General features: G+C 41.1%; 4 protein-coding genes across 10 annotated transcripts; 2 read left to right on the forward strand and 2 right to left on the reverse strand.

Moving 5' to 3' along the window:
• Window positions 1-10,921: 10,921 nt before the first annotated feature.
• On the forward strand, window positions 10,922-17,580 carry crip1 (cysteine-rich protein 1). The gene is made up of 5 exons (XM_023827495.2): window positions 10,922-11,092; window positions 12,843-12,937; window positions 13,218-13,275; window positions 17,192-17,236; window positions 17,334-17,580. The coding sequence occupies exons 1-4, from the start codon at window positions 11,053-11,055 to the stop codon at window positions 17,230-17,232; spliced, it is 234 nt and encodes a 77-aa protein (XP_023683263.1). The 5' UTR covers window positions 10,922-11,052; the 3' UTR covers window positions 17,233-17,236; window positions 17,334-17,580.
• An 8,631-nt stretch (window positions 17,581-26,211) lies between these two features.
• On the reverse strand, window positions 26,212-49,013 carry mideasb (mitotic deacetylase associated SANT domain protein b). 4 transcript variants are annotated; one of them, XM_023827429.2, is made up of 13 exons: window positions 48,809-49,013; window positions 41,252-42,860; window positions 37,616-37,903; window positions 36,008-36,359; window positions 35,757-35,823; window positions 33,409-33,545; window positions 32,930-33,033; window positions 30,672-30,747; window positions 30,170-30,258; window positions 29,859-30,002; window positions 29,645-29,764; window positions 28,653-28,831; window positions 26,212-26,974 (listed from the first exon to the last, which is right to left on the reverse strand). In XM_023827429.2, the coding sequence occupies exons 2-13, from the start codon at window positions 42,557-42,559 to the stop codon at window positions 26,734-26,736; spliced, it is 3,105 nt and encodes a 1,034-aa protein (XP_023683197.2). In that variant the 5' UTR covers window positions 42,560-42,860; window positions 48,809-49,013; the 3' UTR covers window positions 26,212-26,733. The 4 variants fall into 4 exon arrangements, with proteins under 4 accessions (XP_023683197.2, XP_023683198.2, XP_023683194.2 ...); XM_023827430.2 differs by lacking the exon at window positions 48,809-49,013 and adding an exon at window positions 48,360-48,802 and having other exon boundaries at window positions 37,616-37,900; XM_023827426.2 differs by lacking the exon at window positions 48,809-49,013 and adding an exon at window positions 48,360-48,802.
• Window positions 49,014-49,109: 96 nt separating this feature from the next.
• ptgr2 (prostaglandin reductase 2) lies at window positions 49,110-54,015 on the forward strand. The gene is made up of 9 exons (XM_023827436.2): window positions 49,110-49,304; window positions 49,401-49,519; window positions 50,231-50,422; window positions 50,722-50,892; window positions 52,046-52,255; window positions 52,349-52,470; window positions 52,614-52,701; window positions 52,980-53,019; window positions 53,094-54,015. The coding sequence occupies exons 1-9, from the start codon at window positions 49,265-49,267 to the stop codon at window positions 53,156-53,158; spliced, it is 1,047 nt and encodes a 348-aa protein (XP_023683204.1). The 5' UTR covers window positions 49,110-49,264; the 3' UTR covers window positions 53,159-54,015.
• Window positions 53,397-60,639, reverse strand: tmem62 (transmembrane protein 62). Of its 4 annotated transcripts, none has more exons than XM_023827431.2 (14): window positions 60,279-60,639; window positions 59,607-59,718; window positions 59,120-59,257; window positions 58,449-58,494; window positions 58,210-58,351; window positions 57,941-58,065; window positions 57,688-57,810; window positions 57,461-57,616; window positions 57,125-57,284; window positions 56,912-57,025; window positions 56,586-56,670; window positions 56,296-56,400; window positions 56,071-56,189; window positions 53,397-55,638 (listed from the first exon to the last, which is right to left on the reverse strand). In XM_023827431.2, the coding sequence occupies exons 1-14, from the start codon at window positions 60,546-60,548 to the stop codon at window positions 55,345-55,347; spliced, it is 1,989 nt and encodes a 662-aa protein (XP_023683199.2). In that variant the 5' UTR covers window positions 60,549-60,639; the 3' UTR covers window positions 53,397-55,344. The 4 variants fall into 4 exon arrangements, with proteins under 4 accessions (XP_023683199.2, XP_023683201.2, XP_072555167.1 ...); XM_023827433.2 differs by having other exon boundaries at window positions 60,256-60,421; XM_072699066.1 differs by having other exon boundaries at window positions 60,166-60,421.
• Window positions 60,640-60,948: the final 309 nt, after the last annotated feature.

Raw genomic sequence — 60,948 nt, forward strand, 5'->3', positions numbered from 1 at the left:
GACTGGAAAAACCAAGCTGGAAGTCAGGAGAAGTTACTGAAGGATGTATATAGAGCTTCAACATCTTGGGCTAGCTGTAATAGTTGTATAATTGTTTAGTTGATGCTGTTTACCAGGATGACTCATAACAACCTTATATTATGTCTGCTTTTATATCTAGATAATTGCTTCAGGTCATACAGCTTGTGCAGAAGTGCAGCTCGAAGGCAAAATATGCAAAATTTTTAAACTCAATCATTATTCCTTCAATATCAACAGCTTGTATAAAAATGTATATAAAATGTTCTTTTTGCCTCCGATTTTACTGGATAAGTGGTTATGGATGGATCGACAGACTCTTAAATTATAAAAAGCAAATGCATCAGATCCACAGCAGACTAAAGCACTTTGTTATAATCTGAAGAAATCATTCAATTGCATTGGAGTAACACAGTAACTCTACCATTTTGAATGTGAATGTGTTAATGTTTGTAACATTAATTTTTCGGTTTAGAATGTCAACTGTGATAAAAAAGGAAATATTTGAAGATGAAAGCAGCTTAAATTTGAAAGTGTAAATCTACTAGAACATCACATTTTTCATAAATATTATAATTAGGAGCAATAATTCACCAATTTACTAATTATTCTGGCACTCTAATAGAATATATGCTCAGTGGTGATTATGCATGTTGCTGTTATCTACTCACTTTACTTACTTCTGTGATTTTTCCGTTAAAAACCCGCTAGAAGTTCAAAAGTGAAGGCATTCTTCTGTCATGGCACGGCGCAGGCAGGAAAAATGTGAGATTCCACTTGCGGTTCCAACAAAAACAAGGGTTTATTAAATGGAACAAAACACACAAAGGAAAGGCACAAAATTAAAGGGAACAGAAGAGCTCAAAAACTAACAGGAAAAATAAGAACCAACTAAAGAAAGCATTAGAATTACTAAATAAATTTTAAAAAAACCAGGAAACAGAGCAACACAGGGGGCAGGACTATGAAACAGACTGAACTTCTAACACACAATGGCACAGACACAAACAATGACAGACCAAAGATCAGAGAGGAAACAGGCACTCAGAAACCAGGGTAAAACATGGGACAGGTGGAACTCCATCAATTAACCAATCGAGGGAGGTACAGGAACAACGAGAAACAGGTGGAAGCAGCAACACTAAATGAACACAGAACTAAGGAACCAAGTGTCTAAGTCTAAAGACTAAGAATACACAGCAAACACCAGGGTAAGGCCAGACAGACTAGGACCATAATAAAACATAGCAGAAGCGGGAAAAATAGGAAAATACACAAAATAATAAACACTAGGAAACCTGATAAACAAAACTGGTGTGACTGGTGGTCTCAAGCCAGCCTCAAACCCACAACTGTAGGGTACAGCCTGTGAGCTGTATGGTCAACCTGTAGAGCTACAAAACAATATGACACACAAGGGCTGAGATCTACAAGAAGGGAGGGGGATAGAATGACCAGAAACACATACTGGCCAACACATTCTGACACTCAGTATATCAGAACTTGCTCTGTAGATTAAGTCATTTAATGGATGTACAAATAATGAATGTTTGGGCCAATATCCCACATGTTCCACAGATAAATCTACCTTTGTTACAGCATACAATAATTGTAGAGTAGTGTACGTAGAATTGTAGCGTAGTGGATAAGGAACTGTATTCACAAGGGTATGAAAGTTCCAAATAGCAGCTGAACACAACAGCTCGAGTTCTAGCTGCACAAATTGGTGAATTTGTAATCTTTGGATTAGCATCAACCGCCCCCCCGCAGGCATCCCACAGCTCTCCAGTTATTCCAGTTACGCCGCCAAAAAAAAGAAAAAAAAATGATAATGAGTCAAATTTTTAATGGGAGTCAACAGCTTTGCACGGCTGGGTTCTGTCGCTCCTGCAGTAAGGTAAACATCCTCCCTGCTATCCACTATGCATTCCCAATAAAAACAGCCAGATCCACGCTGTTATCCTCATCTTTTATTAAAGCCCATTAGCCCCAGCTCCTCCAGGCTGGTCGACGGGATGAGGGCATGCTTGTGAAACACTTCCTATGTTGGTTGCCCATTGCAGTCTTTTGTCACATGCTTCCTGTTTTGTGTGAACCTGCACCGATTCACTTTCCATATATCTGTTTATGACAATCACAACTGCGATTGTCCATTCGTTGTACTCACTTGTCCTATGTAGGGTTGTGGGGATCCAGAGACTATCCCAAAAGCAACAGGCACAAAGGGAGAAATAGCCCAACTACTGTGCTACCACACCACCCCGAAACTGAACCAATCACATTTAATTTAAATTACATTATTCGGCGTGTGCTTCATATTAATGTAACAAGTACAAACATAAATCACTAACACATACAAGAAATAGAAACAGTATAACCCAGTGCAGGCGGCTTCAATATCATGTTGAAACAGCACCATGGTATCTGGACATCTGGACAATACAAAATTTAATTTACTGCAGGGTTGCAGTGTAATTAAACACATAATACGTTGTGGTCACATTGGCAGTCCCATATGCCAATACCAAGGAACTTCATATTGGACACAAACAACAAATGTTTGGACTGTAAACCAAAACACGTTTGTTGTTCATATTATTAATGAGATGAGGAAACGTAACATCATTCTGACAAAGAGCTCAAGCTGTGGCCTGAAATATATTCTGGTTTGTTATAAATCCCATAAACACCCACGCTATCCTGAAGGCTAAAGCGTTATGCTGGGTCATCACTTGAATAATGCTGTTTTTCTGCGTTCCATCTCAACCACGGCACAGAAGAAACACCACACTAGGACTGGGGGTGCATGACTATGTTGTGTACAGAACATACTTTGCCATTTATATCATATTGACCAAAATATTTCTAATCTAATCTGCATTTATATTATGCTAGGTTTTCTTACTGTATAATTCATGTTGTAGTTCTCTGATTTGTACTTGTATAAAATGTGTGCTGTTAGAGATGATCCAGCTTTGCACGTTTGCTACAGAACCCAAAATATGTCACAATGTGCCATATTATGTCATCCATCTATATCATTAGTCTAATGAGTGTCAACCATAACAAATCAATTTTTGCATTTTTCAATTGCTGGAGACCTTTGTAGATCTTGCCAAAATGTGTTTCCCAGTTCAGGGCAGTTTGATTTTCTTTCTTGTTTCTCAAACTTCTGCAAATGCATGAAAGGGAAATGAAAACAAATCCTAAACGTCTCTGGTCAGCAAGCTACGCTCTCATGGCCGCCACAGATATTCCCAGAGATAAATTCTTCCGCGGCCTGAACGTCGTCCCATATCAGCCCACCGCTGGGAACCTTCTGCATTCCACTCTCACTTGGCAAAACATTTTCTTAGCTCTTTTTGTCTGGAGAGCAAATCGATGTTTGCTTGTGTTTTGGGACACTGTTTCCATGGAAATGCAGAATTTCCAGACCACTTTTATTCCAGTAAATTTCCATACAAAAAGATTTTTTTAATCATGGGGTATAATTTGAGGAGCTAGCTGGATTTCACATTTTAGGTAAAAATAAAGCAGAGAATTATGAAAAATAAAACTGCTCCTTCTGAATGTTGTTTGTTATTATTATTTAAGGGACATTTCGTATAATTTACCCACTGAAACCCAGGACTGTGAGCACCAAAATGTAGGAAAATGCCTTGTCTGTGAAATGAAGGTTTAATCAGAAAGTTTTACTTTTGCTCTGCTTGCAGCACTAATACAGGATTAATACAGCAATTTGTGTTTGGGTATAAATAACTCTGATTGATCAATCAAAACAACAATTTAGCAGCAGTTACAGGGTTTGTACTTGATTTGACATAAGATGGAGTCATTCCTGCTCTGCTGTGCATTTTCTTATTCCCATCTAATATGTTTTAATATATTTGCAAAAATGTATTTTTTCAGTTTTAAAAGTTGAAAATGGCATTAATCATAAAATTAGCATAAATTAGCGTGGAAAGATGGAAATTATAGTAAAACCTGGGAGGCGTATAGGAACTAGACTTAAAAGTTGTGTCTCACATTGACTTTCCTCATTAGAGTGCTCTAATTCACTGTTTTTTATGTTACGCTGATTTTTCCCAGAGCTCTGCAGCACCTAATTGCTGTGTTTATGGACAAGCCACAGACAACCAACAGCAAACAGCAGCAAGTTTTTAGTTCTGTAGTTTTCTTTTGCTTTAAATGTACTGTAGCGGTGAACAGTCATGCAGAAATCCAGCATGCCTCTGCTTGACCTTAATTACAGTCACCTTCCTGGCCCTGCTTCACCTTCCTGGCCTTGCTTCACCTTCCTGGCCCTGCTTCACCTTCCTGGCCTTGCTTCACTTTCCGCCTTGAGTCTCTCTGCGTGCTTTATGCAGCTTTAAGGCTGAATTCTTGAGGAATCCGATTAACGTAAAAGCTGGATTTGTACTATGTGAGTTGCAGAAGCCTATCGATCTATCTACTAAGCATATATCCTGGTCAGGGCTGCAGGAGGGCTAGAGCTGATCACAGTCACTACTCTGCATTTGGATATCAGTCCATCACAGGGCAGAATTCAGAAGCCTTTAATGACAAAAAAAAATAAAAAAAATGGATAGTTATTAGAATCTGTCGGGTGAGCAGGAAACGGGGAATCGGATCGGTGAGACGGAGATCCAGGAACAATGGGTTTATTTGGCAAAAGGCAAAACAAAGCACAATATGGTGGAGACGTCAATGACAGGACTGGGGAAACATACTTGAACGCGGACTCAAGTACAGACACTCATTTATACAGGATCGAAAACAGCTGGTAAACGTAGGGATTCCACACGAGCTTAACGAGGGGGCATGGCACTGGAGGATCTGACGACTAGGCGTGACAGTTAGGCCCTTAAATAGCTTTTCTGAATTTTCCAACTTGCTGCTTGAATCTGTTGAAGCATTTGATTTTTCTTCCAGATTGATTGCAGATCAGTTCTGCAAACACTTTGCTGTCCATTCACGTGTTTATGTTATTTACATGGCTGTAGTTGGTCTTAAATTCATCACCTCATCTTAATTTAAAAAGCAGTTTCATCGGTCTGTGTGAGCACAATGGAGTCGTGTGGTTATGTAACATGGTTACTGGCTGAATGATACACCATTTGGAAAGGAGATTCAGACTGGGATGACACATTTGGAAAAAATCCCTACTGTCGTTTCTGAATGGAACACATCAGTGGGCTGTTGAACAGAGTCATACATAATGATACACAGCGAAAAGCCCTCACAGAGTAGATCCATGCCATTGGTGAATGTGAAAGATAGCACTGATCAAAAGATAGCAAGGTACTCTTGTCGATGTCACTTCTTGACTCTAATCAGGAGCTTTACATGTTCGAGGGCTTGATCAGTCATACCTCATTCAAAGACCCTTTAGTGAAATAAATATATCTATTTATAAACCTGAAAAATATCCGACGATATGAAGAAGACCCCAACTGTGTGGATTTATTTCAGATTAACAAGGCTTAAAGGCACACAGCTGATCAGATGGCTGAAGACTATGGACTTCTTTTATTTACAAACTTTACATGTGTCAAGACTGGGACTCTAAGATTAACTGAAGCTAAGTTTAAAAACTAGATTCTCAGAAACTCAAACTAGACATACAGTAAGCATGAAACAGCCACAAGCCAGGGCATCTTGTCCATCAAAGGTATAGATTTGGGTGTAGATATGGACGGTAGGGATGGGTCCCCACCAATATTTTGGGAGTTACCACATTGTCCATACCAATGTTATTAGTGATCTCCAAACTTATTTACCTTTGCTGACTTAATCAAGGGTGCATGCCAGTAGTGTTTCGTTTCCTTCCTCATCTGCCTCCTCAGGTCATTGCTGCCCTCTTTAGAGTTAATGGTAGGGCTGAGGGCAGGAAACAAAGTATTGAGACACACTCCAATGTGCAGGTTGGCGCAAGGTTAGTGACTCATTGGAGACTGGGAGCATGCAGCCGCTCAAGACGACAGTGCAGTGAGTGATTCTCAATATCGTTAGATTTGTTGATTGCAAGCACACACTGTGAGAATTTCAGTTGATGATGTTGTGTACTTGTGGCACTAATCACAGTGCAAGCTTTAATCACTTTCACATTCAACTTTCACTTTGCTGGCCACAAGTTGTATAGCTATTGTGTCTTGATTACTTTTTGCTTTTCCTGAATATTTTTTATTGCATATTTAGCCTGTCTTCTTTCATTCTTGCACATTTGTATGATAAATATTTTTTTAAACTAACAGTACTAGTCAAAGGTTTGGACAAACCTACCCATAGAAAGGTATATTCATTATAATATTATTATTAAGACATCAAAACTATAAAATAAAATATATGGAATTATGCACTTAACTTATTAACATATTAATAATATGTTAATAAGTGGGGGAGGGTGCAACTCTGTGGGTTGGGACTCAAAAGGTTTCCAGTTCATATCACTTGAGGCCCTTAACCCCAGTTGCTCCAGGCACTGGCTGATCCTACTCTCTCCTCTACACCAGTTACATGAGGTGGCCTCCTGGGATGCTTTTCCAGCCGTCCTGAAGGAGGTCCCACATATATGCTGAGCTCTCATTGGCTGCTTTTCCTACACTCTCTGGTCAAACTCCTCCAAAACCATTTCTATTGTGTTTAGGTCAGGTGACCAGGTCATATATAGACTATATATAGTCTCTGTTTTGCTTTTACCACTCACAGCAGCATCTGATTGCCAAGCCAATGCATAAACATCGACATAAATCCAAACAGACAAGCGTGCAAAGCCTCTAGAGCGGCGACAGTGAGCTGTGGGGCTTTTCTCATCACTCAGTATGTACTGAAGGTAATGACTTCAAGTAGCCAGAGTCAAAGAAACAGTTTAACTCACACTTACTGCAGGTTTTCTTTTATACAGATATCCACATGGACATTTCTTTACTTCCTCTCCAGTAGCTCTCGTCCTGTACATTAATACTATAATTCTGTGCCGGAAAATCCATGTCTCTTTAATAGTCCAACCTGGGACTCATCTGCATTGAGTACTATTCTATAAAGGTGCAACAATGTGTCTCCATTATAAATGCATTTCACTGCAGTTCAAAATGCTACCTAAAAATAGTAATGATAATTTCAGCTAATATGCTGTTTTAAAAACGTTTTTCAGAACGTTTTTTTTTTTTTTTTTTTGTGAACTTCTTACAACAATCGCCATTGGAGCATAATTGAATAGAGGCTTCATTGACTTCAAAAGCACATCTGAAACCAGTATCTCGTGTTTCTTCTTTATTTTCCCCTCCCTGCTCATTTGTTTGCCAGCTATAGATGTGGTTTGTTAGGTGGATGGTTGTTTGTGTTTAGTTAGAAACACTGGAAGCAATTTCTACGTCTTGTTCAGCTGGCACTCGCCACTCCTCACGCAGCTGCTCACACTGTCAAGTGACAGGAAATCAAGACAGTCTTCCGATGTACATGACTGTTTTTTGTTTATTCTCGTGTTGCTATGCTACAGGAAACCAAAGCATGATAACATTGACAGGCCCGTCACCATGGAAATGTTATTTCTTTCCCTCGTTTTCTGTGTATCATTTTATTGGCAACTTATAAATTTTATTTATACTGCAGCTAATTCCAACATCTTGCCTGAAATTAACACTTTCACAAAGTCGTCTTTACATCGCTCTTTCTTTGCTACGATTGACCGACATGAACCAGTGGAAATGGCATCCTGTCTGTCAAAGCAGCTATTTTTTCACTTCCTCCTCTCTGTTTTTCATAATTCATCGTTTATGCTGCAGTTGCTATGCCCCTTTGACTCTGAAAATAAATGCAAAATTCTTCATTTTAATGCAACTTGATCACCACTGTCTGGTTTTGTTTACAGTAGCAAAGAAATACACTTACCTTTGGTTGTCTATCTATTTCTACAAGTCAATAAATATCCTGGATTTTCCCCTTAACATGCTCAGTATTTTCTATATGCTCACCGTAGAAGCATGAGGTGGAAAGACGCTGATGTTGTGCCTTAATTCTTCCTCTCTGCAAGCGTGCTTTTGTGTTGAGAGATTACTGGTGTAAAACAACAAGTGCCTGCAATCTTGTGAGCTCTGTTGCATCACAATGTAAAATAATACGAATAACACTTCTCTGAAATAAATCACCATTTTGTTGGTCTTATGTTATTAAGACACAACCTAGCAAACAGGATATTTTAATCCATTTCCAATTCACTTGCCATTTTAAGTAAGTTATGTCACTTATATTGAAGATGTAGGCAAGTTAACAAAAAAAAACAGTTTAAGGATTTCTTGTCCTTGGATTACTTAATGTTTAAGGAATTAAGGAAAGTCAACTAATCAGCATAGGTTTATGAATCCAGGCACTCATGGGACGTAGAAATAAGTGCTGTGATATTATAATATTTGCACCAGAGACACAATCAAACTTCCTTTTCCTTCCTTTCTTGTTATTTTGAGGTATGATCAGATCAGAATAACTTTGCTGCTGTTAATAATTCTATGCAAGTAACTTCACAAATTTGGAAGCATACTATATTATAGAAACCAGTGGTGGAAAATGAATAAAAATATATTGCTATATGTTGTAGTGAACTAGTATTCGAGGCAAGCAAAATCCCACCTTATACCCAGTTTTTCCAAATTCCAGATCACAAAAAATTAGGCCTGTGTGTGTGGGGGGGTGGGGTTGGTTCAGAAAATAAAATCCAATGCTTTTCAAGGCCCAGGAATAAGAAGGAGGTTAACTGACAGTTTGTACCCATGACCTGACTTTGCCCCACCCTGAGACATCCACCCCCCCTCACCGTACCGCTCACAACGGGGTTGTGGAAAAACCAGCACAGGCAGCGTCCCTTAGGCAAAGGCTAGGACGACTCTGCCATAATCTTCACTCCATTTTCCTCACACTACACTTTTCATAAATGAACCGAGGTCATGACTTGCCAAGGCCTGTTACCGCAACATAATTACGTAATTAAGCTATTTGTTTTCTTTCTCCCTGCTTTATTCCTCTGCCAGCGATGATTTGCTGTGCACGCTACGCTCCACCAAACTTTGGGATCCTGAAAATGTCTTTACTTACTAAGTCTGGCTGTGCCTCTGATGGGAGAAATGCAAGGTAACATGTAAATTGTGTGTAAAAGAAACTCATTCCAATTTCACAGACAAAGAATTCTCGTCTGTAAACAGATTAGGTCTATTAGCTTTTTCTTCCAACTTTTTTTTTATAGAAAACCTAAGTTAACCAACGAAACCTAAGTTAAGCCTATACCTTTAATCAACATTGTCTTAGTGAAACTTTATTTTTGATAATTCACTTCAATTAAACATATCAAAATGAACCTTGACTGAACTTTTATCACTCGCAAATTTGTGTGACTTCAAGGCCATTAACTACTAGATCAAAATGCATATATTATCAGAAGCCTTAACTGTCATTAACACCATATGCATGATCCCCCCCCCCCCCCCCTTGAAATTCATTGTTTGGTTGCCTTGGTAATGACTCTGACTAACAAGGCAATGGTCTGGATGCCAGTTATCAGCAGTAGCTCATGAGTCAAGCATGAGTACAAAAGACCATGCAAATTACGTGATGCAAATATTGACACACATACACTAATAGACCCTGAACATACATGGCCAAGTTTGTGTCATCTAGCAGTTCAATCTGTGAACTATACATGCTGATATAACAAAGTACAAAGTGACCTTTAGCAACTCTCTCCTTGAATTCAATAGTCCCCTTATTGAGATTATAGATGAGGTGCTGTGAATGTCTGAAGGTTGTGTGTTTGAATCCTATGGCCAGCAGAGTGATCATATGAAAATCCCTTAAAAGTGCCTGGAGCACTTCCTGCTGACTGACCACATGCTCCAAAAACCCTCTCATAGATACGCAGATGGAATATATGAAAACCAAAGAATTCCACTCTATAAATGACGTCTTAATAGTGCAGGTATCACTATAGTTTGCAACTGAACTGTTCGACTTCCAGGCTTGGCACACTCATGACGCAATGATTACTCAATAGGACACAGCCCTTTGGGCGGGAACAATATATTTCCAAATGACCTGAGCCAATAATAGTTAGCACTTCTAACCCAAGAAAGATGTTAAGATTTTACTACGACAGGTACTTTGGGAAATGTTAACTAGTGATATTGAATAATATTTTAATTTTATACCGTATACAATTAAACATTCACCCATGGTACTATACAGCACTTACAAATCACGTAAATATTTCATTCGAAGTCATTCGAAGACCGAATGCTCCTTCGTAGTGTTTTCCTCTATTTTGCTAATTTTAACTTTAAACGTAATAAACTTTCTAGGCTCTGCTGAAGAGGACCACTCCATACACTACAACACTTTTTTTTCTGCAAAATTACTCTGGTGCTTTTTTTGCTAACTCCAAGCAAGATTTTTATTTTCAGTGACAGTTTTCTTCCACCAACTCTGTCATAAAGGCCAGTTATGAAGCATTTCCCTGTAGATATTCCTGAGTGCTGTACATGTTCTCCATTCCCTGAAATGTAGCTCCATAGTTGACAGACTTCACAGCGGCATCCCTGACTCACGGGTACGTTCAGGGAACATCTGTGCTTTTCATTTCATTTCTGACAGGTGTTTTCACCCTTAGATCACGAGAAAGCAGATTAAAGGCTTGTCTTAATGTTTAAGCATAAAATGTGGCTTTAATTTAAAGTTACTGAAAATGCACGTTTCAGAGAACAGATTCGCGTGATCCGCTTCAAGCAATTACAGCTTCCTATTATTTGCTTACTCTTCTAAACTTTCTATTTCTATCTGGTAACGCTTACGGACATGCGTAGTCGTTCGAGCTATTTCCGCCTTTTTTATTCCGAGCATCTTCCATTTTTTCGGCGGTATAAATGGACAGACTTGGGCGTAGCGCTCACACAGACCCAGGCGTGGCTGCGGTGAAGCAGGTGCTCTGCCGCACGTTAATCCTTCTCATCAAAGAATAACTTCTAAATAGTCTTTTTACATAATACAGCCAGGATGCCCAAGTGTCCTAAATGCACCAAGGAGGTCTACTTTGGTAAGCCATATTTATTACGTATTTGATACCTATTTTTTACGTTTTGATTAACATATTAACTGCAATAATCGTGACAAAGTTGAAATGGTTTATTGATATGTCTACTATGCCTTTAAATTTGTCTAGATGTATCGTGGTTGTTTTCGAGAAAGTGTTTCCTGGAATGCTTGCATTTAAGATAAAAAAAGCATCTATTTGTAGTGCTTTAGGACTTCTAATGCAGATTAATGTGTTTATTTTATTATATGTGTAAATATATACGTATTTTAAGCAAATGACATGCAATCAAATTTAAATCTGAAATGAATTAACCGACACAAACAATGAATTTAAGGTTGCAACTTATTCACTGGAATGTAACGTTTTTACACAGAACCGGATGTCTCAGTGCGGTGACACGTGACTTTATGACTTTAATAAGAGTTTCACTGGCTGTACTGATATGCAGAGAGAGGAAAAATGGCACTTGCAATTGATTCTATGCATCAATTTTCTATTAAAATAGGCCTATATGTCTTCTATTTGAACTGAAACAATTTTGAACAAACTACATTTAATATGCATGCTATTTAGTTATAGAGCTGACACGTATATAGTTCAAAGGAAAGTTTCTAAAAACTAGTGGTGCAATACAGTCGAGTGTAACTGAAGGTTTTCGTAAAATACTATTTGCCAAGCAATACTCGTTCCGCTTAGTCTTATCGCTACATATTACTGTATTAGCAGTTTTCCTGTTTTCACCTTCAATTACCTTCAATTCACACTCATGGTATATTTTGAACATTATTAGCTGATAATTACCGTAATAAAGCCCGTCGTTTTGTTACAGATCATATGCGAAACATTTAAAATTGTATGCTACGGGTCTTAAAATGCAGCAGCAAACTGCATCATTAACATCCCATAATTTTAATGTGGGCAACTTTGTGCGTTCCTCAGTCCCGGTTGCACTGCATGTCACAGATTCTTCTGAAGAAAACAGACCCCAGTTTGTCATATAGGAAATCGCTAATTAATGCTGCTCTCTACCGCAAAGTTAAATTTTTGAAACCCTCCCATGATTTCACTGAAAGATCGATAATTGCATGATAAAGGGGGTTATACATTTAGCAAATACCTGGAAAATACCAATCATTATATTCGGGCTACTTATCAGAGGGTATCACTGTTGGCTGAACAAGGCATATATCCAATCCATTACATACACAATTATTAGATAATGAACTCAATGCTATATTGGAACTAATATTGCTGTGCACGGATGTGACAGATTTTGAAAGCATTGCTACATTTTATGAGAGGTGGTCATTTCAGATGCATAAAGTAAAAATCCAGACCAAGACTTTGTTTCAACCATGGGCATTGTTAGGTCTGATCACTCGGGTCTATAGCCTAGAGTATTTTAGCCCCAGTACCCAATTCCTTCAAAAAAATAAAAAGTCAAGCTCCAGGTAAACTTGACTGTTCTTTTCAGTAGCTAGAAATGCCCCTGGTTTCAACCACCCAATCGAATACTCTGTGACTATGACTTTTCATACTCAACTGGTTGGTTGAAACTAAATCTTGGTCTGGACTTTTACTCTCTGGACCTGAAATCTCCACCTCTGCATTTTATATCTAGATTCTTGACAGAACTTGATCTGTCAAGAATGGTATGCTAGATGCTTTGCTTTACTGACAATTCTTAATAAATGCATGTCCTTTTTTGATCTTCGTCACGCATTATCTAATCTTTTGTTTTCTCCTGCAGCGGAGAGGGTGAGCTCACTGGGAAAAGACTGGCACCGGCCATGCCTGAGGTGCGAGAAGTGCAACAAGACGCTTTCGGCAGGCATGCACGCAGAGGTAGAAACGTACAGTAGAGCTATGCAAAATAACATCAAATATGCACCAGGAATTTAGAAAAAAAAAAACAGTTTTGTTTGTGAAAAAGGTTTAAATATCAAAAAACATTCAGACGTTCTGTAACAGCAACTCTCCTTGTAACTTGTAACTTGTAGCTATATGTAATTATTTGTAAGTGATCAAAAGTAATCAGTAATTAAATACCTTGTATTTTTAAATCTACAGTCTGGAAGTTGTCCATTTTTTGATTAACTGTATTTAATGAGGTTTTCTTTCCCAGCATGACGGGAAGCCATACTGCACTACTCCCTGCCACTCTGCACTGTTTGGTCCTAAAGGTCAGTGAAACACGTGACCCCTTCCTCTCATTTGTGATATTCGGCTGACTCATTACACATTTGCCCAAGTGGCCCAAATAAAGTGTGATTTATACAGATCACATTAACTTCTTGTCATTTTTAAACAGAATATTACAAACGTATATCGGAAATATTTGTAAGTGGAACATTTTGCAGCCTATTTTATTTGAGGTTTGAGGTTTTAATAAATATAATATCTGCCTAAAGTCCTTATAAATGTATATCAGTATTGTTGTGTTTATCATGAGTGGGCTGTGGGTCATTGGCTTAGGATGCTGTATCTGTGATCAGCTGTAAGTACAGTTCTTAAAAAGCCACACCTCACAATATATGATAGCATTGTAAATGCAGGGAAACTGGGCTGATTCTACATTATTCCATCTGTCCATCCATCCACCATCCAGGGCTGTGCACATTTTGAGGGCCAGGGGCTCAAGCATAGAAAACGGGCACCCCCCCTCCCCCCAAAAAAATAAACCATCACAGACATAGCAATGGTAATTACCAGACAATGGTAATGAAATCCTTAACTAATAATGAAGATTTTTTTTTTAATACGAAATTAACACAATTTATTGGTTATCACACGTTTTATGTCCCTATATTTCTGATTTTGGATTTCGTAAAATTCTAAGTCTGTGTCTTTTAACTATTAAATGAACTATTTACATAATTAACTTAATGTGAGCATATATGAAACTATTTACATATAAGCTATTAACATAATTAACTTAGCAGCTTTTGTCCTCGTTCTGTTTGGCAGTGTCTTGGAAGACCTTAACTTCAAACTATGACAAAATTGTTTATTCTAACCAGGGCTCTGTTACATCGTGAAATTACTAAATTAACAAAACTAAGTATTTTCGACTCATCCTTAGCGTTGCCATCCTAGCTGTCATTGTAGACATTGATAAATTCACGTATATATTGTAACATTAACATTTTGGTGACGTCTATCCACCTTCAGAAAACAAAATGTTTTGTCAGTTTAGTGAGCAGAAGATCTCTAGCTAGAGCTGTCAGTTTCTATGTGGAAACATGAAGAATGTGGCAGCTGCAGCCTACAATGTCAGGGAGCAGGGTTAGTCATGGGGGATCATGTCCCCCCCAAATAAGCCATTGTGCCACCTTCCAGCACCCCCCACCCCCCATCAACAACTTTTACACTCACCTAGGTCTGGGCGGTATATTGAATTTATATGGTATATCGATATATTTTCATAACGAGGTGTAGGGTAATACAATACCCTTTACACTGATATACCTTTAGCTTCCATCTTGACACTGCACAGACTCCCCAATTCCACAGCTAAAATCAAATTAATTCCTTTGGAAGCGAATCTCTGCAGGACGGAGTAGTGGGCGTGTCTAAGGGTCATTTCTATTGGCCAAAAATGCTGTCAATAAACATCATTTCAGAAAGAGATCCCATATAGTTCAGGCAATAACAGATTAACAGATTTGTATAATTAAATGCCTGTTTTATATTTGTTCATAAAATGTAAGACATTATGCGCTTTCGCACTGAAGTTGCAGAACAAGTCCCTGGGCTTCTTGACTGGCGACTTTCGTAGCTTCTCTGCCACTTTCATGTTTTGCTTTCACACCACACAACAGGAACTGGGACCTTGATGCTATTGTAAATAGGCATAGGAGACGCAAAAAGCTCGTAGGTTAAACTTCACACATAATTTCATAGGAAACTGCACCGCAACCCCAAAACAATCTAGGATAAATAAGTCGTTTTGTTACTTATAATTATTTGTTAGTTATTTGTTAGTTATTTGGGGGATCGATCGCAACAAAAACCGGACACAGCCTTATATTTAAAATTTCCCGTTTATAATTTATTCTTAAGTTTCATTTTCCACAGAACAAAAAAACGTATTCTGTTTCGGCAGCGACAAAAGTATATCAATTATCTTGAATTTTCCGAAGCAGAAATACAAGACACAAGCAAGAACTTATTCATAATGGCATTAAATGTAACTGAGGTACAAAAATAATTCCATCTGCTTAATTTTTGCTCCACAAATTTTCCCTGCACTTCTGTGTAACTTCCAATGAACGCCAGTGATTGTGGTCAGCCAATCAGCACGTTGTAAGTGCCTCCCCAGTAGTTCATGGTTCGACCCACTATACCACACTCTATTCCTGTCGAAACACCCACCTTTCGACACGCCCACAAACCTTTCGACACGCCCACAAACATTTGGACACGCCTACAAACATTTTGACACGCCCATAAGCCACTCGGCACACCCACAAAGCTTTCGCCACGCCCATAAACATTTTGACACGCCCATAAACCTTTCAACTCAGACATAATACTCTCCATACACTGACTACCTTGCAGAGACCTATACATGATTCACTTAGTGTCTCATGAAATTTGATGGAGGGGAAAGGTGAAGAATCTTTGTTACTTGGTACATTTTAAAACATTGACAAAAGGCTCACAGCTTAAAAATATTATAATTTGCAACATTTGTGTTATTTTGATGAGGAATAAGTCCAGCTGTGAAGTACCTTTCAGTGGTTCCCAGGCTTCTGTCATTTGCCAATTAGTTTTTGGATTGAGATTTTAGTTTTGTTTTTTTGTTCCTAGACATTCACTTTCTGTTTTACGAGCAATGTCATGAACCGATTTCAAAAATGCTGTTGGTAGACAAATTGGAGTAAAAAGGTTTTATGTCGCGGTAGCTTTAATAAAAGGCATATAAAGGCATAATTTATATCCTGACACTTCTGTTTTCAATCATGATCATTTCCATACTGAATAGCTGTAATATATGTAATATATGCAAACAAGGAAGGAAACCATGTATTTGCATTTTGTTTTGACCACACTTTAAATAAAAGTGTTAGTGACATTTCACATGTGGCTTTGACATAAAATTAGTCATGTAGCCCATTTCATACAAAATACATTATATGTATCACTACTCTGTCTAAAAATGTCTAGATATTTACTATGTATTGCTATTCTGCTTAAAAATATCCTGATATGGGTTTTGGTCCATATCACCCAGCCCTACGTGAGTTGCCCCCCTACATTCCCTCATGCCCCCACCCCCTACCCCTACATTATTATAGACTTAATATTTTTGAATCAGAAGATGAATGTATAATGTTTGATTTTGGTTGAAATGGCAGTGTCCGTTGCTATTAGTCAAAACGATCCAATTATATTACCATCTGGCATTATTACCAGGGTTTAGTGCAGATTTGAAGCGCTTGTTCAAACAAGATATTGCCTGAATGTGCAACTGCAAACTAGCTGCTAAGTTGTTAGTTAGCTTGCTAAAATGTAAGTGAGAAGAAGAAAAAAAGTAGGAAATGTAGGAAAGCAGGTGTTAGTTTTAAGTTTTGGGGGGGGGGGGGGTTGACCAAAAACTGTTGTCATGGGTAACGCCCGACATAAAAGGAGCGAAAGTAACCTTGGTGGTTTGTTTTCCCCCTTTTCCTCATATAAGACATTCTAGTTGTCTGTCTCACTTAGCAAAGTTTTGCCAATGGGCCGATACAACGTGAACTTTTAGAACAGAACTGCCGTTTGAGATAACAAGCATATCTTAGGGCAAAGTACAATCGTAGTATGTAGCAAGGAATACTGAATGTTCTCATTTTTATAAACACCTATGTGTGTTAAAGTGTGTGGCTTATTGTTGCTCCGTATTATTCTTAATTAATAACTTATTAATAAAGATGGATTGCTAGAATGTCTTCTCAGAAATGCCATGTTTTTAGAGAAGCATAAGGCTAGGTATGTCCGGTCAGGGAACAGAGAGGGTACCATTGTTGTGCTTATGACGTACCCTTTTCCACATTAATGAATTTCCAGTAGCTTTTGAGCATTGGATTAATGTCTGTCCTTCTGCGTCATCTTCTGCAGGATTTGGACGTGGGGGCACCGAGAGTCACACATTCAAGTAGTGAGGTAAGGAAGCCGGGAAGTGACAGATACAAAGCATATTGATCAGAAAACAGTCGAGGCTACTGCCAAAAATTGCATGATTCATTCTTTTTCTCTACAGGTTATAACAGCCTAGAAGAGTTGCTTTAAGGAAGGGAGAAGGTGCCATACAAGAAACTTTATCCCCGTGTTTTTAAACCAAAACATCAACAAAATTTTTCTTTGTTGCAATTGTCTTTGCTCGTCATTCATTCATTTTAATTAACAAAGCTGGCTTTAATTATGCCCACTCGATTTCTCAGAATTATTTTGAAGGGTATTATAACAATTAATTTCTTTGTGTCCAAATAAAAATATTTGGCCATAAATGTTGTGGTTATAGTTTTCTTCTGTGTTATGAATTATTGCATATATAAAATTTACCAAGTAAAATTTCAAAATGCTTATTTGTGTTTATCAGACCCACAGGATATGTAGTATTGTACAAAAGTCTTAACCAAAGACACTAATGTTTAAATGATTTACATGTTGATATAAAACTATGATATTGTCTGTCAAAATGTGTCAGCTTAGCCATTTTAAAGTCTCTCATATAATCACCTCAATATTTACAGCGACGGCTCAATACTCCAATGTGTTTTTTGGCACAACCACCAGCACAACTTATTGGGCTAAACAGCACTTCATTGAGTTATTTACTTAAGTTAATTAACTGAAGTGGTAGTGAAATTTAGGAATACATGGAATGTCTGAGGTTCCCCTGAAGAGAGGTTTGGAAACCAAAGCAGTGTTCATCTATCTATCCAACTGGATGTCAATAATTCTTTGGAGAAAAGAAGAAATTCTTGTTTATTTTTCTAATTATGTTCTAATGTTAAATTGTGTTCTAGATAAGTGGCCTTAAACATTTTCTTTGACTGCCTAAGACTTTTGCATAGTTCTGTACCTAGCAACTCGATCACTACCAAAACTCTCAAATCGGACCGTTGGCGCTAACGCTGCTGAGTCATCTAATCATCAGATCATCTCGCTGGAGTTCACCGGTTTCTTTATTTCTGCTACTGGTTTTTCTTTGAATGGAGTTTCAGCCCAAGACTCCGCCTCCTTTTCCTCTTCAAAGTATTTTCATGGAGAGATTTCTTCTGTTGCTACAGTAAAATACACCTAAGCGAATTACTTTCTCAAACCAATAGCTACTGTGCAGCAAAATCCCCCTTGTCACAGGTTTCTGTCAAAATAATAGGCAGGACAAAGTGAGAGAAAGTAAGAGCCAAAGTTAAATGGGGAATCACCAACTGACTGCATTTATCCCCCATAAATCTCTGGCTTTAGTCTCCTGCTGTAAGAACTAACTGAAGTCTAATTAGTCTGCAGTTTAATGTTTTATACAGGTTCCACAAAAAAGTTACTTATCATACGAGGAAAGCTGGGGAATTTCCTGTTTGTTTACTGGTTCGCACTTCAGTCTGACACCTTCAAGGCCCAGCCGCCACCTCCAGCTCTCTGCGTGTGGAGTTTCCATCCCTGCACCCCAGTTTTGTTACTCCTGCAGTTACGTGAATAGTGATGGTGTGTGAGTGTGTATGTGAGTGTGTGCCCTACAATGGACTGGCATCCTATCCAGGGTGTCCCATGCTCCAGGTTCATCATCATCTTGTACTGGATTAGTGGCTGTGGAACATGAATGAATGGATTGAGATTGGTTGAACTGTTTAGCAAACTTTTTATACTAAAAAGTTTGCTTGGGGTGGGAAAAATGATCATACTAGTAAAAGTAATCCAAATAACCGGGATTTTGTTTCAACCAACCAGTTGAACATAAAGAGTCACAGTCACAGAGTACTCAACTGGTTGGTTGAAACAAAATCCCGGTCTGGACTTTTATTCTCTGGACTTGAATTATCCAACTCTGCTTATGGAAAATCAGTCTTGTTAGACTTTAAGCTGCAGACTTCCCAGAGCTCTAGACACAACTTAGCCAATAGAAGGAAGAGTGCAGTTAGGACAATAAGCATATAATAAAAAACCATGGTGCAGAAGACAAATGGAAGCGTTTTCTGCGATGTTAGGACATCTCTAGGTGCCAAGCTAAAATCTGTCGAATCTGTACCATCAACGACGTGTCTGGGTCCAGTTATACTAGTGCAGTGCAGTAATACTCGTTAGTCGGTTATTATTAAACAATGTTAGCTGTTATATTTCTGTAAATTAGTTGCATGTTAATCATATTTGGACACATGTAGCGCTTTAGCACTATGGAAATAATTTCCAGCACAGAAACTGACCATACACACTTAAAATTAAACCCAATTATCTAACAACTTAGGGTAATTTTTCCCAAAGATAAACTAAGACTAAAATATATAAACAGATATATAAAAGAAACATCTTATTTGTAAATGTACAGTATGCGTGTTTATCATAGTGAATACAGAATATTTAGAGAAGGCGAATGGCTGAAATGGGGATTTGGCAGACAGCTGAAAGATTTAGTGGTTTTGGCTACGTCTCAGATAGCCCTCCTCTCAGCTTAGAGAGGGTTACGCTTTGTAACCCTTCAGAGGTTAAAATATACTATTATATTTATTTTGTTTAATGTATTATCCAATTACAATCAGTTATAATTTGCATTATTTAATTGCAATTACAACAATGCCCCTAGACCAGTGTTTCCCAGTCTGGTCTGCCTGCAAACGGACAGACGGTCCCCCCCGACCCCCTGCCAGACAGACACTGCTCCAAACCCGGGATCATCAGCCTGTCAGCACACAGACAAACGTGGCTGTGCCAAGACTCGTCTGTGTCAGTTGCATTTTGAAGAGAACGTCTGTCAGAATTAGCCGCAGCGTTCATCCCTGCTCAAGACACAAAGGAAATGTTTCACAACTCACTGAGAGTCCTTTTGAGAAATAAAAAAGAAGAACTTCGAAGCCAGGGGTCTCCAACTCCGGTCCTGGGGAACTAATGTCCAGCAGGTTCTCTATCCTACCTGGCTTCTGATGAGCCACACCTGCTCCTGGTATTTACCTGAGAACAGGTGTGGCTCATCAGAAGGTAGGATAGAAAACCTACTGGACGGTAACTCTCCAGGACCGGAGTTGGAGACCCCTGTTATAAGCCATTTAAAAAAACATAAATTTTTCTTGCCCTTTGAATCATCAGAAAATCCACCATTGAGTAGGTAGTACTGCAATTAGCATTCGAAATAACCTAGCACAGCTGACTACCTGCAACAATGTTTTTCATTAATCGTATATAACTGCAACATCTGCAAGATTCATTTGCATATCTTACTGCTCATTGGCCCCCATCCAGTGGAATGTGCCCAGAGGAACCAACCAGGTGGTACTGGTATGAGATGCCAAACCACCTCATCAGACTCCTCCCTTAGATCTTCACACTTATCACTCTGTCATGTTCAGTGAGCCAAGCAACTATGTGGAGAAACTTGTACCATACTTTTCGTTTATTACTTCTACCCTGGTTCTTTTGCTTGTTGTTTTGGTCATTACCTCAATACTATAGTTGAGGAGATGGATGTAGGCTGACCAGGGGGGTGATGAGTGGCTCAGGGGCTAAGCCTCTATGCCTATAAGCCTGAGCACTGTATGCTGGTTGACCCCACCCCAAAGGTTCCCCCTCACCCGCCCACGTGTCTCAGAGAGAGCAAGATTGGGTAGGTAAAAAAAACAATGTACGTGTAATCATACTAGTATAAATGGCAAATAAAGGATCACTTCATTTGAAAAATACCATGGCTTAGTGATTAGTACTGCAACCTTAAACCACCTGGGTTGAAGATACAAATCATTCACGTGTGTGTAGAGCTTGCATGCCCTCATCTTGCATTTGTTGGACTGTGGGAGGAAAACCACACCGTTAGGTAAATTGGTGACTTCGCATTACTCAGAGATTGTGTGTGATTGTACGCCCTATGAGGCATCCTGATTGGGTGTGTGCTGGACTTCCTGATTTAGGCTATACGGTTGCTGTGACCCTTTTCCAAATTAGCGCTTATCACAGATGAATGGATCTACTTTTGGACGTCTATATTTAATAAACGATAAAGCATCGACCTATTTTACGCTATATTTATTAGTTTTTAATGCTATTAATTTTTACATTAGACAAAGAAGCCTCCCCATGCATCTTAAATTCTCAATATTTTTTTCTTGTCATATTTGCATTTATTCACTGGTACCCAAGTAGTTGGTGATCATGTACAGTATGTAAATTGCATTGCATTGTAAAACATTTGTAAAACTTTTAAAACGTCTGTTCTCATAGAAAACGATGAAGCACTATCACATTGTATTGAAAGTACATTGGTAGTCTACATACTCTGGATCTTGTCTAGAAGGAAATCTATCTGTCAGAAACCAACTGCAAAAGTAATTTTGCAGCAAAATTGGATGTATTGCATATATTAGAAAAGGTAACAAGGGGACAAATTTCCTTTGAGTCAAATTCAGTTTCAAAATGAATAAGGTGAGATGATAACTGATAGAGACCCACTCAGTTTTCCAAAGGAGCAGGGCAGGCCTCCTGTGAGTTACTTGTGTTTTTGTAAATTACTAAAGTGTTGCATTCATTCTATACTCTTTTTCTATGTCCAAAAAATGCAATTGGATCTAGTCCGGCGTCATTGCTTTTGGGTTGCACGAAGTTTGGAAAAAAAGTTCTACTTCATAAGAAGAAGGAAATGATTTGATGCACCTACATGGTAATACATATGATGTAGCTGGTCCAGTCTGGTTCAGGGTTACAGAGTGCAGAAGCAGGTTATGGAGGATGTACAATAACAGGTTTGGCGGAGAGTTGATGATGCTTATTCTGTGCCAGGAGTAGTTTCCTGCCTGTTTTATAGGAACCTCAAAATGGGAGAGAGTTAGTGAGAAAACCCAAGAGTAACAAGGAAATGATGATCGTGTGTGGGCACACAGCAACACCAAGCAGACCTAATTGCTGTGTCTGGCCCAATGGCTGATTGATTGTTTGGGTTCAACTGAAAGCTTCCCACATGGCAAAAATTTAACATCATTTTAATACCTTAGATTCAAGGTTCTGCAAAGGATTAAAGCTGCACTTCAAGAATTATTCCATCGCGTCAATGAATTCCTCACTGGCTAAAGCATGATGCTCAAAAGAGCTGTTTATAAGCAGCTACTTGTGTCACGAGATCACAAGCATACGATAATGAAGTGGAGAAGCACTGAGGTATCGGTGAACACAGTAAGTGCTGGTGCAACAATGCCCCCCTGTGTTTATAGTAAATATAAAGGCTGTCAACCTAGCTTGGTGATTTTCTCCTGATATCCCCAGGGCAAAAAATGAATTTACAATGAAATATTATGCTTAAAAGTGCATTTATATATAAGCATAATCATTTTCAAAATAGGAACAATTTCTATAAAATGAAAGTACATTTTAACGCTCTGCTTACGCAGTCTGAAGCCAATCCCTGAAAACACAGAGCAGGTGAGACTCAGCTACAGAATTGCAGTCCATACACTCAAATGAAGAATTACACACTGGGGGCAAATCCACCTATCTATTCCCTGAGACTGCTCGTCCTGTTCAGGGTCAGAGGGGGGGTCCACAGTCAATTGTGGAAGTTATGGGCACAAGGCAGGGAATAACCCAGGATGGGGCACCAGTCCGTCACAGGGGGGCACATACGCACAATTCGGTGAATCCAATTAACCTCAGCATATTATTGGAACGTGGAGGAAAAGCAGAGCACATTCCACACACATGGAGCTGTGGCGGAGACTCAAACCCGGGTCCTGGAGATGTGAGGCAACAGCGCTAACCACTGCATCACTTATTCTGGAAGAATTGAAACACACAAAGCAGTTAACTAGCTTGAGATCTTGCTGAAATGCAACAAATGCAAGCCCACTCACATCCGTCTAGCTGTCTACAAAAGTATCCCACACACATATTTGCCAGCTGTTAGGAACTGTAACTGACATTCAATGGCTTTGGCAAAAGGACATGCTTAACATTAACCTTTCCATTGTACATATCGTAGATACAGTTCTGCAATATTCTGACACATTAATACCTATTACACAATCAGTGTATCAATCTGTTAATAGTATGCAGATACTTTTGTAAAGCTTTTCAAAATTGTATAAGAAAGGCTCTGAGCAAGATCGTGATAGAAAGGTGATGAGAGGAGCAAACTGGACATTCATTTGTGGACGAGAGCAGAAACAGGTTTAACAAAATCAGCAGGAGAAAAACACACAGGACAGAGAAAATACAAAACACAGGCCTCCGTGTCTGGACCATGGAAGAGATGCTATTGCATGTGAATGCAGTATGTTAGCTGAGAGGTGAGGGAACACAAAATCCAATCTTATGTGATGATCTGGGATTAGAAATGTGAATCGTTTCTCAAGGTGTGGTTGAATTACAATGCAATTCTGACCGATGCTTCTGTCCCATTTGAATATTTTTATAGACACTTATATTGATTCTCTTTCGGTCTACTCCAACTTGCTCTCCATGACGCACATTTAGGTGAGAGGAAGCTTGACAGTGAAGGGCAGCTACAGCCCTCATGTACCTGGGGGTTAAGGGCCTGGCTCAGGGGCCCACAGACATGTGACTATTCTGCCCCTAAATGTAGGTGTGGAACATACTAACAATGGAAGCCGGTAAAAGTAACTAATCAAAGGCAGACTGTAAGCCAACTGAAAACGTCCCTCCCATGGAATCAAGACAAAAATTAGCTCCATTAGCTCAGGATTTGGATTTTTTTCTCAAAGTACTTTAGTGCAAATTAATTAGCGATAGCGGTTAAGAATCAATTCTGATTTTCCACCGCATGAATAGCCAATAAATGAATTTTTAAGGAAACATATAATTAAATAATTATTTTTAAAAAGACATTATGTAACTGATGCATTCTGCATTTTGCACTCTACCCATTCAAGAATCGAAATCCTGCCATAATTCTGTAGTGTCACGGTGTATTGTGATACATAATTTTAAAGCTATTGAAGATATCCAAGTACTAAAATATTTGGTATCAAAAGCTTCACAATCACAATGCTCGGTTAAATTATCATTACATTTATCAGAATTGTATACTGTGCATCATTTTAAAGAAAATGATACCTAATGTTTATGAAGTAGGCAATTCAACACATAAATAAATGCAGAAGTTGTCATCTGTGGTCAAACTGCCCAATGCAATGCATGTTCACCAGAAAGAAACATGACAGACGAAGCTCAAGTAACACTGGACAACTATAATCCAAGAGAACAAGGGTATGCTTTTCCAAAAGAGCATAAAGACGCATAATGGCTCATCCAGCTTAAGCTTATGCGGCACATATAGAGCACACTGTGACACATCGCCAGAACACTCCTCCAACTGCTCTCTGGTATTACAGTGCCACCTGCCACATTTCCATATAATTTCCTGTAGTCACTGCCGATGGTCCCGACATGCAAGTAATGCTTGGGAGACGATTCAGAGCAAATACACAGCAGTGCGATTCGCCCTGGAGGTGTACATTTCTACAAACAGGAACACAGACAGCAGGAATGAAAACTTACCCCACGTTATGCATATAGATAACACTCCTGCAACACAGAGGTATGCTTGGCTATGCAAGCTCATGTACATACAATAAAGAAATATATATATATAATAAAATAAATCACAGGACACCACTTTAGTCATTTTTTTTTGTAAATGATCAGTTTTCCTTTTTATTATTCAAAACACAAGTGAAATGAAATAAATAATTTACAATGTAGTAAAAGTACTTGAGATAACCTAGCAATCTGAGCTTTTAGTGTGATGGCTTCATATGAAAATATTTCATATATGGATAAATATAATTCATACATACATACGAATTTATATAAATACTGGCTTCCGTCGTTCCCTTCATCACACAAGACTACGGCAAGGAATATTTGTATCTTAACAATTGCCGGCCAATTTATTTTAAATCTTATTTTATATTTAAAAAGTCAAAAAGCAGCACAACCTGTGACTCTGGACTATAAGAATAATTTTATATAGAGAGAGAGATAACATACAAAATGTAACCCCTGGGAAGGGTCTCCCACAGTAAAGACAAAGGACATCACAGCGAATGCTATACGTTATACACACAAACACATATTTCTTTGTGCATAGGCAAGTAAAACTAGAAAAAACTGAGTAGATCCATTCATCCTTTTCTCTGTAACTTTCCATCAAGGGAAAGACTGTATTCAAGGATGACTGTTGTCATGGAGACATGGTCCAGTAGGCCGGCTGCTGGAGTACAGGCCGGCTGCTTGGACTGGCTGTTTTGTTTTATTATTTTTTTTTAAACTGGTCCAATCTTTGGCCATTTTAATATCAGAGGATCCTTCACCATTCCTGTGATTATAACAAAAATGGCCAGAGTGAAAAGCACAGGTCAAAATGTTTCCTTATCATGCATTACAGCAGAACAGAGTTGATCATACATCTGTAAGGGATGAGGTGAATAGACACAGTGTTTAAGAATTGCACAATTTTCACCAAGACATTGTATTGCACTTAATGGCAATTATTACCTTCAACGTTAAAACGTGAAACAGCTAACCAGAGTACAGCTCTTTATACCAGATGACAAAAAAGAACTAACAACTTAATATTTACCAAAAAACCAAATACAACATCATGATAACAACATAGCAAAAAACTGTAATAACAGCATCCACTTAAAGTTTTTGAATATAAAAAAGTCTGTAAAATTGATTGTCCTGTAAAGGTAAAAAGCATTCCGGATATCTAAAGCATAAGATTAAAAAATAAACACACGGGAAAATAGTACAGAATAACACAAAAACCCAAATTTGTTGGACACAGGGTTGTGCAAGCTTTTGGCTGTATTAAAAATATACATATAAAAATTATATTTAAAAAAATGAGGCCCAGCTGAGTATATGCATTTCATAGTCCTCTTGTGAGAAGCCCCATCTTTAATGGTCTGACAGCGGTCAACTTTGTATTTCATCAACTTTATTTAAATATATTATTACCAACAATATATTAAAATGAGTAAAGATCAGTCTGACATACAATGTGTGCCAATCCTAAAAGGCTCAGGATACATATAAATTTTGCTCTGAATATCAGTGCTGGATCAGACTGAAAGTGCTGAGGGGCTTGGATGGACTAGGGAGTGGCAAAAAAATACCGGGTCAGTGCCTTATGCATCCTGCAAAAATATGTATATATATTATTTGCTCACACATTACAGTAAATACGGTAAAAAAGATGACATCTGAAAAGCCAAATAGAACAGTAGAATAAACATGGTGACCCAGTGTCTCTCTCCCCTAAACTCCAGCCTCATTCCCAAACCCAACCCCTCTTTCTTACAAGTGCACACGCACAGCAAGTCTGTCCCAAAATCCAGCGATAAAAAAACACAGAATTAGAATCTGTGACTTTATTCGCGAGTCGCCAGTGGGCAGCAAGCTGAGCATCTTCTTCCCCACGCGCCGCTTTCAGGCGAGCCTCAGTGCCAGTCTTCGTCGTCTGCGTCTTCCCCTTCCACAGAGGACTCGTCGCTGCTGTCCCCGCCGTCGTCTCTGCCGTGCTCCCTGGTGCCGTTCTGTCCGGCCGTCGCCGCCGCTACCGCGGCTATGGCTGCCGCCGCCCGCTGCTCTGCCTCTCTCTGCCGCAGCGCCGCCGCCTTCTTCTCCTGCTCCGCGTGGCTCTTCATGTGCGCACTGCGGCTCTTCACCTTGTAGAACACCCTGAGGGTCAGGGGTCACGACACGCCGTGGAGTGAGGGCAAAAAAAAAAAGTTGACGTCACAGCACTTTAAAAGTAGCTAAGCACAGAGGATTATTGTCGCAAACTATTTTAGCTGAGTTTAAAGATACCGTCACGGACAGCTCACTCACGTGCCGGACTGCTGCCTTCGCTTAAACGGCTTAGATACTTTTTTTGCTGTTCTCTGGCATTTTAGTGTTTATCTGTGAGATGCAGATCAAAGATAACTCCACAGCGAAATGACACTCTCACCTCTCTAAGGAAATCACCAGGTCAAATTCCTTCAACTACAGTTTGCCCTGCGCTACCACCGATAGGACTCTGTCTAGGTCACATTTCATCCCCCACAAACCAACATGGAGTGTCACCCTTCCTCACATCCTCACATGATTTTGGCCACCAATGCTGCTTAGTACAAACTAAGACCACTAGAAGTTACACACACATATTATATTCATTAAAAAGTACTGGAATAAATTGCAGTTATTGATGTCAATCGGCTTATTTAGCACTGCGTCTTCTTCTAGAGCACCAGTTCCCTAGGGTTGGGGAGGGGCATCGAGTCAGTTACAAATCACGATTTTTAAATCACTACGATTTTCAAATACCAATTTAAAAGTAGTTTACTGTAATTATGTTTGTCACATATTTGCCCAGTTGCACGCTGCGTGGATCTGTTAACGGACTTATATTTGTGGGTCTGCCACAGTGCTAGCAGAAATGAGAAAGTGTCTGCAGAGACTTTTCCAGCGCCAAATCTAAGTCTGCAAAGGTAAAACGCCACCAGCATTCACACGCACCTTTGCCAACACTCTGCGTTGGATGACCACAAACCGGCAGTTATGTGTAAAAAGCAACAACCCTTGACAACTTTAAACAGCAGCTCAATAAAGGTCTGTTAATGTAAGAAGGTACATTACTAAGGCTTTACTAAGGCTGTAATGGTACACAAAAGTTTGGTTAGCAGTCCGGTGCAAACCTCGGTTTGGGGGTCATGGCTTGCTGGAATTTCGGTACAGCCGGGAAACAGAATTTGTTCTGAAATTGTTTATCATTAAAGCTCCATGCTTGGTATAACACAGGCATTATTGGTCTTAATAACTCTGCAAAATCATGGTGAAACACCATCTGTAAACTGCCCATAGTTTGCACGTGTGGTCATGTGCCCAGCGAATGGCATTTCGCCCCCGCCTTGAGCCCTAATGCTACTGGAGACCATCTCCAAGTCGTCACGGATATATATGCAAAGGCAGAAGCTATACAAGCACCTTGACAAAGAAAAACTATAAGAATGGAAACCCCATGGAAATACAATACCTACTGAAAGTATTGTGATTTTACATGTATTATGAGCTAAGAGAGAACACGCCCTTACCAAGGACCCTGACGTAATTTAGGCTACCACAAACATGATATTTGGTGGGGGGGTTGCCTGAGTATCTGCCCCTTTTGCACAAAGAATTGCGGGCAGATTTGGCCAAGCGCATGTTTTCGATCACACCAATTTCTGGTCAAGCACCTGCCTCTTAAAAAGTCTCACAAGTAGAAATGCGACACGGGGCTTGGATACATGCCTAACGATAAACAAAGTCGCGATTAGTTACGTATCCAGATACCTCCGCATTTGTGAAAGCCCCCCCCAAATTCCCCCGCACAAACCTGCCACATTTCTTGCAGGGAAACTCCCCCTCCGGGCCTTTGGCAGCACCTGGCGCGGTCTTCTTCCCCGAGTCAGCGCTTGGTTTTTTGGGTGCAGGACGAGGGTTCAGGGGCCGGATCTGGGACGGTTCCACCTCCATCTTTTCCTGCAGGCTCTTGTAGACCAGCAGGGCACCATCCTGAGAAAAAAACACCAGGATCTTGTTTTCATCCTTTTCCGTTTTATTTAACCCTGTCGTGCAGCATGGATTCATTTAACCTCAGGTCTAATCCAGTGTTGCTTACTTTAAAGGAGGTTGGGCAAACAGAGAGCTTTCATGACTGTTGGGGGGATTCAGGGAATGAATCGACCAATTAAATTAAAAAAATTGCTATGAAAACTATGAGAATCATTTATATTGACTCTTTTTCTCTGAAAATGTGATGACTAACAGCAAAACTCCTGGCTTGTTGTAAAGCAGCGATTATCAGTCATACTGAGAAAGTTGCACTTTCTTTCAACAACTTTCCTCCTCATGAATGGAATCAGCCTTTTAACTCCTGTCTGCAAGCGGACGCCAGTAAAGCGAAGCAGTTTCTCATTCAGCAACACATGCAATATGAACTGAAGGAGAATGTATCACAGCAGTGTTTTCCAAACCGGTCGTCGGGGACCCACAGACAGTGCACGTTTTTGCTTTATCGGGAGGGAGCAAAAATGTGGAGCGTCTGGGGGCTCCCGAGGACCAGGTTGGGGGATATTGATTTATCGCATGGCCGGTTTTCTAATATGCGACATATTTCCCTACCTTACTAAACAACAAAAATCTTTTTAGGATGCGACCGATGTGAAAGTCAGCAACGATGTGACTCTTCATCAACCACAAATTTCCAGGCATAAGGCTGAAGGTTGCATGTAAAGCAGTGGAATGTATGCTGCTGCATTTTGACTGAACACAGAACAAGAGATTTCTCTTCTATCTATCCATCTGTGTTCCTCCCGCCATACTTACATTCTCAGACACCTGTAGTAGCTGCGTCACCCTCGCGGGGCTGCAGGCCTGCTTCCTGTCACATGACTCCTCCCAGTTCTTCCCTTCCTCCACCTTCATTGGTTTCAATTGCTGTGAGCTCTGTGAAAGGCCAGATATAACACTTTAGCCCACTGTAGTCACTCACAAGTGGCCATCCTGCTTTGGTGACCCCATCGCCCCCCCCCCCACGCACCCTGACATCCAGCTCCACCTCCGCGGCCCAAGTCTCAGGGGGCTCCAGGTCTCCATAGACCAGGGTCCCACTGCGGCCAATTTTCACCTGTTTCTTATAGGTGTAGTAAAACTCCACACATTGTGCCACGGTCTTGGTGCTGACCTGTAAGCCAAGGAAGCAAAACACACAAACAGATCTTAAGACAAAAACAGTTAGAAGAGTAACCGCTTTCACCTATTCAGGTCTTATTTTGCGTGCAACCTAATACAGTACATAGGTTTCTCATAAAATCTTGTATATTTCATGAACAAATAACATAAAACACGTACTATCTTCTGCACCATGAAAAAATCCTTCTTGTAGGTAGCAATCCCTTTGTTGAACAACCGCCTCTCTGCTGACGTCCAGCTGTCACAGCCTGGGAGAGAGAGCGGTGACAGACAATGACATCACACGACTGTAAATGCTGACAATGAGGGTGACTGTTCAGCTTTTCTGCATTAATGTGCAGCGCAGACGGGCCACGCAACCCCCCCCCCCCATAAAACACAGGCTCACAATGAAGCCTCTGTGCTCTGAGCGGCTGCCTGAGACCACAGCATGGGATGATCTACAAGCCACCACACCTCCTCCCATCCCCTAGTCTGCATCTCCACCCAGACCCCAGCTCCTATTGTTTACGCGTGAATCAGGACCAGAACGTAGCTGTCGCCACACTGCGTTGGGGGGAAAAAAACCCAAACTAATGGGCCAAGTGCACCAGCAGGTGCACCAGCACCTGTGTGGCGTAAAAGAAGTGAGAGAGGAGTGAGAGCTGGACGAGTCACCTACCGGAGTAGTGATAGTCAGCGAGTGGGTGGGTCTTGGTGAACATGGGCTTCTGTAGCAGGAGCAGAGTGAGGGTCTCCTGTCAAGCAAACCAAAAAGTCACTGGATAATTCAACACAACAACAAAACCATTAATAAAAACGTTAATGAGAAAGCAGTGGCATGCCTGCTGAATTTCAATACTGACGGGAAGACGTCCGGTTTAATACACAGAAAAGTATGATGATAGACGTGGAAGATATCCCAGCTGTCTTCCATTTACCTCAGAGGTCAGAGTGCTTGCTTAGCTGGATAACTTGTAGGATTTAAGGTGCCCCAGTTTAAATGGCCTTTATCTTCTTTGACTTACATTTAGCCCAGACTACCTTAAATCTGACAAGCTGTCCAGCAAAGTAAGATATCCTGCTTTGTTCCAGTTCCAGCCAGGTTCACTGTTAGCCACTGCTTACAATACCAGTTCATAAGGAATTACACGGTATTCTGTGCATACAAAGACCATAGCAACATGTCCACACAAAGTGGATGGACAAGAATTGTGTGTACGACCAATTTAACGAAACACAAATAAGACATTAGTGCTAATAAACAGTATATAATTACAGTTAACTTCTGTTGATAAAGGGCACAGCCATCTTGAATTCTGTGGTGAGGGCTGCAGAGGTTCCTCCGACACTCTGGGTTGAAATTTCCGACCAGGAAGACTGAATTTCCGATTTCCGAGTTCAAACGCAATGCAGCATTACGTTATTGGCTGCAGAGGTCCCCAACCAAAAGTCAGGAAATATACAACTGTACACCGAGAAAAGTGTAAGTTTACAATTACACCAATACTGGGATTACAAGTTAATTTAATAAAGTTACAATTTCACTAGCGTTTTGACAGTAAAGAACTCATGATATAAAGTTCGACATTTATTAAAGATGATAAAGTTTTAAAAAGTTTTGCAAAAATTCCTGTTCCCTAGCCTACATTCAACGTGTCTGCAGTATTAGTTACTTCCAGAGAGGCATCCAAATACCATTAGACAACAAAAAACTATTTATTTATCAAATAAAATACCTTAAGTAACTTTCCCCAAACTCTCCTCAATATAAAAGAACAGGGTTTGTATTTTGCTATACTAAAAGGAATATCAAGGGGTACAGACCGAAAACCTGGAATACTGAAATTCTAGTGTACTGGAAAATTTCCAAAGTAGAGAAAGTGACTGAGAATGTGTCACTAATATTCCTGTTTTCATTTATTAAAAAATGATGCTCCATTTCACTTTATATTTACTATTTACTTGTCATCATTACCCGCATTGCTATACTGTCACACAAAAAAAACCATGAATTTTATCTGGGAACTCAGGGGACCCCCCCCCGCGCCCGCGCCCCCGCCCCCAGCTATTTTACTGCACTAGATTACTAGTCATTGTGAAGTCCAGACACATCAGTTATTAGAAGCAGAATTCAGCGCAGTCTCTTTCTGTTTTTTTTCCTCTGTGCATACTATGCACTAACGGTATCTACAGGGAGGGATCGACACCCGGACTGAAATGCTGACCACTGTCCGCAGCAGGGACCAGATAAGCAGCCGTGTGACCCAAACGGTACATGATTCGACATAAAGACACGGCGCTTCATCAGTGTGGAGGGAGTGGGAGTGAAGTCGCATGCGGTCGGTCTCCTTGACAACTTTTGGGTGGGAGGGAGTGGCTTATGTTCCTCACTGGGGTGGGGGGGGTGAGCAGTTTCAGTGGGCAGGCATGGTTTAAAATGAATACTTTCGCTACACTTCAGATTCACTTGAGTGAAATCTGAGAACCAGCCCTGCTGGAATCATCAACTGCACAAAGCCTGAGCGTTTATCTGCAGGCCTCCTTAAACAATGTAATCCTCTAAAAACGTCGTAGCACTCCATTTACAATATATACTCATATTCACAAGGCACCATGCCGTCAGATTAATGGCGCGTTTAATACCCCGCTTCATGTGACGCTTGGATAAACAGGGTCACAGACACAAAGCCTGCCTGCGCAGCTCTGTGAGTTTATTTGCATTTACAGCACTGGGGACTTATACCATAGTGCCCGTAGCTTCCCGGATAGGCTCTGGACCCCAGTGACCCTAAACAGGACAAGCGGTTACACAAAATGCATGGATGGATGGAACGCAGGGCTGAGTTAAGAGTCCCCAACATCTATGACGTCCAGATGTGGCAGGAAAAGGTATTCAAGCGCAATCAGTATGAATTAGCAGCCTAGCAGCTCACTCACCAGAACGTCCCCCTTGCACTCATACAGACCATGCAGCGCCAGCTCCTGGTTTGTCCCCCCCCCAGGGAAGACGCTGGAGCAGGCCAGGTGCATCAGGTCATCCACTACAGTGCGGAACGGAGAAAGGCAGGAGAAATGTAAACGGTTCATGGATCAATGTCACAGACATTAAAAGAGCAAACACTAGTTTCTGAGGACCCTGATACAGTGAGGGCTGGCGGATAGTGATGCGGCCACAGAACCAAGTGGAGAGAGAAAGAATCTTGGCTGAAGTTCTAGGAGTGGGTGATGACACATCTTATAGAAATATGACTTCCAGCCGATAACACATAGGTACGGTGTAACAATGTAACAATGCAGAACTGATACAATCGTCTGTGGCTTTGGAACACAAGACAAGTCCCCGTATGCCGTGCTGCTAGCGCTAATGCTATATCAGGCAGCAAGACATAAAAGCATGTTGTGAGGAGTGTCATTACCTCGCGCTGGGTGGGTGGATTCTAGCTCGTGCTGGGGCGCCCACACGAGTTCTGCCCGATGCTCGTCCTGATGGGCTGCTGCACGAACTCGCAATTCTGGCACCTCTGCCTGGTGCCGATTTCCAATGTTTATCCGTCTGAACCGGGGAGAGATGAGTTTTATATTTGTTTTAGGGTTCTGTTTGTTATGAGTACCCGGTGCTACAAAGGCGAAATGGGTCAAAACACGTCGCACCTGAAAAAGGCTAAAAATTACAAGCATATATGCTGAAATGGTATCATATTCTGCGTAACTTGCCATCCTGAAACTGAAAATTGAACTTCTTCCAAAAACAATTTATATATGACAAAAAAAATGTAAATGCAGACAAAAACATCACTGTTTACAATGGCAAAACACAAACAGGCCAAAACAAGGATAAGCTTAACAGTTGGTTAGATGACTAATTGGTAGGGGAAAATATTTCACTCATACCAAGCATATGACTATCATAACCTCAGGATGTGCCCCCCCCCCCGCCCACTCCCAAGCAATGAGAAACCACTAACCACTCTTTTAGACAAAATGATTTACATGTACTGTACCGCACAGTTAATCAGATTAAAATAAACGGTGTTCATCAATACATGCAGTCCTACAGAACCTTCTGTTTCCTACCCCCTGTTTAAACTGCAAATACCTTTTTTTAAATACCACACAATTATTAGGACCCCCCAATGCACAAAAATCTCATCACCAAGGATTACAGCAAATAAGCTGAAATCAAACAATAAAGCAGGAGCATACTGATCTCACTGCAAAGCCAGTGGACAAGCCTTCGCAGTGTTGCATTATGATCTGATAGATCTTTATATGTGAAAACTGTACATTTTCCAGTGCATTATTTCACTGAAAAATAAAATCAACTACACGACTTTGCAAATCAGTGGTGAATTGTTTTTAATAAATGAAAGTTTCATATCCAGTTTATCACTCATCACTACAGTTACTTTAATACCAAGGTGCAGTTAAATGCTAACATTTAACTGCACCTTCGAATTTCCTTCAGCATCAATAAAGTCCTACTACTACCTTAACTGTATTAACTGCCCTTTCTATTGCATTTACTGCACCTTGTATGAGATACAATACCACAATGCTTACATATACTTCCAGTGACATCATTCTTGGGCAATATCAATATCATTCAGCATCTTCAGTGCAACAGCTCAAATATTTTTTGTATTTCATGTCCCATACATGGTTTGTTAAGTTTTTTTCTATATTGCACTCTGGTAATATTTCAGCTTCTGGTAATATTCCATGTTTAAAACACATGCCAAACACAGAAACACAGGTTTCCAACCATCCCATGCGTGATTAATCCAAAGTTATTTATTACAAAATACTTCTGCTACTCCAATCGCATTTACTGACCAATTATTTCCCCACTTTACTGAATATTCCACGCTACCATGGCCAGATGCACTGTACATAAACAGAAACTGACCTTCTCACCCTGGGTGATACTAGCATGAGTCAGGTAACTGACACCAAGCGCACTGACTTGTGGGAAGGAGGCGGTCTACCGTGCTGACATCACTAACTGCACTGCTATCAAATTCTTAAAATACAAATTTGTATTGGAAAAAACGATTAAGAAATATTTATGATTTGTGTGCGCCTTAACACCAAGTGTCTTCAACAGATTTTTCCGGAAGAGGGTAAGAAAATTTTAGTATATCAAGTTATTTGGAATGGCAGTTTTGTTCAGGGGATCCCGTATTAAATGACTTATTCAGCAGAGAACCTTAACCAAGAGAGAAAACCAGCTTTTTGTTTCCTGAACAATGCGGATGGTAGCGAATTAACCACACTGCTTCCAAGTTGCCATTCCACATGCTACAATGCTCTGATGTGAAGTGAGTCTCACTGCAGGCTGAAAGCCAAAAACAAACAAAAATACAAACAAACAAAAAAGCAGAAGAAGGCAGTGAAGCCCCCAGCAAAGTACGAGTACTTTTACCCCAGCAGAAGAATGAAACAAATTACGCCACAAACTGTCTCAGCTAACCGGCGATCTGAATGAGTAAATTCACAAGAAGTGGAACTACGGTCTGAGGCTAGCTTACTAATGAAGACAGTCTTAAAAACGGCTTGAGAGATGCAGATTGTAAGGTGAATATAGGGAATACATGAACAGAATACAACCCTTTATTTATAAGTAATAGATGTTAAATTAAATCAATAAACTATAAACGGACCACATGATCAACATACTACAAGAACTATGATGTTGTATGACTCGAAAAAATAAAAAAAAGGATTACGGGAAACAAAATTGCATCAAGGAGGGAACAGTACTCACGGCTCAATGCTGACTGGGGTGGCCTCGTTCACTGCACACAGCAGTGGGGGTGTGATATCACAACTGCCTGGAAAAGAGAAATGGACGCTTTTTTTTCCTGAGTTTTGCACGATAAATTCATTCTGGAAAAAGTGATACGTTAACATGAATGAACGAATGTCGAATGTCGCGGTCATCTGATACAAAAGAGAAACACAAAATGGTATTCCATAAAGTTCCGCGGCTTTTTAAGAGAGATGACAGACACTCACTGGAGCGGAGCAGGCTGCGTGAGGCAGATTTTGGGGTCGCCGGTGGGGGGGGGCCCAGGCACGGGGCGTTCGCGACGCCGGAGGACATAAACGTGGAGAAGTAGAGGCCGGAGCCTTCCCGCACGGGACTGAGGATGGGGGGCGGGGTGTAGGGGGGCAGGGTGATGGGGGTGTCTGCCAGACGTACAGGTGAGCGCAGGTGGCTCTGGTAGGGCGTGACGTTGGAGTACACAGGAGGGGCGATGAAAGTGCCGGTCTTGGGCGAGGGGATGAAGAGGGGCTCAGGCCGCGGTCGCCGTCTCGTCTTGGCTGCTTTCCCATCATCGTCTTTCCCTCCTTCCCCTTCACCATTCTGTACAAAAATCAAATGTGAACCAGTTATGAAATAGTATTCATGTAATGTAGCGCACATCGCAAAAACATCCACACTGCTAAAAAGAAGTCTGGGTGCATTACTGCGATGTTTCTCAATCCACAGACCGTCGACATTTCAGCTCCAGCCGGGAGCAAAAACATGGACTGACTGTAGGTCCCCGAGGACCGGGTTGGGAAACACTGCAGTAGTGCACTTTCGGTTCACTACTCAGCTTTGTACTGCACCATGACACGTTCTGTGACACCAACGCAGTGCACCTTCATGTGTTTTTGGCTAGGCTGTGCTGTGGGGTAGATGTGCACAGCAGACATTCTTCATTTACCAATGAAATGACTGCTAAATATCATGTAGAACAATTCCCAAATGTTTCGCTCAAAAGTGGAGGGAAACCTGTACATCATGCAACATTGTGGCAGAACACAAGCATGCAGCCATTTAGAAGGACTTGGACTTTGTTTCTCAAATAGCCATGAAGCATCCATATTAAGCCGATGCATTGTTTGCTTTCTGCCAAGTTGATGCATTGTTTGCATTCCGTAAAATGGACACATTTGCATTTGAAGCTGATGCATTGGTAGCATCCTGTTAATATGCCTTTGCTGTTCTGTATAAAGTTGAGGCTTTGTGAAGAGAACAGATGGACATGTAACATGTAAATTAAATCTACATACAGCAATCAATGGGCACTTTGGAAATTAAACTATTTTCATAGACTATAAGTTTACAGTCAAATTAATGCAATTTCATTTCATAATTTCATATGCTGCTGTTGTATATATAAACTGAGCTTATTATGCAGCCATAATCAAAAATGTGCACCAAAATATGATCGTTGATGTGCTATAAAAAGAAACACAAAGGAGATTATTACATGTCTCTTTTGATTGGTAGTAGCTTTAAATATTTCCTGAACTCACAATTTCGTCAATTTGTGCACATTTTCCACACAAAAAAAAGCACACAGGACTCCGAAAGATGCATAACAAATTCTGAGAAAAGCAGCTACAAAATCAAGCGTTTTTAGCTGCAGCGATCACAAGAAAAACGAATCTCTGAAAAATCCCACAGAGACTGATATCCGTAATTGAATCACACATCTAGAGACACCAGGTGGGAGGAAGGAAAGTGTGTTTAATGAAAGGTACTTGTTTGTTTTACAGAAATGTGGCGAGCAGAAGAGTGGAAGCCCATGCTAACTGTGATAGGAGCTGACAGCAGGGAGGGCAGCGTACCTGGCCAGTGCTTTCGGACAGCGAGCTCCTCAGAGAGCGCCGACGGGTGACAATGACAGATGGCTTGCGCTCGCATTGGACCGGTTCGTGTAGCGGCCGCTGGGTGCAGCCACTTGGCGGTTTTGCTGGCTCCTGATCGGCTCGACGTACTGGCACAGATACGGGCAGCACCAAGGGTAGCATGCTCTCCTCACGTGAACGCTTGGTGCTTGCCCACTCGTCCTCTGCAATCCTTCTGTCGGGGCCTTGTGGAGCCGTGCTGGAGTTCCAGACCTTCTCTTGCTCCTGCTGACAGATGAAAAGCATGGCCTTTTTCCTCCAAATCAGATTCTATACAAGTGAACTGTAGGATGTCACAACAGTCCATAAAAAACAGATCTGACAAGCAGTTATTGAATAGTAAGTACTACTGTACAAGAAAGCCTTCAACAGACGTGCAAATTAGGTGGGGTCCAAAAGTTGTAGACCACATTGAAAATCCGAGATTTTTCCATTTAACCCTGGATATAAAAGTTTGATCATCGGCTAAGACATACCAACATATAGTGGATTATTGGAAAGAAAGAAGTCAAATTTACTGATGAGATCAAGTTTGAGATTAATGGCAGTAACAGAAGAGTTTATGTAAGGAGATGAACAGAAGAGAGACAGATATCACACAGTGGCAGAAATATTCATGTCTGGGGGTATTTTGATACTCTGGAGTTGGACCCCTGCACTGAACAGACTACACCTAGAGAAAGGAAAGGTACTACGCCGTACTTCCGAGCCATGCTATACCTGCTGGCATGGATCTTTGTGGAGGATTCACAGATTTATACCTAAGCATCACAACCAGCTCAGACATACCACAAAGTTTTTGAAGAACTCAAGGCCAATCCATACTTCACTTTTCTGCGTGCACTTTCGCTTGGGGACATGACGTAGATTTTTGGCAGTTTAGCACTGCGGTCGGTTGCATGTGTAGCGCAGATTTTTACATCTAGTGGAAATCTTTCACTTCCGTGTGCTTCGACCACGCATGTGCAAAATAATCGATTAGGTATTTCCAGTAGGCGGCAGCGTGAACATTCACAGATCAGAGGTCAACAGCGAAAGAGTAGAGGATAAATAGTTGCTGTTGTAGTAGTAGTTATGGTGAGCAGCTGTATGAGGAGGATAGGAGGTATCTGCATATCTAATTTTTCATACTGTCCAGACATTATACCGAGTTATACGGTATTTTAAATAAGTTCCCATATTGCAGCATTTTGAAATCTTGGCCTTAAAATTTCCTTGGGGTGGGGGGTTAGTTTGGGTCCCAGCTAATTTTGTTGTGAGGATTTCAAAATACTGTAATATGCCTTATTACTGCAATACTGCCCAAGCCTTGACAAATAACTGTTCATAAACATTTACCCGTTTCACTGCACTGCTTATATTTGTATTTGTTGCAATACATCTGCCCTCTACTGGTCTGGTGGAATATCACTGCTGTATGCACATACAGCCGGCGACCATCCACATCCGCAACCAAACGGCAGTATGAACACGAGCTGCCACCCGGACAACTGTCCCCGGCCCAAAATCGCGGAAATGGCGGAATGTGGAAAAGAGAAGTATGAACTAAGCTTTAGAAGAGCAAGGAGTTACTGAGTGTCGTGGTCTTTACGCCACAGCCACCTGACCTCAACCCCACTGAACACTCGTGGGAGCATTCAGAAGATCACAAGATGCTCTCTGGAACATTCTCAGATCATGCTGGGGTAACATGGATCATCAGGTTTTAGGCAAACTTGTGGAGTCATCGCCAGCTCAAATGCACTCTGGCGGTGAAGCAAAAGCGGCTATATCAAATGCTAGAAAATTCTGGAATTCATGTAAACTTTTTCAGCAAGAGCAGCCTCTGGCAGTCCTGATGTATACAAGCTCCATAACTGCTTTTCACACAGTTACATTTCCTGATCCTATTCCTGCAGTCTTACTTTGTACTGTACACACCAGTTTTTATCAACCTAGTCCCCGGAGATCCCCAGACAGCACACATTTTTGCTCCCAGCTCTCACACACTTGTACCAGGTATTCATTGTTCTAGATTAGCTGGGAGTTAACAGTAAACAAAAGCGTAGACTGACTGTGGGTCTCTGGGGACTGGGTTGAGGAACAATGGTATATACCATACTCCTATTTATCTGTAAAAATGACATCTTTTCGTAAGTACTCGAGTTATTTATTGTTTATGTTTGATATGTACCTACTGGTGTGCCACTTGTGTTTATTTATATAACTTAGCCTTATTATCTGCAGACAAAGAAATGTCCCTGAATAAAGGTCTTACACAAAATATTCCATCTGAAAGATCCTGCTTTCTCAAATATGCACAAACACTGCTCCTATTTCCTGAAAAAATACAACAAGTCACCAATTTGACATAAAAAAGCCATCATGCCCTGTGGAAGTTCTAAAAATAGATTTTTAAGGGAATTGAAGGATCATCATCTTAGGATCACCTAAGAAAGCTGTAATTGGTGTTGCAAGCAAAGAGAACGTAATTAAAGTATGACAGGAAACCACTTCAGGCGGATGTAGAACAAGCTGCTTTTATGGAACGAGTTAACACCACTTCTGTTAAAATATTCTATAAAATATGATTTAAGTGGTTAATGTCATGCTGTCTTCTGGTGTCTCCTACAACATGACCTGATGACTAAGTTGAGACAAGAAGTGGTGTGTATACATTTTACAGAGTCCGAAGCATTTAAAAATCTTTGGGATTTCCCCTCTATACAAACTGAATGAATATGAACATTTGCATTGCTGTAGAGCAGAGGGACTTTCAGGTTCGGTGAGGGCTGACAATGCCGTTCCACGGTCATGCACAGAAGACAGCACCTGTGCTGCACTGAGCTGCACTAAGAACAGTATTTGATTGGAGGAAGTGCATGTTTGGTGAATGTCTCTAGTATTCTGTTCCCCAATTGTGTCAAGGTTTAAATGCAAGAGGAAACAAAGTCAGCGTATTGCATAAAAATTTGCTTAGTGCGGCCTTTGCTGCCCTAATTGCTGGGTTAGTTTTACTTTGCTAAGTACCAGTGCTGTGGCATTATTTCGAAACAATGCCGTTCTCACACTGGTATGACACAGGCTCGGGCACTGATCAATTTCTTAGCTAGGTGAAGAAAGTACCTTAAAATCCAGCCTAGGGCGGCATCCATGCTTAAGACAGAGCCTCTGCATGCCTTCGATTTAGCAATCACCACCTTTTAAGGCTGATATGGTTCAGTGCGCATATGTGCATTAATTTTCATCCCATTGCAAGCGAAATATGCCTTTATCTGTACATCCTCACTTCCTCTCTCTCAGAGTAACAAAGCAGAATTCTTTCAGCAACACCTCCATCCCCTCGCCACAAGCACACACTGCAAAAAGGAAGAGTGCCAAGTTTCGGATCGCATTACTAGGGCATTCTGAGCTCTGCATGTTTCCAGGCTGCATAATGACTGAAGCAACAGGTTCTGAGATGGATAACTGGGCTTTAACGGTACTTGATGCCATTTAAAGCTATACAGTGAACCATTCCCACTCCGGGTATTCCTCAAAATAAATCCCTTGCATGCTTCACTTTCTTATAAATATTACATAAGCCAGAAAGGTTACCGTCATGCTATGTGAAGGTAAGGACTCCATCTCTGATGCCTTCTGAGCCAGTGTCTCCAAGTTGACCTCCTGGGAAGCTCTTCTCTTTCTGTGCGTGCTCTTAATCACTCCCACCGCTGCAGCCTGCATTTCCTCTTCCATCAGCACTTTCACTCCTTCAGCATTACCATTGAGGGATCCTTGGGTCCCGTGAGCTGGGCGATTGCCGGGCATCGCGGCGGCTGCGGGGGCGCCCTCCTTGGAGAGGCGACGGGACCTGCGGGGGGCGGGCTGGGGCTCCTCGGAGGGCAGCTGAGGGTTGGATGAGAACTTCTGGACATCAGAATCCAGACACTCTGCAGGAAGCTGGGAGGCAGGTTCGTGTGCCACAGTATGGGAGCCTAGAGCTTGCGGGGGCTGCTGCTGAGGGTGGGGGTTTGTGTGTGCACTGGGCAGTGATGTGCCGGGGAAATAACTGAGAAACTGCTGGTCTTCTTGCATTTCTTGCTGCTTGTGCGGAATTTGCCGCTGCCGCTGATGTAGCTGCTGATTCTGCAGCAGCTCCTGTTGCTGAAACTGATTTTGGAACTTTGGCTGCCCGCTATAGTTCAGGTTGGGCAACGTCCTACTGTCCTGGAACACCTGGTAAAAGCCGTGGGAGAGGGGCTGCTTGGGCTGACCGAACGCCACCTGGAAGGGCTGCAGCACAGAGCTGGTCGCAGCACGAGAGACGGCGAGGGACTGGCTCTGCAGGACCGTGGCATGGCCCTGCTGCACGGGGACATGCTGGAGAGAAGCCACCGCTTGCTGCTGCTCCCATTCCACACACAGGGCTTTGGCAGAATCCCTGTAGGTGTTGAGGGAGTTGGCCAGCTGCTTCTCCGCTGCTCCTCTCTGCTGCTGCTGCAGAGGCTCTTCGAGTAATGACTCGGGGTAAGCAGGCTGCATGCGTGACTCATTCATGTTGATGCCTCCTAAATATGAGGCAATGTTTTGACTCCAGGAGTTGATAGGCATCCCCCGAGTCCAACCCGGCTGTCTAGACGAGTCCGGCTGCGTCCATTTTATTGGAACAGTCTGCTGGTAATGCCCTCGTCTTTGCTCACCCTTATCGGGGCTAAAGATGACCGAGTTGTACACATGTGACCCCTCAGAATGGGAAGCCTGACCTGGAACGTCACTGTGCACCGATTCCATGGAAGGATTTTCCAAGTCATAGAAAGAGCCTTCAGCAGCTGAGTCCTTTTTGGCCAGACCCTGGTCATTAAAGAACGTGATACGCTTCCCTGTCCTTTTGGGGTTAGCCTTCGGCTGAGGCGGCAGGCTCATGGCTAAATCATCTACTAACAATGGGTAATCCCAAGTTTGTCGGGAGGGGGGGGAGGTCGAGGAGGAAGAGGACAGGGTGGTTTCAAAACCCAGTCAAAAAACTAACGCCGACTAGTCCATGGGTTTGCATATGTTTGTGTCGGTGCTTGTTTAGCAGCAGTGACAAACGAGAAGCCACCACTAAGCTCCACGGCGGAGAGGGCCGGAAGATGGGGGATCACACCCCCTGCTCTTCCAGGGTGGAAGAGCCGGATTGAGATGTCTGACGGTCCCCTTGTGCCTTTCAGTCATGAGTAACACCCTGAAAGGGAGAGACCAGGCGTGAAAGGGTTAGTCAGAAGCGTGGACACAGTCCCATTGTGAAACCCCAGTATGTAAACTGCTCCTTTTACTTTTAATGAATGACTAATCACTGAGACTTAGGGGCGGGCAATATAAAGAGAGCACATTTAGGCATATACTGTAACACGCAGCAGCCAGCTGACATTAGAGATTAGGAAAAAATGTCTCATTTCAAATAAAATTGACACTTTAATCCCACCTTTACTCAAACCAGTTGAATACCTGTAGAATCCTATCACATACAGCTAAAACTGATCTATTGCTAACTTTTTGTGATTTGCTAAATATTACAATGAGCAGAAGGCCTGAAAATGTAGGAAGCAGCCAAACGCAGAGGACTAATCACCAATTTCCGTTATACGGTGATATTCTCCTACTTGATAATTTGGGTCTAATGCATTCGTGAGTCGCAAAATTATATCACTTATATTTAAAGGTTTGTGGTTTATGGCAAAGCCTTAAAGATTTAACAGGGAAAAAAAAAAGTTTTCAAATAAGTTGAAAAGCTGACTACGCTGAGCATTAGAAAACCACAAGTTGCACAACACATAATGTTATAACAAGTGAATAACTGTGGTTCTCTAAGGTGTTCTATAAAAGCAGCTTAGCACTATATAAATATTACCACATAAAATAACCAATAAATACTGTGATCGATTTTGATCAGAATGATTTTGAACAATTTTGATAAGAAGTAATTAACGGTTTTGACTTTAACAAGTCAAAAGGCAACATTTAAAAATTCTACAAAAACTTGCAATATCATTCCACTGACAGCACAATTCTTGACTGTTTGGGCAACAAATCAAAATAAGGTCAGACTTAATAGGATAGCAGTACCTTTTCCCCCCCCCCCCGACAATATTTTCTGTATTTCCCAATAGAGGCACTGTTGTGAGTCCTGCTTCAATTTACACCCCGTAACAGTTTTATACACGCCAAGATAGAGGTTGGAACATCTCCATGGCAACCACACATCACTTTAGATGGCATTTATCTCTGCACTCTACCGTTCTCTCTTCATGAACGCAGGCATCGCTGCCGTGGTCCAGAGCTAGAAAGGAGCCAATTATCAGTAATCAATATTTTTTTATTTGAAATAGTCTCAGTAGCTTAATTTAATCAATGGTGCTCTGGCAACACGTGATAATTTCCATTTCACGTCTGTTGTATAATGCAAGTAGACTAAATCGTAACAACCACCACCTACACCGGGAGTACGCTTAAAATATCACAATTACCGTATGTTACTGTGTATTTTCATGGAAAAGGCCAAATTAAAATACAGTTGCATCTAACACTGCTATGCTGCACTGCATATGCAGTGATGGATGGATGGATGGATGGATGGATGGATTTAAACCTATAGCCACTTTGGGTACAGCAGAAACCAACCACCACCTTGGTATAAATCTGTGGCAAAACTTACATACATTTCCATAACATCAAAAATGAGCATATATACAATACAGTGAATCTCATATATCTGCAAAGTAATGGCACACTGATAGCAGAGTGTGTGTGTGTGTGTGTGTGTGTGTGTGTGTGTGTGTGTGTGTGTGTTACTTAGTCTGACATTTCCTAGAACCAAAATCACTAACACACAAAAATGCAATGGAATTCACACTTTTCTCTGCAAAACCAGTCTTCTTGTCTCTCATGCAAGTTTACGGCAAATTACAGCTCTACACACAAACCCTAAATGTTTAAAATGTTACCGGATGATTCTAATCTACTGAATAAAACAGCCATGCTTTATATCTTTGTTGATACAGTGTTTGTCATAGTGATCACACTGAAGGAATTTTGAAAGGGATTAACGCAATACTATTTACAACAGCTATTAACAGTAATGAGATTGAACACTAAGACATAAAATCAGGCTGAAAGGCAGTAAATGCAGATAAACCCCCTACTCAGCACACCTTCGCTGTGCTAAATGCCCGTTATGAGAAGTTGAATGTGCTGTTTCGGAAAACCGACTGTAAACTACAATACAAGTGCTCATTTAGAAGACCTGTCACCACGTAACAGTAAAAAAATATTGCCGAATGATTCAATGTTAACCAGTCACAGGATACAAAAAGTTGCAAAAGCTATAGTTTTAACCAACTGCCAAACGCATTTAGCGATAGCTTAAAACGTCAAGAATAATTAGGTAATCCTGAACAGATCCTTATTAACCAGGATACAACGCATACTGGTGACATCATCGCTGGGAAGTACATCGCATTTGACATGATACCGTGACTCCCGAATAGAAAAACACGCTGCACACGACATCACATCGACTGCTGCCCCCCACCCCACCAAAACACAGCATTGCAAGTCAGCTCAGCGCAATTTACGAGAACTCCTTTGTTGCAGAAAGGGGATTATCCGATCACTAATACCCCATCATACGGCAATATAAACAGTACAGCAACAAGGAACCCATTATGGGGACGAGCAAGCTGCAAAATAACCCATCGAAAAGGTGTAGAGAGCGTGCGGATTCCTCATCTGTGGAACTACGTCACATACTTAAATAGATACAACTTGCTGGTTTAGCACAAAAATCTTCAACTGTAGCATGTGGTAGTGTAAATAAGTACAACGAACATTATGAAACCGTATATCCAACACTGACTATCCAGGCGGGGCTATCAAACTTTGCATTATTCGTCTTCTACTTGTACCGGGCATATCAACATCAGCACATTTTTACAGTTACGACGGTCAAACGGACTTACCTTCATTGCAGTGCTCCTCTTTAAGTCCCTAGTGCGCTCCTCTCAGCACAGAAGGGCAATGACTGCATGCACCTCAAAGGTTGAGTCATGCTGATCTGACCTCACAGTATTATTTTCCCCTCAAGTGAATAGAAATACATACTGCGCAGAAATAACTGGAAACATGCAATTGAAGCCGAGAAACAATTTTAAAATACGCATTAAGTTGTTACCTTAATGCATATTACTACTCTTTAAGTTGCAATAAACGTATACACCGAATCACACTCTGCTTACACGTAATCTACTGCCGTTTTCCACGGTAACTACTCACACAGGAGCCCTATTTTTTGTTTCAACTGAGGTCTTGTGATCCGGCCCAGTCCGTTCGCCACGCCTACTTCCATGTCCATATAAGGCTCTTCCCTTCCATGTGCAGTTACTCCGAATTACCATGAGTCCCTATTGCCTTCCAGCGAGAAAATTCCACCAGCTACAGCCGTTCAAAAACTGAAGGTAAAATCACTTGTTTGTTTGTTCCTGCGATTCGTCCCGGTAATTTTAATTCTATATGATAAAATCCCACCCCGAGTTACACTAGCATAGTATCAGAAACATCTTTTTAAAGCATTATTAATTTCAAAACCAAAGGCTTATTTCAATCAAGCTGCAATTCTTGAAAAAACCACAATGTTGATCTGAGGAACACAGCCTGAATGGTATTGGACGAGGTGCTAGTTTGATGATGATGATGATGATGATGATGACATATTAATAGTAATAATACAGATAGGATTGTGACAGTTATGACAACATTTTAAGTTTAAAGAAGTATCTAGCTAACATATTATACCGTAATCACCCTGCATAAAGTATATATATAAATAGTAAATATAAGATGCATCAATACAGACTAAACAAACATGATTAAATGACCGAATACAAATCAGAAACACAGGTTACTCGACAGATGCTTCACAAGAAGCTCATCTCACAGGCAACGTCACACTGTAATACTCCAACATTACTCCTACACAGAGGCTGACCAAGGTTCCTAGGAAGTTCTCAGAACTTTATAACAGACATGCTGAAGGTTGGACACAAGAACCGCAACAGGATCAAATGATGAACAGTGACTTAAAAGAATCTGTGAAGATCGATCAAAACATTTTAATATTAAATATTAACAGGTGTTTCATAAGTGACTCCCCATTTGACAGGATGATCGCCCCCAATATTCCGTTGCCATTATCAAGCAGACACATGCGAAGGTACAATTAAAGTGATATGAAAATGAGACAAAACGGTGAAGATATTACCATCGTCAGAAGTTCTCTTTTTCAAAAAGTCACATCACATGTGAAGTTATTTGCCCTCAGGTGAGAAGAACTTATTATTCTTTATGGAAGTGTTGACTGTTATTGAGAAACTGGTATTCAATTTTCTAATGCTGAGACAGGATGGGTCTCAAATGAACTTCCTGTTACGGATGGGAGTTTAATGATGTCATACATGTATCTACAAACAACACACGTGGAGCACGTGCCCCCCCCCCCCCCATCAGCCATCTCTGCGCATGTTGCAGGACTGCTGCACTGAGTACATGCAGGCATGATTGTGCTGGGCTTAGAAAAGAATATGGAAAAAAGGAAACAAGTGACAGATTTGATTCCATATAGTGATTTCACGTTAATCTAACTACAAATTCAGAAAGCTGTCTCAGCCTAGAAATGGCCAAGAGTTATATAACAACGAAATACATCAATGAAAAAAAATAAAAGTCTTGCATATTTAGTGAAATTAATTTTCCCTGTAGGCTTCTCTTTCACTGTAATGCATGTACATCCATGCATATAATTTCCAGAACTTCCAGTGAAATCACTGCACATACTACATGTACTTCATAAACTTAACATGTTTCGACGAAGAATTCCTATTGCGATTCTGAAAATAATTCAAAAATATATTTTGCAGGCTATTAAAGGGCATCAAAAACGGCAAATCGTATGCAAACACGTCTACAATGTCCTAATATAGTGTATATATAGTATATTCACAATAGGCTCTATAGTCTGCGAATCACAAATTAAAAAGACAACAATACAAACTCGAGAAGGCAAAGAAATCGATAAAGAGGAAACGCCATTGTAAATTGCCTTTATAAAAGTCTTCGGGAACCTGTTGATACGTCGACGAATGTTCCCTGCGCAGGAGATCGTGTTCGGAGAGAAGCCGTACATATCAGTATTTCCGCGGTTTATTCTGCAGAAATGTCATTATGACTGCTGAATAATGATGCGTTTACATTACATCGCAATACAGCTAGGCTGCCTATATTCTGTCGGAAATCTTTTCGACGTCTGATCGCCTCTATAGAAGGGCTATCTGCATCAGAAGGTGTACTAACCACACAAAAACACGTTTAAAAAAAAACAAAAATGCCCACTATAGTGACAGAATCGTCCGACATCATACAGGCCATGGGGGGAGGGGGGGGGGGGCTTGCACACACGACAACAGATTGATTTCTGAGATCTGCTGGGCTATGACATCCTACCCCCCAGCACTGCGTACCACCACGTTTTGCAAAAACAACCAGCTGTTGGTGTCGGTAAAGTAGCTAAGCTAGCGATGGATACTATGCTTCAGTAACCGCTAGCAGAAACCTCGGGAAAAACTGCCAAAAACACTTTCGAAGAAACGACGGAGGAACAAGCAAATGACTGTACAGCTGCGATATACCATACCTGTGCAGACAGCAGAAGCTTCTCTCCAATGAATATTTTCTCTTTCTGCGCGGAGAAAAGTTTTTTCCTCTTTTCGAGGCGTCACTTCCTATTTTGTATCGCAAACTATAAGTGAGGATCTGCAAGACTTTGCCCGTAGTGTTTCCATGTAGAAACTGTAACCAAAGTAACGCCACCTAGAAATCTTCCGTATGAAATCCACAGAAATGCCACAGTGCAGCCGTGATATCCAGTAAAACAAAGGCAACTTCTCATACACAATATCTGATTCTTTTTTTTTCGAAACACGTTTCACTGGAATTTCTTTCCTTGTTTTTTAACTGATCAAACCACACGTCTGCAGTCGTCATAAACCCCAGAAACGCTTCTTGCAATTCTTACCGCGTTCATCTAAACGTTGCATGAACAACAGTTTTAAAGGATGCATGCATCTGTCAAATTTCTCTTACCATATATTGGTAATGAGATGAATATTTCAGAGCAAGGTCACACGCGTAGTGCACCTTCGGCATGCAGTCATCCGTCTCCATTTTATTTCCGACAATGCTTAATGCCGAGGAGAATAAACTGCGATAACAGTGACATCCACTGAGGATACATTTTAATTAGCTGTTCCACTAACAAAACGATCGACTACTGTTAAGTTCTCCTCTGGCTTTCGCTGCTCTACTCGCAGAACTGCGGACTCTGTAGGCGGCGCTCTAATGTTTTTCTGTGGTTTGTAAATACGCAGAAAGAAAAACCCACTTTGTTTCACATCGGCGGTGAGAATAAGTAACGCAAAGCAAGGAGGATAATCAGCTTCTTGTAAAAGTCGAGCTTGCTTTCTGCGTTAATTATAAAGCATACTGTAAAAGGAAACCAAGTGTCGGTCCCAGTCCTTTGCGTAATCGTCGGTCGCTAAAATGTCACTTGTACGGAGGGTGGTTTTAAATTCGCGACCTGGTACGTATATATATGCGTTTGTAGTCATTTCTGTTTATAGCAGCGCGTGAATGTAATATAATATAAATATTACATCTAATATAATGTGTTTCACAGGGAAAAATGGAGAAGCCGTTCCTGAGAATTTCCGTGTTGAGGAAATTACTCTCCCGACTGATATAAAACCGGGAGAAGTGTTTGTTCGTACACTTTATCTTTCTGTCGACCCTTACATGGTGAGTCGGGAAGCCTTTTGTAAGCGTGTATTGGTTAGTATGGTCTGACCTTGACGGACAATTGAACTTTAGTCCCGTTTGAGTCAGCAGGGTCGGTATAGGTATACGTTTAATAAGCTATGACGGCGGAAATAAATGCTGTACATTCAGCCATCAAGACTGGATGAGGCCGTTTTGCTTTTTGTTTCGTTAAACCTTGGGGACACATTAAATTGAAAACATACCGCTGCTCTTCATTAGTTTTTTACGGTTTTGCGCATTTTATTTGGGCACCAGATATGTGGTGCTGTACCAGTTCGAATCCCACCTCCCTCGTTCCAGAGACGGGCAGTTCGGCTAAATGGCGTCTCTGAATTACCCGTAATGTGTGCCCTGCTTTAGGCTACATCCCATCAGGGTGTACCGTCCTTGGTCTTGTGCCCTGCACTTCCTGGCCTCTGTGACCCTGGACAGGATAAACCCCACGGATTAACATAAACATTGGTCCCCTCAATGTTAACTCCATGGCTACGCCCTTGGGATAAACGATTAAAAAATGTTGATCAACAGAACTCACCACTCCATTGAAAGTCTGCGTAGTATAGCACTATTCACAGGCAAAACTACTTAACCTAGAAACCCATTAGATAAGGATGATCATCAGTCATATCAGTGAATTGCCAAGAATGTGATTGAATGACATAATTTCTTTTATGTAAATCTGAATTACAGCGGTGTCGTATGAATGAAGACACAGGTGCAGATTATCTTTCGCCGTGGGTGGTCTCAGGATGTCTGGATGGTGGTGGTGTAGGGGTGGTGGAATCCAGCAGACATGATGCCGTCTTGAAGGGCGACACCGTGACGTCTTTCAATTGGCCCTGGCAAACCTATGGCATTGTGGACGGCAACAAGCTTCAGAAGGTGCGCGTTTCTGAACTGATTTTCCTCCAAGTCTCTGTACATGTTGATTAACTTCTCGTTTGCTTTTTAAAATTATATTTATTTGCAAACTTCAGAAAGAGTAGAGTGAGTTGTTAAAACAGGGCACCTGGTAAAAAGAGTATTGCAGCTAATGAATACATTTAGTAATACTTGTCTTTTCCATTTGTTGAACGCAAAACCACCAATAATCGTATTAGGAAGTCACTGTGTACATGGCTTTAAGGCAAGTTGATGTCTCAACAATGAAAATGGGGCAGTGAATTCTTGTCTCTCTGCAGCTGGATCCAGAGCTGGTGGATGGTCACCTGTCATACTTCCTGGGTGCGGTGGGCATGCCTGGTCTCACAGCGCTACTGGGGGTGAGGGAGAAGGGTCACATTACACCCGGGTCCAATCAGACGATGGTCATCAGTGGAGCTGCGGGGGCCTGTGGAAGCCTTGCTGGGCAGGTGTGGCATTTCACGCCTGTTAGTCTTCACAGGGGACATTAAAACCTGTGTGTTATATGGTGATACCTCACTTGCACACAGTGCCATGCAAAACTTTGGGCACCCCTAGTCAAAATTTCTGTTATTGCAAATACTTAACTGAGTAGATGAACTGATCTCCAAAAGGCATGAAGTTCAAAGTTGAAACATTCTTTTCAACATTGTAAGTGACTTTAGTGTATTGTTTCTGTTTTGCACAATTTTAGAGTGGGGGGGAAAAGAACATCATGCAAAAGTTTCAGACCGTAATTAGCTTGTTAGGGCTATGACTTGTTCACAGTCATCATTAGGAAAGGGCAGGTGATGCACATTTGAAAGCCTGATAAATACTCTGACTCCTCTACCATAGTCTCAGCCATCAGCAGCCATAGGCTCCTCTAAGCAGCCGCCTAGCACTCTGAGAATTAAAATAACTCGTGCTCACAAAGCAGGAGAGAGATATTAAAAGATAGCAAGGCGTTGTCAAGTAGCCGTTTCCTGTTAAATTAAGAAACAGCAGTTAACAGGAAAGGTGGAGGTCAAGACAAGGTCTGGAAAACCAAGAAAACTTTCAGTGAGAATTGCTGATGGGATTGCTAGAAAAGCAAATCCACAATGGAATACCTCAAAGGCGCAAGCTGAAGGCTTTGGCCTGGCGCTCACAGTCCTCCGCCCTCAACATTACCACAAGTCTGTAGATAGACCTCAAGAGAGCAGTGCCTGCAAGACAAGTCAAGGATCTCACAGGTCTGGAAGACTTCTGCGAGGAACAGTAGGCGAAAATTCCCCCCAAAGAATAATTGCTAGATGGGCTAAAAAAAACTGCTCTTCAAGCTTGTGATACATGCGAGTGGGGGTCTTACTGAGTACTGATCATGCAGGCTGCCCCAACTTTTGCTTCAGGCAATAGTCCTTTGTTATATTGAAACTACAAAAGACAGAAATAAAAGTACTTAAAATATTACAGAAATGTCATCTTTAATTTTACGCCTTTTGGAAATCAGGTCAAATTTTACTTGCTTATTCACAGTAACATAGATTTTGACCATGGGCGCCCAAACTTTTGCATGCCACTATAGCTTAAAGTCCTGTGTGTCTGTTTGTGTGTGCATGCATATGGTGTGCCAAATCCCAGATTGCTCGTCTGGATGGCTGCAGCAAAGTGGTGGGGATCTGTGGATCGGACAAGAAATGCCAGACCCTCACGTCAGAGCTTGGGTTCTCCAGCGCAGTGAACTACCGCTCTGCAGACATATCAGCTGCACTGAAGGAACACTGTCCCGATGGGGTGGATGTGTACTTCGACAATGTTGGTGGTTCCATCAGTGATGCTGTTATAGCACAGGTATTTGCCCATATCACTTTACCTGTTAAGCCAGAATGAGTATTAGGTACATCAGTTGAAGCTCATGCCCAAAAAACATTTGTGCTCCTTTAGATGAACCAGAATGGTCATGTGATCCTGTGTGGCCAAATCTCGCAGTACAACAAAGATGTCCCATATCCCCCCCCACTTGATGCAGCAACGCAGGAAATACTCTGCCGCAAAAATATTACCAGGTATTTCCCTTAAATCCTCTTACACAAAATTTGAAATGTAACAGTCATCTATTGCCCACAAAGCACGGTGAAACGGTACTTTGCAAAATAGTCATGTTCTGTACATTAGTTCTATGCACGGTTTTCCATTTTTGTGAATACAGAGAAAGGTTCACAGTTATTAACTACATGGACAAATTCGAGGCTGGTCTTCTGCAGCTGTGTCAGTGGGTGAAGGCAGGGCAGATGAAAGTAAGAACACTTCAGAAATATTAATGTGACTAAATTGACACAGTTATAAACATGATCCTAAATAAAACTGGGTTTAGCTATGCTTGGAAAATGTACAGTGTTCTAATATACTGTGAATTCAAGGAATCTAATCTTAAAGTATGCCATTATTATTAATGTATAGTAATAGAGATTTAAACTTTTCGACATTGTAATTCTGGATAGACTGATTAAGCTGATCAGTGAGATCTTTAAAAATTGTGTATTTTTTATTTAGTAGAATGTTTCTTCTCATCCAGGTTTTGGAAACGGTTGTTCTTGGGATAGAGAATATGGGAGGTAAGTCTGTGTGACACTGTAAGAAGTGTAATCATTTTACACAATGGAAATCATTTATTTTTTCTCTCCCACAGTGGCATTCCATTCAGTGATGAGTGGTGGAAATATTGGGAAGCAGATTGTCAAGATATCAGATTGAATGGACATTTTTGTCCAGTACACGGTACACGTGAAAATGGTCAACAGGGAAGAAGTTGATATTGCTTTTGTGAGAAATACTCTCTGCATCATGAATTTGTAGACGTGTATAACACAATGCTAAACTTTATCATTCAATATCCTTAATGTAAAATTAGTAGAAATGTTATTTAACACTAATGTTTGAGTAACTCTCATTATGGAGCAACAAGAAGCAATTCTCAGTTAAAAAAAAATGATTCACAGCACTAAAAATTCCATTTTAATATATATTTCCCAAATTTCACATATAATAGGACAATGTCATACAGTTTAAAAATATCAAACTTGATTCCAATGGCATAATGTAAACAAAATTCCTATTGACCACATTTAAAATCTGTATCAATGATACAAATCCATTGCTTGTGTTTTGGTTGTGGATTAATCACTATGAGGCTTAACTGCAGCCAAACATAAGGGGACAAACACGAGTGAAGCACTGACCTTTGAGCTTCTGCAGTCATCCAAAGGCACACATTTGTGTACAAGTCACTTTATAGCCCCTCCCCCATAGTCATTTACAGTTGTGTGTCCTTTGTGTTTTTACTCTGTTAGTAATAGTAACTAGCTAGTGCTTATAAACATCCTTCTTTAAACAATATATAATGTGGACAACAAAAACCAATGGAAGCATCCATCAGCACTGACCATAATGATCAGAAGTACACTTTGTTTCAAGATTGCACTTATAGCATAACATTTTGCTGAAAACATGACTAATTGTAACTAATGTATATTTTTGTCAACAATTGTCAATTCAGAGTATATAGGGGGACTGTAAAATAAGTTAAAATATATGCTCAAATCATGGCACGTTCCTGAGAAACAATGTGTTCATTGGCAGGACGTAAACAGACCAACAAACATCTTGCAATATTAAATACCAGGATTCATCATCTTCAGAAATCAAAACACATATTTCCACAAGTACATATGATGGAATGTCATAAATGTCAGTAGCATAACCACGATAGACAATGGAATTTCAAACACACAAACACCAGTATATACAGTGATGACTGAGAACCTGCTATTAAGTGGAAACCTGTTCCATTCTTTAGTGTCTAGTATGAAATCCTATTTTGTCTTTGAGAAACCTTCAGTCCACCTTTAAATCTTCACACAATGTATTTTTTGAATTTTTTTCTATCCTTCCCTGACACATTTAACATCAGAAATCCTATTTTGCTCATTTACAAAGCAACAACATTAGTTAACCTTCATGGCAAAACCCTCGACAGAGTGTGAACAGGTGCCTTGTTCTGTTTTCCTTAAATAGTGAGCTTTGACAGGTTGGAAATCATGGTGTTGCAGCTATATGTTAGTAAACTTACAGCGCAGTACGGACAGGTACTATACCTTCTGCCCTTCCTGGCTCCATTCTGGACCTTAAGCCTCACAAACAACTCAGAACGAGTAAAATATGCTTCATCTACTGATTGTACAGCTGCAGACAGACATATTACAATAGTGTTCCAGGTGTTTTACGATTGGGAGGATAAGCATCCACACTTGGAAGCCAAAATACATGTTAAAAAACCCATCTAGTTACACACATGTGCAAACACAGTACCCCATAGTGCCTTATGTGAGCCACATTGCTACAACTGGAAAAAATACACCGAAGGTTTAAAATGATTGTAATTACAAAAAAAAAAACAGCAAAAGTACAAAAAAAATCCTTTTGGTTTCTTACAGAAACCAATCTGATCATCCTGATATCTGAAGTACACTAGACCTGCCAAAAATACTTGCAGAACTTGAATGAAAGATTTGCAGTATCTGCGGAAAACATCAAAAATGACTCCAAATCTAAAAGAATATTGTGATGTTATACTGCATGACATACTCAAGAGAGTATTGTACATGTGGGAGATGAAACATTTGTCTCATAAATACTGGTGATTTGTAATGACTATTAACCTAACCATGTCTGTTGGGGATACTGTACCTCCAAAATGTGATTTAATATATCTGGTCTTTCATTAGATGTAAAGACCTTTTAAGCAGTGGTTAAAAATAAAAGATCTTGTCCCAAATAAACCATTAATTAAAATAAAGCAAAAGAAAATGATCAAATCAGTATATTCTAGGGAAAAAAAAGGAACAGATCCTTGCTGAGTGTCAGATTTGGGTATGGTGATGCTATGACGGCCTTACTGGGCTGGGTCCTCTCCAGGCTTGGTATATCAGCAGTATGCCCAGCCCGAGGGCCCAGCATCTGACAGGCGATAGGAAGAAGGCCTGAGGTCCATAGGTCTCCAGCAGGAAGTAGCATGAATAGGCCTGCCACATGAGCAGCCCCAGCATCACCATATGTATGGGCACAGTTCTAATAGGACCAGCTCGCCTGAAGTGTGAGCGGAAGCAGTTACCACGGGAACGCAAGTAGAGACTCCAGCAGAGGTAGCAAGTCAGAGGCATGTTGAAGAAAACGACCTAGGAAAGAGAATGAAGCAGAGTGATTTTCCAGCTGTTTGTGTCTTCTGTCGCTTTCGATAAGCAAGTGGAGTGTGTGTGTAATGCCAAGGCCTGGTTTGCAGATGAGTTAGACCCCTTTCAGAGATTTAAATGGAACCAGCATCTTGAAATTGACCTGATTCGCGTATTTCCAACACGTTGGCAGATAAAAGACAGACGATCATGTTATACTTTGGGATCGGAGGTGTCCAACCTGTGACATACTTGAAAGCCCAGTGCTTTAAACAAAGCATTTATAAGCAAAATCTGTAGGACTCAGACCAAGGAGATGGGAAAAGATGTCCGATATGAAATGAATCACCTTGGTTATACCATTTGTTTCTGAAACAAAAATAACTAACCTACGTGTTTTTGAAACATACAGTTTACCTCCTTAACCAAAACACTTACCTGCAGAATTCCAACAACGTATGTTAAACTGCCCTTCAGAAAGTGCCCGTTAACAAACACCCCAAAAGCAAAGCAGGCACCGCTACGTCCATCAATCACCTCTCCAACAAACCAGGGACCTGTAAACAAACAATCACATGGAAGTTCAAAGCAAAAATGCCCACGTTCGCCACAAATGTTAATGCCTGGGGCCCAGCCTTTTACTCAAATGCAGTCCTTACTCACCTAAAGCGGTGTACAAATTGAAAAGTAGCAGGGAATAATAGAAGATGTTTGTTTTGCTGATAAGGTGCATGGAGAGACATGTCTGAGAGATGATCCCTGATGAAACTGCAGGAAAAAATGCAGGTAAATACAGACATGAAAAAGATTATCATTCATTATATAACACTATTTAATTTAACTTGTTCAGTGAATTCCTAAAGCTAATTTGTTAACAAAAAAAGCACTGGCGATATTCTTTAACTGAACAGAAAAAACAGCGTCGTCAAAGCCATGGCACTTCAAGTCCTCACCTCTCATGGTTGGAGGCTGCAGGAACCTGAAAGCCAGCAGTACAGCAACATTCAGCAAGACCGTCAACACGAAGGTGACTCGCGCCTGTACACAAATCGAGGCGTACTTAGTCAGGGCGCAACGGGATAAACAAAAAAGCCACAGAATATGAATGCAGACAATTTTGCAGGCTAAACTATAGCAAAAGCAACACTTTGGTGGGGACCATTATGCGTAAATTAATTGCGGCGTACACAGATGCAGTCAATGTTAAACTGCCCAAGCCGCGTGCATTAATGTTTCTGCTCAGTGAGTTAAATTGGTAACATATGGCGTGAGGCAGTACCAATATATAGTGGTCAGTCAGCAGGATAAAGGATTGTAGGAAGCCAAAGCTTAGAGAGAAGCTGTCCTCTAGCGTGAACTGCTGCTCATACGTCACAAACCGGCCAGCTGAGTCCTGTGAGTAGGACAGGGAGAGATTCACACCATAATTTTAATCACCCGAAGCCATTTATTTGCTGCAAGACTTCATAAGTATGTATGGTTAAAATGTTACCTCAATTTTGACCATGATGGAATGTAGTCCAGTGTTATACAAAGAGGGGTTCCAGGGTAGGACATACAGGGGGCCCCCAACTGAGTAACCCTCCCCCAGAGCATGTCCATCCACACTGATATGTACTGCCGTGATCTGAGCCTCAGAAAATGCTAGAACTCTGACAGTTACAGCAGGGGAGATAAAAGCAGGTTAATGCTCACGGCGTAGGGTCTTCGCATCAAGCGTGTGGCAGATGGTGAGTTTCGGGACTATGTGGAGTCTCACCCAAAGGAACGCAGCAAGCGGGTAGGATTTTTGGACATTACGGGGTTAATGGGAACTAAGGAAAGGCACCTGATATGGGTAGAATGCTGCATCCGGCCCAATGGCTCCACAACAGGATGTCGGTAGAGAGCTTCCTTGGGGTTGGTGATGACTGCGATGGGCCACTGCTCAAAGGTCAGGTCAGAGAAACTCAGCAGGTCGTGGTCGAATGCAAGCAGCCTGTACCTAAGGACGGGATGCAAATGAGACACGATAGAAACGCATATGTCTGCGCATTTACTCTGACCTGCTCTCACCTGCGGTTTTCCATCCAGTCTCCCAGCTCCAATTCCAGGGTGCCTTGATGGTGTCGGCTGTGGAGAACAGGCATCAGACCCCCCAGGGTGTGCAGATGTCCACATAAGTAGGCCACTGCTGAACTGCGCGAAGACCAAACATGCATCATTTTTCGATAATTATCCACCCAACAGAGCACCATGACGCTTCAAATGGCCCCGAAAGGTTAAATCGAAATAAATGAAGATGTGAGCAGTTGAAAAAGAACTTCACCTCATTAGCTCTCGGATTCCGGGAGAGGAAGAGATTATGGTGGATGTGGTGTAGTGTCCGAACCAGATGGTCTGGTTACTGTCCTGGCTCTCTAGTTTGAGCATGGCCAACGTATCCATCTGAGCCTAAGAAACATTTTAGTACAGTTGTTGCGATTCACACACTTCTTTTTGATTTGGTTTCTAATTATTAATCACAGAATATAAAGTTTAAATGAATGTAACAAGCTTCTCTGACTTGTTGCTCAAGAGTCCTGAAGAACAGCCTACCTGATCAAGAATGCCGAAGAAGTTGTAAGGGCGTTTAGGGCCTGGGGTGAGAGTTGCATCTGCACAGATGAATGAATAATTTCCAAAGGGTGTCCTATGAACATAGTGGAAGGAACCTGCCTGTCGAGTGGCAGAGTACTTCCTGAGATCAGAAACAGAACCAACACACGCTATGGCAGAGAATCGTACATAGCAAATGACTACAATCTAATAAAAATGAAACGGGAGTTTACACTGACCTGTAGTAATTGTTTACACTGTCCAGTGAAATTATATTGAATGAGTCTGGCAAAAAACAGATTCAACGTTAAGAAAAATAAGTCTTAGTCATGAAACTTTTCCTTATTACACTGGCATTGCACACAGGCATTTACAGCAAATTTTACTTTAACTCGGATTGTTCCATTTTTTCATTATCTCAAAACCCTATGGTGGATCTTCCAGTAACATTGCAATGCATATGTGGTGTGTGAATAGAGAAAAAAAATGGGTGTCAGGTTAAACAGCTATAGTAATTCCATGGAGGAATGAACGACGAGCCCAGACTGTATGCTGGCAATGAACTCATATAATGTGTAACTTTATATCACACCCAGTCTGAAACCCACCATCATTTAAAATGTTTTCATGTTTGGTGGGCACTTTTATTTTCTAAATAAAAAAGTGGTCATGTATCCGAGTAGAGCGCCATCTGAGGAATACCCTCAGATATCCCCAAGGATATTTTTTGTTTTACTCTTGTTTCCTATCACCTCATACTCTTATTGATAATACAGTGGATCTTCCCGTATCGACTCCATTTCACCATGACTGGAGACACATTACATTCAATGTACTGACAATTTACTGGGTGCCAGCAATGGGGTGGGGGGGAGGGGGGGGGGGGGGGGGAAAGAAGGGAGATGGTCACCATGGTTCCCACGGATGTCAATCCACTTTGTCTGCTCCAGCACACGTGAACTCTTAAGGACATTATGATAGGTCTGCCACTCCACTTCATGCTGTAAGGAGCCCATCTTGCTCTCTGTTTTAGCATCTGTCAGGTCTCCTGAAGCATGCATACACAAAGACACCAATCAGTGTGAGTCATCCGGCAGGGAGGGAGATACGGTTACCTTGGATACAGAGTACGAGGTGCACCATTAACAACTTTAAACTGGCAGTGGTACACCCAAAGCTCTTTGAGATGACTCAATTCATATTTGTTGTATAGAGCAATAAATACTCATATTTCCCATTTATTTTGTTTCCATTTCTTCAGTGAATTAAGAATTGTCCTTCCATCCCCGCTATGTTCTTACATAAGCCCAAATACTTCACAGTGCTGACTTAAATGAACAGAAAATCGTATCCCTACATAAACTCGCAAAACAAATTTGTAGAAAGTTTTAAACTACCTGTAACCAGAACCAGGGCTGGTTTTATGACACCAATTGTATCCGTGCAGAACTTTTTGAAATCTGGAACACGCCTTGGGTCACGGAAGCGACTGATGTGAATGTCCGAGACCTATGATATTGGATTTCAACAATTTAATATATTAAAATATATTCAGTACATTAAGATAAGATAGATCTTTATTGACACTATTACAGAAACAGTGAAAAACAGTTAATGAATGCTATACACGTCCAGTAAACTGGTACACCTGAGTATCGCAGGGTTCCCAACTTTGTTCAGATGGCTGGCGTGAGAATCTGAGATTTTAAATTCGAGACAAGTCTGTACAAGCATTTACATGTATGTAAGCGTTTTATTGCCTTGTAAATAGTCTATAGGCTTTGCAAACTACCCCAACGGTTTTGATGTAGCTAATTTGAGGTTTATAACGGAATAATATATATTTGCCATAAGATTTCTTGCGAGAGCGTGTCATGGCAGATGCGTATGAGTTGGCAACCCTGGTATTGTGTCTGGTAAATCAGAACTACTTAAAGCCAAAAGGGTTACTGTCACCTTATCAAGAATTCCTGTTCGTCTGCTCACTGTTTTGAAACCAATTCAAACGTCAGAGTGAAAGCGACATGTCTAACGACAGCAACTCACATAATTTGAAATAAAGCGCTCACTTGCACAAACCAAAATATATTATCCAGCTGCCCGCCGGGATACGGTGGGGCGTTGTTCCAGCCTCCATCCCCGGCACTAGAGTTTGATTTCCCGACGCTCCGTTTGGGATGCCATGCAGTATTATAGCTTTCCAAAACCCAGGAAGTCAGAAAGGCGAAAACCAGCCCCGCCATAACAAAAGCGCCAAAAAGCCGCAGCATTTTGCCCAAGAAACGAGAGGCGAAGAAAGGACGAGACCATAAAGCGCTACTTCCAGTTACCGGCGCCATTCGATTAAGCAAAATCGACCATAGTTTGCGTTTGGTCTTGCCCTACTGGCACTGCCCAGGCAGATGTACAGCGTCAGCAGCCGGAGCTTCCGGCTTCCGGCCAGAATGAATCGTATTTCCGCTTCACTGACGTTTAAAGAGATGGAACACGCACGCGCTTTCCTATCACCCAGGAATGGTCGAGTTTGATGACACCAGGAGGAATGAATGTTACAAGTCGGGATTTCATGTTACACCGGCGTCAGTTTCCGTTACACCGAAGTACGCCAGCAATTACACACAAAATTTAGTTTGGATATTATTTGCCATTTATATTCAAATATGCTATATGTTTCTGTGGTATTTGCATTTCTGCAAAATGTTTCACCTGTTTATTGGTTTGATGCTTTCTATTATCGAT

The sequence above is a fragment of the Paramormyrops kingsleyae genome, chromosome 14 (assembly GCF_048594095.1).
Source record: "Paramormyrops kingsleyae isolate MSU_618 chromosome 14, PKINGS_0.4, whole genome shotgun sequence".
Lineage (NCBI taxonomy): Eukaryota > Metazoa > Chordata > Actinopteri > Osteoglossiformes > Mormyridae > Paramormyrops > Paramormyrops kingsleyae.

Coding starts and splice junctions, on each gene's coding strand:
- crip1 (XM_023827495.2), top strand. CDS start 11,053: ATGCCCAAGTGTCCTAAATGCACCAAGGAGGTCTACTTTG. Junction 11,093..12,842: donor CACCAAGGAGGTCTACTTTG/GTAAGCCATATT, acceptor TTTCTCCTGCAG/CGGAGAGGGTGAGCTCACTG. Junction 13,276..17,191: donor TGCACTGTTTGGTCCTAAAG/GTCAGTGAAACA, acceptor CATCTTCTGCAG/GATTTGGACGTGGGGGCACC.
- mideasb (XM_023827429.2), bottom strand. CDS start 42,559: ATGAGCCTGCCGCCTCAGCCGAAGGCTAACCCCAAAAGGACAGGGAAG. Junction 36,360..37,615: donor TGTCCGAAAGCACTGGCCAG/GTACGCTGCCCT, acceptor ATTTTTGTACAG/AATGGTGAAGGGGAAGGAGG. Junction 26,975..28,652: donor CCCTGCAAGAAATGTGGCAG/GTTTGTGCGGGG, acceptor CCTGACCCTCAG/GGTGTTCTACAAGGTGAAGA.
- ptgr2 (XM_023827436.2), top strand. CDS start 49,265: ATGTCACTTGTACGGAGGGTGGTTTTAAATTCGCGACCTG. Junction 49,305..49,400: donor GGTTTTAAATTCGCGACCTG/GTACGTATATAT, acceptor TGTGTTTCACAG/GGAAAAATGGAGAAGCCGTT. Junction 52,702..52,979: donor TGAAGGCAGGGCAGATGAAA/GTAAGAACACTT, acceptor CTTCTCATCCAG/GTTTTGGAAACGGTTGTTCT.
- tmem62 (XM_023827431.2), bottom strand. CDS start 60,548: ATGGCGCCGGTAACTGGAAGTAGCGCTTTATGGTCTCGTCCTTTCTTC. Junction 59,719..60,278: donor ATATATTTTGGTTTGTGCAA/GTGAGCGCTTTA, acceptor CCAATATCATAG/GTCTCGGACATTCACATCAG. Junction 57,285..57,460: donor CAGCATTCTACCCATATCAG/GTGCCTTTCCTT, acceptor TGTAACTGTCAG/AGTTCTAGCATTTTCTGAGG.